Here is a 70,201-nt window from a genome sequence, read left to right on the forward strand (position 1 = left end):
GCTCCCTGGGCCGGCTGAGTGCTGACCCTGGCAGGCGGCAGAGTCCCTGCCCCAGCACACATCCCCTGGGGTGCAGGGACCCTGCTCTGAAGGACGGTCCTGGGCACCCCTGGCTGCACACTCACCTTCACACCCTGCAGTTGTCCCTGGGAGAAGGCAGCCATCATGCCCTGTCCCTCTGATGGTGCAGCAGGGAAGCCCTGCTCTGGAACACATCCTTCTCCTCCATTCCTGCCATGTTGATGTGCCAGTTCTAGGAGATCCCTCCAGGATATGCCCTGCAGCCAAAGACTTACTGTGTCAAGGGCTGTGAAGATTTCTCCTTCTTCGCTCTATGCAATTTCCCACTCCTGGCTCTCTTAAACCTCTCTCTGCCTCGCTCCTCTCCCCTCGGTGCCTGCAGGCAGTGCCCTCAGCCCTGCCACGCTTTGCAGAGGAGCTGCTCCTGGGCAGAGCTGTCTCTCTGCAGGGCTGCCCACTTGCCAGCAGCTCCCTCCATCCCAGGAGCCCAGCCCAGCTCAGCAGCAGAGGCCCAGCCCAAGGCAGCACTTTCTCTGCCCCTCTGGGCTCCCTCCAGGTGTCCCTGGGGCTCCAGGGCTGACAGCTCCTGAAAGGCAGCAGGGTCCTGCATGGGGAACACAATTTGAAGCAGACTGAAGTAATCACCAACTGTCCCTCCCTTAACAGTGGACAGATGGATTCCTGCAGTGGGAATTGCTCTACCGGAGTGCAGGGGTCTATGGGAGGTGTCAATGATCCCCTCTGGACACTTACATCCCTGTCCCATTGTCAGGCAGGAGAGGTTGGCAGTGATGGGCAGGGGATCATTTCCACCTGTGTGGGGCAGGGATTCAGCTCAGTGTGCTGGTTTTGGCTGGGGCTGAGTTAATTTTCTGCATAGTAGCTGGGATGGGGCAATGTTTTGGGTTTGTGCTGGGAACAGTGTTGATAATACAGGGATGTTTTCATTACTGCTGAGCAGTGCTTACACAGAGTCAAGGCCTTTTCTGCTTCTCACACCACGCCACCAGTCAGTAGGCTGGGGTTGCACAAGAATCTGGGAGGGGACACAGCCAGGACAGCTGACCCCAGCTGGCCAAAGGGCTATTCCATACCGTATGATGTCATGCTCAGCCTATAAAGCTGAGGGAAGAAGAAGAAATGGGGGGATGTATGGAGTGATGGCGGTTGTCTTCCCAAGTAACCGTTATGTGTGATGGAGCCCTGCTTTCCTGGAGATGGCTGAACACCTGCCTGCCAATGGGAAGTAGTGAATGAATTCCTTGCTTTGCTTTGCTTGCATGCACAGCTCTTGCTTTATTAAACTGTCTTTATCTCAACCCACGAGTTTTCTCATTTTTGCTCTTCCAATTCTCTCCCCCATCCTGCTGGGGGGGAATGAGCGAGCGGCTGTGTGGTGCTTAGTTGCTGACTGGGGTTAAACCACAACACTGAGTCAGTGCAGGCATCTCGGCTCTCAGCAGTAGCCCTGAAGCTGGAGGGGCATTCAGCTTGTCCCATGCACGCCACAGACCCACATGAGCTGGGATTCCCCTTGGCTTAGCTCAGAATGGACAAAATAGGTGTGAGCTCTTTGTTTAAGCTGCCATGCTAGTTAATGGAGATGGAGGCCAGGAGTGGGTTGCTCAGGTGGAAACACCTGGTGCCATTTGAGGTGCCACAGATGGTCCAAGGCATGTGCAGGTGACTGCAAGCTGTAATGGAACAATTGTGAGGGACAGAGTGGTGTCTGGGGGCATCATCTTGGAGGCCTTTGGGGGATTCCTTTGGCCAACTGAAATGACAGCAGATGCTGACATTTAGTACAAAGAATCCCGTCCATGATCAGTATGTTCAGGGCAGCCCACAGAGATATTCATCTGACCAAATTGAGGCATCTGCCATAGCGAAGGCTAAGTCTCTCTCCTTCTCTTCTCCCTCAGCTGTATTTCCTAGATCTACGCTGACTGTAATGTCTTGTGGTCTCCTTTCAGAGCTGCACAGCCCTGCTCTGCTTATCTCTGGCGCTGGTGAGAGCAGGCTTTGCTCACTCTGCAGGCACCTCATGTCAGCTACCTCAGCATCTACATCTGCATCTCCTATCATTATTTCCCATATGATCCGTCTACCATATACTCCAAGCACATCTCTGCTCTGAAGAAAAGCCATCGCGTATATGGGCTCTTGAGACCTCAGAGGGGCAGTCTGTGGCCTGTCCTGGGGACCTTCAGGAGGGATCTCATGAGCAGGAGGACGGACAGGCAGCAGAGCTCAGCACAGCTGGTCTTTAAGGACAACCTCCTGCAAGCACAGCAGTGGTCCATGCGGATATTCAGTGGACTCTCATAAGGGACTTCAGTGGCACCAAGATGAGCTGTTACTGCTGAAGTTACAGTTAAAGAGGGAAAACCCGACTCTGTGAGGCCACTGCAGAATTTAGCAAGAGCAGGTGTAGACAGGTCTGAGGTACAATATGTGGCCTTTGGCTCAGTCTTCGTCAGCAAGGTCTCCCAGGCCTTTTTGCCTTGAGGCAGAACCCATGGAGAACAAGCAGCAGTGGGAGGGGATCAAGTCAGGGGTCACCTGAGCAAACTCAACTCTTTACCAGTCCATGGGAGTGGAGGGACTCCATCCAAGGGTGCTGAGAGAGTCACAGTGACACTGCTCTGTGTCACTTTGGGCAGGTCATCAGGGCAACTCCCCGAGGACTTGCAAAAAACAAACATTGCATGCATCTTTCAAAAAGGCCCCAAGGATAAGCTGGGGAACTACAGGCTGTTCACCCTCCTTTTGGTTGAGGAGTGTGTCACAGAGTGTGTCCTCTTGGATCCCATTTCTGGGTTTCTGAAAGAGAAGGTGACTGGATTTACTCAGGTAGATCATGCCTGACCATCTGCGCTGCTCTCTGAGATGAAAGGGTTGTATTTCTGGGTGAGGGGAGAGCAGCGGATGCCATTTACCTGGACTTAAGCAAGGTTTTTAACACTATGCCCCACGATATGCTTTCATCTGTGTTATGATATTATGGTCTGTCTGGGTGGGTAAGTAGATGGATCAAAAACTGATTGCATATTTGGGCTCAGAGGGACGCGGTAAATGGGTGCTACTCTGCCTGAAGGCCTCTCACTGCAGAGTCCTGCAGGGGTCTGTCCTGCAACCTGCCCTCTTTCACATGGTTTTCCTGATCTGGAGGAGATGAAAGAATGCTTTCTCATAGAGTTTGCAGATGGCACCAAAGCAAGGGGAGTAGCTGAGACACTGGAGGGCAGGGCTGCCATCCCAAAGGATACAGACAGGTGGGAGGGATGGACCAACAGGAACCTCATGATGGGCTGCTTGTGTTTACTGCCACTTTTGGATTTGGGTGTTTTGTTTTCCTTGTGGTTTCCTATGTGGAGATCTTCAGGGCCGTGCTGAGGATTCCCTCTGAGCAGGGACAGCACAAAGCCTTTTCCACGTGCTTCCCTCACCTGGCCGTGGTCTCCCTGTTTGTCAGCACTGCCGTGTTTGCCCACGTGAAGTTCCCCTCCATCTCCTCCCCATTTGTAGACCTACTGATGGCAGTGCTCTACTCCGTGGTGCCTCCAGCAGTGAACCCCCTCATCTACAGCATGAGGAACAAGGAGCTGAAGGATGCCCTGTGGAAACTGGCCCAATGGACGCTGTTTCACCAACAATAATGAGCCTTCCCTTTTCTGCACATTTCCCAGAGTTTATCTTAGGCCACATGTCTGCTTTTTTATCTTATTATAATCCTGTTTATAGGTAATTTTCTGGGCTTATACTACTTGTCTTGAGGCTTGATCTTATTGTGTCTGGCCCTTGTACCACACTGTACCACATGTGGCCTGTCAGATAGCAGCTCTTCAATACAAAGGAATCTCCCAGGTCCAGTGCCTGAAGGCTGGACTCTTCCTCCAAAGTTGCTGCCAAGAAATTGTCTGAGGAATTGGACTTTTCAAGAGTCTGTTCTCCTTTTGTTCTCAGTGTTTTCGGAGTTAAGCTCATGGTCGCATTGGGTTCCATGGGACCAAATGTTCTGGATTTAAAAGCTCTGTTCTTGGTATCCAGTGGCAGGGGAGATGGTCCATGAGCTCCCCATTCTCTCCTCAGGTTTCTTCATGTATGACAGGAGTGATGGCATATACCAGACTCCCTGGAAATGAATTTGGAGGGGTGAGGAGAGGAGAGGATGGGGACTCACCACATGCCCTGGGGTTGGAATGAATGGGGGCTCATAAGGTGAAACACCCTTAATGGTGAAGTCTTCCAAAATTAAAGCACTAAATCAATGTATCCAAGAACAAGGACTCTGCAGTGCCATGGGAGTCAGTGTGGACCCAGCAGGAACAGGGAGGGGAGCCTGGAGAGATTCGGGAGCTGCCTGAGGAGGCCCAGGGCCAGGACTGTCACGTTGTCCTGGGCAGTGGGGCTGGGGGGAGCAGAGGAGGGGGCAAATTCAGTCAGCATTGGGCATCACCTACAATATGAATTCAGGAGAGCCAGAGAGTGCCTAGCCTCTGTTTCCTCATGCCCTTGGGGCCAGCACCAGCCCTGGGGCTGATGCAGAGCCTTAACCCCCTCTGCTCTGCCCCCCAGGAGCTGCTGTGCCCTTCAGAGGGGCTGGGGCTGTGGGGTGAGTGCCCAGAGCTCTGCAGCACCCTGCAGTGGGCACTGCCATGGGGCCAGCCCAGGCTGGGCTGCTCTGCTGGGCTGGGCTGGGGAGAGGTCAGGGGAGGTGAGGAGAGCTGGGGAGGGGCTGGGCTGGGCTGGGAAGTGCCCGGGAGAGGAAAGCACCAGTGTAGAGCTAAGCTGTGTGAGTGTGCAGGGTGGGGGCCCCCAGCAGGGTGCTGACAGTGCAGTGTCAGGCATCATGGTGAAGGAAGCAAGGCCCCAAAGGTGCAGAAGAGAGGGGCCAGGTCTGTGCCATGTTCCTCAGACATCCTGGGGAAGCTGCCCTGGGAGAACTGTCCCAGATCAGTCCCACACACCAGCCATTTCTATGTCTGGCCATACACCCCAGCCCTGAGCAGGGACCTTTGCTGCATGGTCACCCCCATCCTCTTCTGGGCTTCTGAGATAAGACCCTCTGTCAGGGTCATTCTTGTGCTGGGAAGCCCCATACCAGATGCAGCAGTCCTGATGTGGTCCTGTGGTGGGTTAACCTTGGCCAGAAGCCAGACACCACCCAGCTGCTCACTCCCTCACTCCCCTGACTCAACAGGAGAAAGGGAGAAAATCAACCAGCAATCTCATGGGTCAAGATAAAGAAAAGGAGATCAGTTACCAAGTACTGTCCCAGACAAAGACCCGTTCACTTCCTGAGGATCATTTTGATTTATTGCCAGTTAAAAAAGATTTGGATTATGAGGAACAATGACAAAAATATTAAAGATCATTCCCCTCACACTTTCTCCCAGGCTCAAATTACTCTGTTGTTCCCAGTTCTTCTACACAGCCCAGCCCCAAGAGGAGCAGAGGGGATGGTGAAAAGGGGGTTAACAGTCAGTGAAGAACATCTCTGCTGCTCCTTCCTCCTCACACTTCCCCCCTGCCCCACCATGGGTCCTCTCCATGGGATCCCACCATATTTGCAGTCAAGGCTAGGTATTGTTCCTTTCTGTTTTAGTTTTCTCCTTCATACTCACACGGTCATGGAAATGTTTAGATTGGAAGGGACCTCTGGAAATCATCTAGCTCAACCCTCCAAGTGAGGCAGGGTCAGCTAGAGCAGGTTGCTTAGGACCTTATCTAGGTGGGTTTGGAATATCTCCCTCAATGGAGATTCCACAACCTCTCTGGGAAACCTATTACAGTGTTTGACCACCCTCACAGTCAAAAAGTGCTTTCTTGGGTTCAGATGGAATTTTATATACATTAGTAAGATCTCTCCATTCATTATCCTGCAGACTGAACAGTCCCACATCTCTCAGCCTTTCCCCCTATGAAACATGCTGCAGTCCTTTAAACCACCTTTCTGGTCCTTTGCTGAAATTCTTGTAGTAAGTCAACAGGTTTCCTTTACTGCAAAGCCCAGCACTGGACACAGCACTCCAGATGGGGCCTCGCCAGTGCTGAGTGGAGTGGAAGGGTCACCTCCCTCCATCTGCCAGCAATGCTTTTCCTAATGCAGCCCAGGAAGCTGGTGGCCTTTACTGCAAGGGTGCATTGCTGGCTCATCCTCTGGGATGCCAAGATCCTTCTCTGCAGAGCTGCTTTCTGTCCAGTCGGCCCTCAGCATGATGTCCACAGTGTGGTTTGATCACAGGCTGCCCTCCCGCAGCGACTTTCTCAGCAGCACCTTGTCCTTCTTGCAGATCAGCTCCATCTCTGGCACAGGCCCCACGGTGCTGCAGAGTCACCTGGGACAGCAAAGCCCTCTCCTGCCAGGCCTGCACAGCCCAGGCCTCTTTCTCTCTGCCCTTGGGGACTGCAGCTTTTGCTCTCCGTGGGGGAACCTCATCCATCATTATGGTACCACCTGCCACCCACTCCAGCATGCCTCTGCTGGGAAGCAAAGCCTTGCCACATACGGGGTCCCATCTCTGGGGACCAGGTTTCCATGTGACAAGTCTGCCCTGGGCCCTGGTGCCACATCTGAGGTGCTGCAGCCCAAATGGGCACCAAAGCCCACAGCCTGGGGCACAGAGAGCAGGAGCCCCGTGTGCTATCACAGAGCTGTGACATCAGTGGAATAAGAGCTGAGGTGGGGAAGGACAGCTTCCACAGCTTTTGTGGTGGTGGAGATACAACATCTTTAGGAGAGACGGACAGGGAAGATGAGAAGTGGGGGATGCCTTGTGTGATGTGAGGGCAGCTCAGATATATGGAGGGTCTCTATGGGACATGTTACAGGTTAGATGATGCCTTGTGTGTTGGTCAGCTTCTAAATGGGCCACCCAGTCTTCTACTCTCCTGAGTCTGGTACTCCCAAAAGAGGAAGAGCTGGTCAGGCATGTGAAGATCTGAAGGCTGTAGAGGCCATGAAATTGTGGTCTCCAGATCCCCAGGGACATGGGGAAGGAGAGTAGAAGAGAGCAGACCCTGTACATCAGGGAACGAGAATTTGGCCTGCTGTGGGCACTGGCAGGTGGGATCCCAAGGGGGCATTGTTAGGGCCCTGAGAGCACCCATAGACCTTCGCAGCCCTGACCAGCATTACCTGCACCTTCCCACCCAACCCCTGTCCATTGGCCCTGGAGACCATTTATGCCCAGTTTCACCCAGCTTGATCTGTACTGCAGGTGTACGGGTCTCCAGACACAGCCATAGACACAGCCTTGCCTGTCTATGCACCTTGTTGAGTCAGACTTGCAGACTCACTTCCCAGCTTGATTCTTTATGGAGCGAACAAGGGAATGACACCATGACCCTCCAAGTGCCAGACCCCAGCTGATTCACAGAGGCCTACACTCTTTTTGCTGCCTTTCCTCCCATCGCTTGGTCAGGCTTTGGGAGGAGAGGTGGGGAAAGCAGGTGAGGTTTTTGGGTGCCAATGATTGAAATGGGGGAGCAGATTTCTCACATGTGGAATGATCTAAAGGCTATGCTAGTTGAAAACTGCTATCTTCAGCTCCTTTCCTGGAGGTCTTAAATCCTCTACAGGAACCTGGAAGCTCTGAGATCCCTCCATCTCCCTCTCCTTTAGCAATGAAGTTGATAGTAGCCAAGTCTCCTGTTTTCAGCTGCAACAGAGTTAATTTTCTTCCTAGTAGCTGGCACAGTGCCGTGTTTTGGATTTAGGATGAGAATAATGTTGAGAACACACTGACGTTTTAGCTGTGGCTAAGTAGTCCTTACATTAGTCAAGGACATTCAGTCACCTCTGCCAGGTGCACAAGAAGCTGGGAGGGAGCACAGCCAGGACAGCTGACCCAACCTGGCCAAAAGCCTGTTCCATACCATATGACATCATGCTCAGTAAATAAACTGGAGGGAGTCTGCTGGGGGGCAGAGATCGCTGCTCAGGGACAGGCTGGGCATCAGTCAGCAGGTGGTGAGCAATTGCATTGTGCATAATTTGTTTTGTATATTATTGTATTATTATTATTATTATTATTATTATTATCATATCTTCCTCTGCTGTCTTATTAAACTGTCTTTGTCTCAACCCATGGTTTTTATTTTTTTTCCCCAATTCTCTCCCCTATCCCGCTGTGGGGTTGGGGAGTGAGCAAACGGCTGCATGGTTTTTAGCTGCCTGCCCAGTTAAACCACAACAGCCCTTCTTCTGAACCGCTTTAGGTATGTACTTTTGGATTGGGTATCATGCCGTGTATTGCAAATACTGATTCAACTGGCATTGCCCAAAGTGGCTACCACAGATGCAGACTGCTCCACTGCAGGTATTTATATTCAGGCAGATCAGTGCTTTTGTTGTTGTTACTGTTATTGTTGTTGCAGATACTGGTATTGTTGGGGAAATCACACAAACACTTGAAGGGTAATGGAAGGATTGCCATCTTAGTGGCCCTCCAGTGAAGTGGCTCCTCTTTGCCCATGTCTCACTGTCATTGCACAGGCTCTAACCTTCACCTTGCTGGTGAAGACAAAGGCCAAGAGTGCCTCGCACCTATCTACACCTACCTAACTAAATTCAGCAGTGGCCACACGTTATCTTCATTTCTTCTTTAACTGTGCCTGAAGTACTAACATTGTGCCCTTGAACTCCCTTGCAAGTGTCAACTCTACAGGAGCTCTGGCTTTCCTAAAACCAACCATATTTCTGATTTCCTCCTTTGTTTCAATCCTTGCATCCACCTCGTGTATGCTGCCTTTTTCCTACGGAGCTTCCCCCATGAGTCTGCTGGTTCCCCACGCTTCTCTCCTGAGATCTCTGCTTGTTTTCCTGACTCTTGGTCTGCACACTCTTGGACTTGAAAGACACTGTCCTTGCAGACCAGCTGTACTGAGCTCTGCTGCTCTTCTGTGCCGCTCTTAGGGGACCCCCCGCTTAAAGTCGCAAGACTAGGCCAAAGTCTGCTGATCTGAGGGCTAGCATCTGCACTCTTCTGTTCTCCTTCCCCTTGGGAGGTGACACCCCACTGTTTCATGGTCACGACAGCCAAGGCTGACACTGGTTTTCACATCCATGGCCAGCTCTGCCTTCTGTGAGACTAACAGATGCAGGTGAGTGTCACCATTTTTGGCCAACCTAGCAGCTGCGCTATGAAGACCTGTGTCCCAAGCTGTGTCCCAAACCCCTCCAGAAACCTCCAGGACTGTTTGCATGCTGTTGTGGTCTTCTTCCAGTGAATGTCAGGGTAATGAAAGTCCACAGGAAGACCTCAATGAGTTCTTTGTCTCCCACCACAATGTCACCCTTACCAGTCTCCTCTGACCCTCACCCACAAGGGCTCACCCAGTTTGTTCATCCCATAGAGGAGCTTCACACATCTACGCAGCTCCTTCACACTGGGGACACCTCCTTCCTCATCCTTCTGGCCTGTCTCTCCTGATGATCCTCTACCCACCCATCACAGCACCCCAATCATATCAGCTGTCCCAACACACCTCAGCTGTTATTCCCTCCAAGTGGGATGAAGAGGTTGCATGCAGAGCTCCAGCTCCTCCTGCCTGTGCCCCAGGCTGAGGGCATGGGTGCATGGCTGGGCTGCAGCACCTCAGCTGTGGCACCTTTGGGCTGAGAGCAGACTTGCAAGAGGGAAACCTGCTACCAAGTGCCCAAGACCTCAAGTGTGCAAAGGCTTTGCTTCAGAGCAGAGACATGCCGGAGTGGAGAGCAGATGGCAATGTAAAGAAGAAATGAGATGCCCACAAAGGTGGCAAACCCTGCTCTCTCCAAGGCCAAAGAGAAACAGAGCTGGGCTGTGCAGTCTGAGCAGGAGAGAGGTTTGCTGTCTGTGGTGTCTCTGCAGCCTCTGAGAGCTTGTGGTTAAGGTGAATCACAGGAAGGAAGAGATGATGTTGAGAGTGCCCTTGGGTGTGGACATGCTGTGATGATGGAGAGAAGAACCAGCAGAGATTGAGAGGGAATGCACACGAGTGGGGACCCTGGTGTGATGTGCTTGGTATTCATGCACTGCCCAGCATCTGCTGGAGAGAGAAGGGACAGACCTCACGTCAGTGCAGTGGTGGGATTCAGTCATGGGCCCAAAGGCACGGAATCTGTCTGAGATGCCCTGGGTGGTGCCTGTCACACAATGAGTATGAATGGGGAGGGGGTTCCTGTACAGGCCCTGTGCTGTCCATGTCAGCTGCATGCAGTTGGGCTGGAGCATCCTGGCATCTCACATAGCACTACAGGCCTGTATTTGGCTATTAAATTAAGATTCAGCTGCCCTCAATTAGGTCAGACAATTAGAGTGCAAGGGATGCACTTGACAAAACTGCCATTCTACTTGAAGGACATGTAGAAAATACAGCTGATGGAGAACAGGGAGACTTAGGTCTCCCTATGGCACATGGCTCCATTTGGTCAGCTGAAGACTTCTGTACGCTGCCCAGGACATAAGGAATATCTACAGGTTCAGTTGTCCTACATGTGGGGATCTGCTGTCATTCCACCTGGCACATTTAATTTCCCACCAGCCTCTAAGAAGTGTCCCCCAGATGCTGCCCTGTCTCTCTGCATTGCTCCATTAGAGCTTGCAGTTACCTGCACATATCCTGGACCACCTCCTGAACCTCAAATGTCACCAGGTGTTTGTGTCTGAACAGCTCACTCCTGGTCTCCATCTCCAGTAATTAGCATGGGAGCTGAGACAAGAAGCTCACATGCAGGTGCCTGTTTTGCGCACACCTGAACTATGCAAGAGGAATCCCAGCTCCTGGGGGTTGTGGTCTGCAAGGGAGGGAGCTGAGACCCCTTCCAGCCCCAGGACCACAGACCCAGGATGAGATGCCTCAGTTGACTCTGCTGAATCCCTTCCCTCAGCAGGGGTAAAAGAGATCCCTCCCTGTCACTGTCTGGGTGTCCTGCCTAATGATGGGACAAGAAAAAGTGATTATAGGACCTAACTCTGTCTCTGGTAAGAGAAATTACACTGCTGGGAGTAAGCCTCTCTCCCCAGCTGAGGGAGGGAACATCAGTGATTCCTTCAATTGGTTTCACAGCAGGTTCCCCTGGAGCCCCAGGGACACCTGGAGGGAGCCCAGAGGGGCAGAGAAAGTGCTGCCTTGGGCTGGGCCTCTGCTGCTGAGCTGGGCTGGGCTCCTGGGATGGAGGGAGCTGCTGGCAAGTGGGCAGCCCTGCAGAGAGACAGCTCTGCCCAGGAGCAGCTCCTCTGCAAAGCGCAGCAGTTCTGGGGGCACTGCCTGCAGGCACCGAGGGGAGAGGAGCGAGACAGAGAGAGAAGGCAATCTGGAGTGGGAGGAGAGCTGAGTGTTCACTGTGGGAGAAATGTTCACAGCCCTTGACACAGTAAGTCTCTGGATGCAGGGCAACGCAGCTGTGGTTCCTGGAAAGATCTCCTAAAGCTGGCACATAACCGCAGCTTATGCAATCTGTCAAGAGGGCTCTCAGTGGTTCTCTAGCATAGAGGAGGAGGATGTGTTCCAGAGCGGGGCTTCCCTGCTGCACCATCAGAGGGACAGGGCATGGCGTTTCCCTTCTCCTGGCAACGGCTTCAGAAGTGTGAAGGTGGGTGTGCAGCCAGGGGTGCCCAGGACCATCCTTCAGAGCAGGTCCCTGCACCCCAGGGGCTGTGTGCTGGGGCAGGGACTCTGCCGCCTGCCAGGGTCAGCACTCAGCCTGCCCAGGGAGCTGCCCATGGCGCTGTGGGGAGAAGCTGTGGGTGGAAGGAGTGACCCCTGGCAGGGCAGGGTCCTTCTGCAGTGGAGAGGGTGCTGCGTGGCTCATGGCTGCTCACAGCTCCAGATCATTTCTAAAGGCATTTCTGAGGTGATTGAGGGCTGGGTGGGCAGTGAGAGATGGGAATTTATTCCTCCACTCTGGAGAAGGCACTGAGACCCCGGTTCTGGTTAGGACTTCTCTGAGCTGCTCCTGAGCCCCTGCACACACAGAGATGCCCCTGGGCAGTGCTTTGCTGCCAAGAAGGGTCTGCAGGGCAGAGCTGAGCTCACAGCGGGTTGGATGGAGTCTGAGAGCACTGACAGGGAGGAGACGTGGGCACAGAGAAACAGCTCCTAGCACTGACAGCTCCAGGCAGCAGATACGGGCAGGGAGTGAGAGGGGAGCTGCTACCAGAAATGCTGGGGGAAGGAGGATTCAGGCACCTCCCTGACATCCCCTGCCATGCCAGACACGTTCCCCAGAGCAAGCCCCTGGTCTCCTCTCTGACACAGCAGAGCACTAGGAAAAATGGCATACATTTTGTTCAGAGTAGTCTAATCTCAACATTTGACTGTCTTTTCCTTCATGGACAGTGCTGATGCCCAGCAGGACCAGATGTGCAATGGCAGCTCCATCACCCAGTTCCTCCTCCTGGCATTTGCAGACACACGGGAGCTGCAGCTCCTGATCTTCTGGCTCATCCTGGGCATCTACCTGGCTGCCCTCCTGGGAAACAGCCTCATCATCACCACTGTAGCCTGTGACCGCCGTCTCCACACCCCCATGTACTTCTTCCTCCTCAACCTCTCCCTCATCGACCTGGGCTCCATCTCCACCACACTCCCCAAGTCCATGGCCAATTCCCTGTGGGACACCAGGGACATCTCCTACTTGGGATGTGCTGCCCAGCTCTTTCTGTTAACCTTTTTTATCATAGCAGAATTGTATCTTCTCACTGTGATGGCCTATGACCGCTGCATTGCCGTCTGCAAACCTCTGCACTATGGGACCCTCCTGGGCAGCAGAGCTTGTGTCCACATGGCAGCAGCTGCCTGGGGCACTGCATTTCTCAATGCTGTCCTGCACACTGCCAATACATTTTCACTACCCCTCTGCCAAGGCAATGCTGTGGACCAGTTCTTCTGTGAAATCCCCCAGATCCTCAAGCTCTCCTGCTCAGATGCCTACCTCAGGGAAGTGGGGCTTCTTGTGGTTAGTGCCTGTTTAGCATTTGGGTGTTTTGTTTTCCTTGTGGTGTCCTATGTGCAGATCTTCAGGGCCGTGCTGAGGATCCCCTCTGAGCAGGGACGGCACAAAGCCTTTTCCACGTGCCTCCCTCACCTGGCTGTGGTCTCCCTTTATGTCAGCACTGGCATATTTGCCTCCCTCAAGCCCTCCTCCATCTCCTCCCCAATTCTAAATCTGGTGGTGGCAGTGCTGTACTCGGTGGTGCCTCCAGCAGTGAACCCCATCATCTACAGCATGAGGAACCAGGAGCTCAAAGGTTCCCTGAAGAAACTTATGACTGGATGGTTTTAAGCAGCAATGAACTGCCCATCTTCTTCTGCAAATCTCATTGCACTCATAATGGAACTCCTTACAGGCTGAGACTTTCTTTGGTACTTTGTTTTTAGCCTTTCTTAGTTGTAATAATGCTGTCCACAAAAAAGTGCCTTTCTTCCTCGTGCTTCTGTTTCAATATCCACCTGTTTTTTGTGATCCACGGACTGTGTACATGAGGAGCCATGCTCTCTGTGTCTTTAAACAAAATAAACGACCCTGCAGCGACTTGTTTTCTAAGATCCTTCTCCTCAGACCTTTGTAAAGCTGCAGGTGGAGTACCTTGGTGCAGAGGTGGAGAGGAAAAACAGCCCTGGCACAGCAGCACTGCCAGGGAGCACCAGTTCTTGGTCTTTCCCAAGCTGCTCTCTTTCCACTTCCACTTTCTCTTTCTCCTTCTTAGCCCTTGTGTTGGTGCACGGTTGGAGTGCTCTGGCAGCTTGGTCACAGTCCTGTGGTGCGGCAGTCCTGTGCCCGCAGGCAGGGACGGGCAATGGGCACCTCTGTGACAGAGCTGGCCTCCATAATAGCATTTTAGATTAGCTATTAGGGAAAATTTCTTCACGGAGAGAGTGGTTAGGCATTGGAACAGACTGCCCAGGGAAATGGTACAATCACAATCCCTCGAAATATTCAGAAAATGTGTGGATATGGATATGGTGCCTAGGGACATGGTTTAGAGGCGGACCAGGCAGTTAGGTTAAGAGGTTGGACTCAAGGATCTCAGCGTTCCTTTCCAACCTTAACGATTCTATGATTCTATGATTATTCTATGAGAAAGGATCTTCTCAGGGCAGTGCCTGAAGGCTTAGGTGTTCTTTCAAAGTGGCTCTAGAGAACATGCCCAGAGAAATGCCCAGGAGAGGAAAACCCTTGTGAGCAGCTCAAGTGTGTGAGTGTGCAGGTCTGGGGCACACAGCAGTGTCATGGACGCTCATGGGAGAATTCAGTCCTTGGCACCCAAGAACGTCTCCTCCCACAGCCAGGCCTCCTGGGAGAGACGTGAAGGACCAGCAGAGCAGGGTCTGGTTTGTTTCCCTTAGACGTAAACCATTGTGCAAGTCTGAGACTAAGATTGCACCTAGCCGCACCTGGGCTCCATCGGGAGTTTAGAAAGGAAGGGGGTCTACTCTCAACCTTGTGACTCATTGGGAGGGTCTTCCTGACTCTTTACATCTCTGGTCTCTCTGTGAATCAGTTTAACTCGCGTGTAACTCAATTTCCCTTTGTATGGTTCTTCCATGCAGTAATTAATGGAGCAAACCTTGCCATCACACTTTTTTAAGTCGCACTTTTCTATATTTTATCCTGAGTCTAATTCAAGCATTTCAGAAATGTGATGATGGTGAAATGAAAGAGCGTCCTCTGAGTACTCCGGCGCCATTGCACGCTCCAAGACAGAGCGATAACCCTTTCCTCCCCCTTAGGGATGAACTGCAAAACATGAGGTCAAAAACCAGGTAATGCCAGGACAGCAACTGGGCCTCCTGTCTGCCAAGTGGAATCCTTTCAATGGATAAATAATAATAATGGGCCATATATTTTGATTCCAGTTGGTCCTCGATGACGACTGGTGAAATTTCTAATAGATACAGGAGCACAAATTTCAATGTTAACACAACCGGATGCCGAGATGCTGGGTGTAAAACCTGGATGGCAAAGAGATAAAATTACTGGAGGTAACGGAGCAAGTCCTATTTGCCAAACCGTGAAAGTGAATTTAAGGCTCCCAGGCGAGAAGCGCATGCTACCTACTCACTTTGCAATCAAAGATCACAATGAAAATATTTTGGGTTTTGATGTTTTGAATGGCCGAACCTGGCGCCTGCAGGATGGCAGCGTGTGGTCCTTCAGTTCAAATATTAACCCTAACCCTGATAAAAATGGGGAGACTACAGTGTGTGTACTCCACGCTGCCCCTGCACTCCCTGATTCGTAGGTTACTAATGTACTGCTACACCCGATTGCTGCTGTGGCACAAAACCGGATTTCTTAAGTAATAGCAGACTTAGAAAAATGGCACATTATTTCCAGAACCCATACAATTCACCAGTCTGGCCAGTCCGAATGGGAGATGGCGCCTGACAATTGATTATCGGTGCCTAAATGCTAACACAGCTCTGCTAACGGCTGCAGTACCTAATACTGCAACTTTAACAGCCACGCTACAAGCAGCTGCACACCCATGGATGGCAGTGCTAGATGTGAAAGATATGTTCTTTATGGTCCCCTTGCAGGAGGGAGATAAAGAAAAATTTGCTTTTACTGGGGAAGGTATGCAATAAACCTTTAACAGACTCCCACAGGGGTATAGACATTCACCCACAATTGCTCATGCTGCACTTGCTGAACTGTTACAAACAGTCTCACTCCCTCAAGATGTGAAACTGTACCACTATATAGATGATATTCTGACTGAAGGAACTTTCCCTGAAAAAGTGGGGGAAGTGGCAGCAGCAGTGTGGCAAGCACTAGATAAAGCAGAAGTTGACATTCCCCTTGAAAAATGTCAGGGTCCAAGGAGAGAAGTAAAATTTTTAGGTACTTGGTGGATTGCAGAAAAATTGCAGATGCCCCAGTCTAGTAAAGAATTGCAACAACTTATGGGTACGTTAGCATACTGGAGGAAACATGTACTTGGATTTTTCTGTCATTGCTCACCCCCTGTACTCACTTTTATGAAAGGGAAACTCAATATCCCTTTGTATGATTCTTCCACACGGTGATTTATAGAGTGAACCTTGCCATCAAACTTTCTTAAGTCGCACTTTTACAACATCATATTAAAACCACTTTTGCTGACACCATGGATGGTGATTCCTTATGTGTTCTAAGTTATCCATTTGCGACACATTCTGAGGGACATCAGCAGGCTGGAGGAATGGGTAGAGAGGAACCTCATGAAACTTCAGCAAAGGGAAATGCCCAGGCAGGGAAAACACTGTCCACCAGGACATGCTGAGGGCCAACTGGCTAGAAATCAGCTTTTCAGAGAAGGACCCTGGTTTTCCGGTGGACAACAAGCTGAACAGGAGCCCTCCATGTGCCCCTGCAGCAAAGGCGGCCACCAGTATCCTGGGCTGAGATAGACTGATACATAGGTGGAGAGATAGATAGATTTTTTTTTCTTCTTTTCTTTCTTTGTCTTAATCTGAAATTTCCCCTCCTGCTTCTTGTCCTTCTTGTCCCTTGTCCCTTCTTTCCCTTCATGGTGCCCACCCAGATCATCACAACTACCCAGACCAAGGACAGTCACAACCTCCTGTCTAAGCTCAGCCTCACTGGGACCCTTTGGGACCATGCAGGCAGGCTGTGGTGTCCAGCTCCAAGCAGAGAGATGGAACTGCAGAAGGACCGTGGTCGTGATTGTGAGCTATTGCTGGGACAGAGCCATGGGACATGGGGGTCAGCAGAGAAGACCTCCAGCAGGTCCCCTTCACACCCAGGCAGGCAGTAATGCAGCTGGTGGTGCTCTTGAGAGAGGACAGTGGCACAGGAGGGGAGGCACGGCGAGCTGCAGCGCAGGGAACCAACACTCACCGTGTGCCTTGGGGCTCCTGACAGGTGGTGCCAGTGGCTGCAGCCTCCAAGACACCCCTGAGCCCATGAGCAGCAGCGAGTCCTGTCGCGGCTGTGGGGAGCTGCTCTGTCTTCAGAGGGGCTGCTGGCAGAGCTGGCGCTGGAAGTGTCCACCCCAGACCTCCCACCCTTGTTGTCTCCTGGGTTCCCAGAGTCATCGCAGTGACCGAGGCAACAGCCCTGCCTGGCTGTGGGTTGGCAGTCATTTTTATGTCCTAGCAGTGCAGGAGCTTCAGGGAGCATCATGTCTCCTGTTCGCATTCCCATCCTTGCACCAGCCCCACTGCCCCACGTGCAGCCGCACAGCCCAACTGTGCAGGCACCACACAGGGCAAGGTGCATTCAGGGTGGGGAAGCATTTCCCTGGTGTGGTCTGCACAACAGACCTCAATGCCCCATCTCCCTGCCCCCCTCCTGCTTTGGCAGCCCTCCCCAGCACCCAGCCCCTACCCAGGCTCGACTGTGTCCCACACAGAGGTTCACAGACAGCTCTGCTCTGGGGTCTGCCAGGCCCTGGGCATGTGTGAGCCTGGGAAGGGCTTGGTGGTTCCCCCATGTAGTTGGATTTCAAATATGAGCCCAAACCTGTCCAGGTCCAGACTGCCCTCTGTAAAGACATCATCGACCAGTTCACGTGCAGGACAGCCTTGGGTATGTACCATTCGCCAGCTTTGGAAGAAGAGCCCAGCTTTCAGGCAGTGGACCAGAGAAATCGGATTTTATTACAGAGATGATATGAGAGAGTCAGCTCTGACGAGATCATGCTAATCATGCTCACGATAATTAAAAGAAAAACAACAACACAAAGTACAGGCCTGGAACAAGACAGCCTGGGATTCATGCGTGGGGAGTGTTGGGAAGTTTCTCGCTATTGAAAAACAGCCATGAAATCACTTTCCTAACGGACTCCTTGAGCTCCTGGTTCCTCAGGCTGTAGATGAGGGGGTTCACTGCTGGAGGCACCACAGAGTACAGGACTGCCACCACTAGATTCAGGGATGGAGAGGAGATGGAGAGGGGCTTCAGGTAGGCAAACATGGCAGTGATGATAAACAGGGAGGCACGTGGAAAAGGCTTTGTGGCATCCCTGCTCAGAGGGGAGCATTAGCACAGCCCTGAAGATCTGCACATAGGAGAAAAGAATGAAAACAAAACACCCAAATGCAAAACAGACACAAAACACAAGAGGCCCCACTTCCCTGAGGTAGGCATCTGAGAAGCTCAGACTTCTAAACTTCTCCCTCTTTTCCTGAGGGTGGCCTCCACACTTCCCTTCTAGGCAAGGACACACTGGGCATCTTTCACCTGCCCACATAGAGCTGCTCGACACCATTTCCATAGCCTTAGCACCTCTCAGCCCCTGTGCTCTGCAGAGGGAAATGGGTGCGTGGCTGGAGAGAGGCACCTCTCCTCTGCTGGAGCTCTGGCTGCAGAGGGGGTGGCCGATGCCTTGTGCCCCACAGCCACGAGGGCAGAGACTTTGCTGGGTCAGAGAGGATGCAAGGGGGCTTGCTCAGAGGAAGGTGTCTGCGCTGGAAGGGGTGACAGGGAGTTTTCCCAATTCTCCTTCCCCTGAAATTGCCATTTTTAGTTTGTTCTTCTTCCCTGCCCACCCCTCTGCTTCCCGGACCTTTTCCACCTGCTTCCCTGCCCCACATTGTTTTCCTCACAGCAAATTCTGAGAGACCCCATCCCACCATTCGTGTGCTCGGTTCTGCCTCACACAAAACTCCTCGTGGGAGGGCACTGTCTAGGCACATCTCCCTGCTTGCAGGTGATAAAGAGCAGGTCAGACAAACCGTGATGTTGCCAGCAAAGGTGATGGTGGTGCTGCCTGTAGGCTGAGGGGTAGGTGAAGGCAGTTTATGAGGTTCCTAGCAGACCTTCTGATCGTGCCATGTAACGGGTCAAGAATCCCAGCTGCTTCTCAAAAGTGGCAGCTCCTTTTCCCTGTACACCCCCACAGCATGAAATTGAAGACTAAGGGAAGCACCTTCCTTTCCAGGTAGCCCCTGCCTGCACCTTCCTCTTGAAACATCCCCTTGGAAATGCCCTGGGGGTGTTCTGGACCTGTGAGGAGCCTCTGAGCCACACAGCACCCTCTTGAGAGCAGAAGGACCCTGCTCTGCCCTGCCAGGGGTCACTCCTTCCACCCGCAGCTTCTCCCCACAGCACCATGGGGAGATCCCCAGGCAGGCTGAGTGCTGACCCTGGCAGGCAGCAGAGTCCTTGTCATGGCACACAACCCCCTGGCGTGCAGGGACCCTGCTCGGAGCCCAGGACAACCCTGCATGCACACCCAGCTTGGCACCCCTGCAGCCATCCCTGGGAGGAGGGAGCCATCATGCCCTGTCCCTCTGATGGTGCAGCAGGCAGTCCCTGCTCTGGAGCACGTCCTCCTCCTCCACACCAGAAAAGCCAGGAGAGCCACCCCGACAGGTCCTGTCAGCTGTGGCATGTGCCAGATCTAGGAGACACTTCCAGGAACTCATCTGCATTGCCCTGCAGCCTAACACTTACCATGTCAAGGGCTGTGAAGATTTCTCCCTTAGCGAGCTCTCACTTGTCCTCTCACCCCAGACTGCCTTTAACCTCTCTCACTCCTCTTGTCTGTCCTCAGTGCCTGCAGGCAGTGCCCTCAGCCCTGCTGCGCTTTGCAGAGGAGCTGCTCCTGGGCAGAGCTGTCTCTCTGCAGTGCTGCCCACTTGCCAGGAGCTCCCTCCATCCCAGGAGCCCGGCCCAGCTCAGCAGCAGAGGCCCAGCCCAAGGCAGCACTTTCTCTGCCCCTCTGGGCTCCCTCCAGGTGTCCCTGGGGCTCCAGGGGAACCTGCTGTGAAACAGGCTGAAGCAACCACTGATGTTCCATCCCTCGGCTGGGGAGAAACACTTCTTTCCAGAAGTGTAATTTCTCCTCTCAGAGTCAGTGTTACATCTAAATGTCACCTTTTTTGGTGTTATTATTAGACAGGATACCCAGGCAGGGACAGGCAGGGATCTCCTTTACCCCTGCTGAGGGAAGGGATTCAGCTGAGTCAACTGAGGCATCTCATCCTGCATTTCTGCATCAAAGGTAATAGCAAAAGTGGTTTTCATATGATGTTGTAAAACTTTGACTTAACAAAGTTCGATGGCGAGGTTCACTCTATTAATTACTGCATGGAAGAATCCTACAAAGGAAAACTGAGTTACACTCGAGTTAGACTGATTCACAGAGAGACCGGGGACACAAAAGGGTAAGGAGGACCCTCCCGTAGAGTCACGAGGTTCAGAGTGGACCCCCTTGCTTTCTAAACTCCTTCCTCAGAGAGGAGACTAGGTGCAGATGGGTCCAAACCTAGTCTCAGACTTGGTCAACAGTTTGTGTCTAAAGGATTGTACATGCCAAGTTTATGTAATGTTTGATTAGCATCAATTCAGCCTGCAATTAAAGTTACCAAGACAAAATCAAAGTTACCGTACTACAAGGTTATGCACGATATCAGTCACTTACCAAAGATCTGTCGTTGGTAAAAGTGGTTGAGTCTCCATCCCTGGAGGTATTTAAAAGACGGGTAGACGTGGTGCTCGAGGGCATGGTTTAGTGGTGGACTTGGCAGTGACAGGTTAATGGTTGGACTCGATGATCAGATTGAAACGAGAGGAGTTCACAGCCTGGCCATGGCTCAGGCCCTTCCCTCTTCCAGAGCCTGCCCCAAACCACGGGCAGTCTGGTCAAGGGGCTGAGCACACCCATCACGGACGGGCAGGATTTGCCTGGGCTGCAGGCCGCATCGATCCCCTTGCCAGGATCGGAGCAGCCCAGGCTTCACAGCCTGGTCCAGCCCCATTGCTCTCCTTGAGGTCTGCAGACTCTTGGTGACACCTCGGGGTCAGGGGTGGGTTGGAGCTGGACACCCAGCTCGAAGCTGGACCCCTAACTTGAAGGCACCCTTGAGTGGTTCATTCGGTTAATTCAGTCTTGGCTGGTTTAGCTCTCCGTTTCTGGCTGCATTTCAGAAAACTTGGCTGGGGTTTTCCTCTTGGAAGGAAAGTGTTTTGCATACAAATATGTAAATACCTTCCCATTCTTTTCCCCTTTGCTGGCTTACCTCTCGGCAGCGCCTCCCCACATGGCATCCGTTCAGAAGACTGGAAGTCCTACCTCTCTTTGCAAAATTAAACCCGTGGACGTTATTTTTCATACATGTCAGCTACCAGCAAGCTTTTACTGGTGGCTTTTTTCTGTCACTAGGCTTTGCTCTGCTGATGTTCAGCTATCACTGAAAAGCTCATCACACCGGGTAGTTTACTGAAAACATTTTATTGTAATCAAGAAGTGACATAACAAGGCTGCAATGTATTCTGCAAATCATTCTGCTGCTATTTTATAACTGATACCAGCTGCTTCTGCCAGGCAATTAAAAGAAAATTCAACTGTGAAAATTTTCAGGACAGAAGACTCCAGCCAGACTAATTAACGGTGGTTAAAAATAAGAGGCCCCAGCAACGCCTTTCATGTTGCGTGGTCACAACTCACAATTCTGTACAAAATGTTCGCTTTTTAAAGCTCCGATGTAAAAATCAAACAATCCAGCGGCAATTTTTTAAGTGCAATGCAGGGTCTTTCATGTCATCATTTGCAATGCTTGAACTCGTTCACATTTCAACAAAGTTTAATACAGATGACTTGGGATTTAAGTCTTTTTTCATTATCTGTCATTCTATGTAGGGACAGATTTCACTTTTTGGTCATCTTGCTCCTTGTCTTTGCTCTTCTTCCATTTGTTCTTCTTGTGCTTGTGTTTGTGGCTCTTTTCCAATTCCGTTTCATTTCCAATGTGTTTCTTCTGCTTCTTCTGTTTCTTCTGCTTCTTGTCCTTCTTCTTCTTTTTTTTCTTGTTCTTTTTCTTGCTGTCTTGCCTCTCTCCTGAGCTGGCACTGCTCCTGTGGCCTCCAGTCTGACTCTCAGAAGGGCTTTGGCTACGGCTGCGCCTAACACTGGGACTGCTTTGCCTTTGACTTCGCCTTGCTTCAGGCCGGTCACCTGCAGCAGGTGCTGCTGTATCCTCTTTCACCTTATCAACAGCCTTTTCCTTTGGGTCGTCATGAGTTTTCCCTGCCGCTTCCTCACCTTTTGCAGATACCTTACTCTCACTTTCATTGCAGTCTGGTACAAATGCAGCCTCATCAGTGTCTCGCGTTCGATCAGAAGAGAGCGGCGAGGAGCTGCTTACCTGAGGCTTAGGCTGGGCAACACTTTTATTGTTTTGTCCAGTCACGTTCTCTTTCTCATGTTTTACATCTGGCGATTCCTCTCTCCAAGGTGCCTTATTACCACCTGGCTCTTTCTCTTCATTGCTCTTTACTTCTGGTACGTGCTTCTCTTTCTCTTCTCCTGCGTTTATATCTAGAGGTTTGGGTTCCTCCAATGTGCGCTTGGAATCGTGAGCAGCTTTGTGATCAGACTGCTGCTGCTCAGGCGGAGGGCTGCAGCTGCTCCTGTTGGCGTCTCCAGTGCACTTTTCGGACAGCTCTGCTCGTTCGTCTCTCGGCTTACTCTCCTGGACTGACGTAGATTCTCTGTTTTGAGAAGGGGACTCTCTTCCCCTTGCTAATTCACTCTTTTCATCTCTACGCTTGGAACTAGAATAATCTCTGTTGCCATCACGGTCAGAATTTTTGTCTTGCTTAGGAGTAAAGTCTTTAGCAGCGGATCCATGGCCAGTATCAGGCTTCTCTGAAAATCTGCGGTCTTTGGAAGATTGGGAAATACTTTGTCCATCTCCTTGCTCGGTTGCACGTTCTGAGGGGTCGTCTTCTTGCTGAACACTGCTCTTTCTCTTCTCAGAGGTGTCTTTGTCTGACAAAGAATGATCCCGGTCTTTGGTTTTTCCTTTTTCATTTGACATTGAACTTTTTGAACTTTTTGCGTCATGCTGGGAGCTTTCATAACTCACCTCTTTTGTAGTTTTCTGTCTTTCCTTCAAAGGCTCCGTCTCTTTCTCACTCTGTTTTACAGGGTTTGGTGGCTTAGCACTTGCATTTTGTATAACATTAGCAGGTTTTCCTACGGTTGCGGGCACCTGGGTAGATTGAATGTCTTCCTCTTCAGACTCAAAGTCATCCTTCTCCCACTTTGACTGAGGGACCTGGATCATAATAAGGATGTCTTTCTCAGGGGCTGTGATATCATTATTATACTCCTCCATGGTCTTAATGACAGTTTGTTTTGTGTCTGGCTTTTCTTCAGTCTTTCTAATGGGGCTTCCTCCAGTAGAACTAGTGCTAAGAGGAAAAAAGCTGACATTAATCGTGGGTGAGATATACGCACCGCCATCTTTTGTAACAGTTTAGAAAACGGCTTGTGTTTCCATTCTAAATCTTGCGTATTTTTTCAAAAGATGTTCAATTAAGGGAACAGACGAGAGAAAGGATAAGTCCACTAGCTAAGACTACGAGCAATCAATTAATTTAGTACCTTCCTACTCTACATTTAATTAACAAAGACACGAGATTATCAGATTGGGGACTGCCTGACCTGGTAATTCCTTCATGTCCTGCTTCTACCAATGGTAGATAAATTAGCTATACATTCTTGTTTCGACATCTAAGCAAGCAATGAGGGAGAGGTATACACAACCACAGTTTTATTCCCATGTCCCAGTGTTCTTCTTCAGAAAAAATGTACCTTTTAAAAACTGTTTAGAATATCAAGACACTATCTTAAGTCTCCAGTGACGTCTTAAATGGTTTGAGTTTGCGCTGTCCGGCTTCTTTAGATGCTGAAATGTACGTAATAACAGCTTCACACTAGATTCACTCTTTCAAAGAAGTTGGCACTGAGCTGGAAGCAGTGTAGCTGTGTCAACACGGCACTGTGCTCAAAGCTCAAATCAGTACAAGATATTGGCAACCAAGCTGCTATTTCTGCAAGGTATCGTTTCATCTCACCCTGACAAAAGTAGATCATTACAGCACCTTGCAATTTTTCAAAGGCAACATATTGCATGGTAGAGACATGTCTGTTATCCTTGCCTTTAGCAGTAAGCTGGATCTGAAGGAAGACCTCGAGGGGACTCCTCAGAGAGTCAACATATAATGAATAAGAAGGGGGGAAAAAAGTCCCAGAAGTAAGGGTGAAAGACGTCATCAATGAATTAACCTTATGAGCTGTCTGGGCAGTACAGACTGCTTGTTTTCTTTCACAAAATTTGATTCTGACCCAAGTACAGCTTAGCAGGAAAGATCACAGATTATTCACTCATTTAGCACAGATTTAGCTGTTCCTTTCATTAGTCACCATACAGACTTTTACATTTGTTTGCAGGGGGGAGGGAGGAAAGAAAGAATAGGAAAAGAAAAGATGAGGTACCTGGTGCAATGTACCAGAGTTGCACTAGATCCATCAGCTGCCGTTCCTTTGCTTCTTACTTTTCCCTTTGCTTTTTCTTGCTTAACTTTGCTGCTGTTCGGCTCAGCTTTCTCACCAGGTTCTTCTGCAGGTAGCACATTTTCTCCACTCACAACCTTTTTGCCAGTTTCTTGGTTCAGTTTAATCTTTTTGGCGGGGTTGTTAAGAAAAGCAGGTTTATCCTCTTCTGGAGTTTGCTCTCCTTTTTCACCATCAGGCTCAGTCTTCCCCTTTGGTGGTCTTTTCGAGTCAGCAGCTTCTGGCTTAGAGGCCTTTAGGGAAGTCGCTTCATGTTCTTCAGCAACCTTTTCATCTACTTTTCGTTTTCTTTGTTCAGGTTTTACATCAGAGGAGTTGCTTTTTTCAGCAGGTGTTTTTGACTTGCCCTCTTTGTTGGAGGACTTCTCCGACTTGGTTTCTTTTCGATGGTCTTTCTTTGCCGTTTCCTCGTTGGCTGCTCTGGTTTCTGGGTGATCTTTTGTAACTTTGGGGTGAGCTTTCCGTGGGGAACCAAGAGCCTTCTCAGCCTTTTGAGAGGAAGAGGTTTTAACACTGTCTGTCTTTGGCAACTCCTCCTTCACTTTTTTCACAGCAGGTTCCATTCGAGGAGATTCTTCACAATTGGTGTCCACCTCCTCTTGGGAAGCTTTAGCTGGTTTTATTATGCTGTCGTTCTTAGGCAGAACAGCCGCTTCTGCTTTCCGCTTTGTCTTGTCAATTTTTGCTTTTGGCTTCTCCTCTTTTTTCGCCTTTGCAGATACTGGTTTGAAAGCAAGAGAATCTGCTTCCATAGGCTCATCTCTCACAGGGGTGGCATCGTCTCTTCTTGGGAGCATGAACAGAAAGTCCTTTTTAACATCTGCTGCTGGAACTGGCTCTTTGGCTTTCCTCGCACCTTCTAACAACTCAGCTTTGGGAAAGCCTTCATTCTCATCCCCTTTTCTTCTCTTCTGGGGGTTTTTATCTTTATTTCCTTTGCCATCCCCCAGTGGATGTTCCCCCTCCTTCTCTTTGCATTTTGTAGCATCTCGGATGTCATGGCGCTCTCTTCCAGAAGGTTTTTCAGGGTAATTTCCAGCTGCATTACGATTTCTGTGGCTCTGCCCACCAGGATAATCCTCCCTACGTCCCCAAGCCTGTGGCAAATTCTCTCGTCTGGTCCCAGGCGGACCAAACCTATCTGGAGAAAAGTTGCCCCTGTTTACTGGAGGTGGAGGTTGAGGGCCAACAGCAAAGCTCTTGTGAAACTTTTCATACCATTCTCTAGAGTTCCTTTCCCATTCTCTGTATCTTTCCTTTTCAAATGGATCTCTCAAGTCAACAGATCTGCCATAGCAAGCTTTCATATCATGTGGAGGAACTTCTCTGTATCTGTTAAAATACTCCCTTCCTCCTTCCCCTCGAGGTACGGTCCGTGTAGTGGGAGAGTGGCCTCTAAACACTGGAGACCTTGATCGTGAACGGTATCTTCTTAGCCTTGAATGGTGATAACCCCGTGACCTTGACCTAGAACGATATTTATGACTCTTCCTTTTGCCTCTTCTTGAATACCGTGGGGATCGTGAGCAGGAACGAGAATGGGAACGACTAAAGGATCGAGAGTAGGAGCGAGAGCGGGAAGAACCTGATCTTGACTTGGAGTAGGTGCATGAACTTCTCGAGTAAGATGAAGCACTATAGGGAGACTTGGACCTTAAAAAAAACACAAAACACAAAAAAAGTGAAGTTAACTCAAAACAGTCGCTCTCCCCAGTTTTTTTTCCTCCCAAATTTGGTTTGGGTTTCTTTTCCTCTCCACAGGCTAATGCCAAAGCTTCTTTCAGCTGCTGACATACTGCTACTGCAAACTGAAGAACTTGATCGTATGTAAAAGTTTCTGCTTACGAGACAGAACAGCTGCTGCATTGTTAGTGTACCAACATACAGGAAGGGGAAGCCTATTTCCACCCACTTCTGGCCTCTACTGGTACATGAACGCACACATTTTTCACTACTCAACAACTACCTGCAGTGCAAATCATTTTTGTTGCAGTAAGATGCAAAAAGTGCAAGTCTTAATGGCTAGAGTGCAGTATCAAACACCAAGAAAACACGATTTAGCCTGAAGACGGCAAAGCTCCATTTTAAAATGCCAGCTTAGTCTCTTCATCTTCACTACTGGTTTGGCAATTTGTACAGGATGCAAAAGACTTGTACTGCAATCTTACACCCAGGACTATTTACTCCTGTCGCTGCTGATCCCTTGACTCATCCAATCCATCTGACGATGGAGAGGTGGAGGCGAACTCCTCCTGATTCTTCTAGACAACCCGCTTCTCCATTACGGACGTGTAAAGCAGTTACCTGGAAAACAAACGCCTACGCTCCTTTTGAATCTTTTTATATTCCATCAGTTCTTTACCAAAATCCTTTGTAAGCTCATCACATTTGGACTTTTTCTTCTCCCTGTTAAAAGAAGTTTGACCTTTCTTACAAGGATAGTTTGACCTTTCTTACAAAAAGACATCAAGAAAGAAACCCTGGCCGATAGGAGAAAATGTCTACTGCATGCAAATGCAAAAGGTGAACATCCTAGTTAAGCAAAGCCAGTTTAGAATGCCTAGAAGTTTCAGGGAAAGCTTTAGAATGACATTTGTCTGGGTTTACTTTTGCATGGAGCCAAATACTTACTCCTCTTTAGGTCTCTGTTGTTCTCTGTAAAACTCCTCCCTAGGTAAAGGAGGTGCTTGTGTCGTTGGGATGGTATTTGAAGGAGCCGTTGGTCCTGCTGCTGGTACCCAAGCTGGCGACCTGTTGGCAGGAGCGGGGGGATATCCTGGAGGGGGGGCAGTGCACCCAGCAGCTGGAGGCTGACCAGGGGGAAACTGAGGAGGCAACTGGGGCGGTGGTACCCGCGGTGGGAGAGGAAGGGCATGGGGTGGTGGAGGATGCAAGGGAGGTGGAGGCACAGGCACAAAGATGGCGATTGATGGTGGCAGTGCTGGGGCCTGAGTCCTTTGGGTACGTTCGCTAGGCGGGCGTCCTCGATTTGAACTTCTAAAGAAACCCAAAAACATGTGTCACTGTTTGTTACACTCTGCCCCCATTTTAAAGAGGAAGGCGAAGGAAGCGGGAGCACGGTGGCGAGCACTTCTTGTTCTCAACTTAAGCATTTCTCTCCCTGCTGTCTGTTCATTTGAGACTGCCCTCATTTCTTGATCCTCAGACTCGCCTTCCACATCCCCAGCCCCAGCGGTTCCCTCAGTCTTCTCTCCTTATACTCAGCTTTGCGCCTGTGGATGGAGGCTGCCCGTGCTTAAAAGAGACTCCCATCTCCCCTGGGCCAAGTGCCCACCGCTCCTCTGCCACTCCTTGATATGGTCAATACTTCACACTTCTGATCTTCAAAGCACTGCACAAATATTAACTCATCTTCTCTCAAACTTCTTTTAACTTCTTCCACATAAGCCTCCTATGTTGTTGCCTCATGAGGATGTGTTTGGCCTGCTTTTGTCCCCAAATTGTTATTTTCTCGCTTACTGAATTTGAGATTTTAGACAATCTGTGGGATGGATCCTGGGGTTTGTTTTTATTTATCTTTAGCATAGTATGAACACAATGCCCCCTTACAATCTATCTATAACAAATATGTACCAAAAGGAAGGACTAACTTGACACTGCAATAATAGAGAAAACAGACTCCTCTCTCTCTCTCCAACTGAGAGAAAGCAGCTTGGCTATTTGAGAGGACTGAATTGAAGACATTCAAAATTTTTATAAAATAACACAACACAGCGTTGACTATCCAATGCTTTGCTCACTCAGTATCAACTAAGTTGGTAAAAAAGAACGTTGGAGGCTGATTTCTATGGGGAAATCAATTTCTCCAGCCCTATTCAGCCAGTGATCAGAAGGGTGGCTTTCCACCTCACCCTTTAATGATATTTCAATTTTATATGTAATTATGGTTTCCAGCCAATTCAAATGAAGCCATTTAAAAACGAATTACCACTTGTATTCTCCACAACTATCTGTGCACACTTATTTCATTCTAAATCAGCTTTAAGCTACTAAATTATTATTTGCTGTATAAGCTACGTGTTATGGTCTCGTTTAACGGGTTACAAGTAGGAATATATTGAATTTCTGTAGCATACTTACAGCTCCCAGCCTGGTCTGCCAGCTGCTGAGCGAACTGCGCTGGCTCTCCTGGGATGACCTTTTGGCGTGGAGAGAGGAAAAAGAAAAAAATCCCATTCAGTTGATCTGAAGATAAGTTTTGAAAAGAACTTCTCAAGTTATAGTTGCTTACCAGTTGTGTGTATTGAGTGTCCTTGGGGGCCCAGAAGACTTGGTAACGCTGGTTGTCTTACTACAGGAACCCGACAGCCCTTGTGAATAAATGCAAACAGTTGGAAAAGAAGCTCTGCTAAAATACAAGCAGCACTGCATATGTTGAAATAAAATTTACCTTCTCTTCCACCAAACTGCCGATTGACTGAAAGGAAGATTCAGAAAGCCCAGCAGCACTCACCAGCGCAGCAGGAGGTAGAACAGTACCGGCATCACTACAAAAGAACCCAAATTTTTATTATTCAAACAGTGTTTTGAAGTGCTACTTGAAATACAAAGTCCCAAGTGAGAAAAGGCTGACTATAGTAAATGGGGAAAAAAATGAAAAAATAATCTTCTCCAGATGTACAAATGGGAAGTTGGCCGATTCCAAATGAAGCACTGACGAGAAGTCTGTTTGGACTAGTGGCATTTAAGGAGAAATAGAACAGAATAGACTAGACTATTTCAGTTGGAAGGGACCCACAACGATCATCTGCTCTGACTGCCTGACCAATTCAGGGCTGACCAAGTTAAAGCATGGGATTAAGGGCATTGTCCAAATCCCTCTCCAACACTGACAGGCTTGGGGCATCGACCACCTCTCCAGGAAGCCCGTTCCAGGGTTTGAACAACCTCTCGGTAAAGAAATGCTTCCTCATGTCCAGTCTAAGCCTCCCCTGGCGCAGCTTGGAACCATTCCCACACGTCCTATCACTGCATCCCACCGAGAAGAGATCAGCACCTCCCTCTCCACGTCCCCTCCGCAGGAAGCTGCAGAGAGCAATGAGGTGGCCCCTCCGCCTCCTCTTCTCCAAACTGGACAAAGGCAGAGTCCTCAGCCGCTCCTCAGAGGACATTCCTCCCAGCCCTTTCACCAGCTCTGTTGCCCTCCTCTCGACGCACTCAAGGACCTTCACCTCCTTCTTCAGTTGTGGGGCCCAGAACTGCACACCGTGTTCAAGGGGAGGCCGCAGCAACGCTGAATACAGCAGGATAATGACCTCTTTTCACTGGCTGCTTCCCCTGCCTTTGATGCATCCCAGGATGCAGTTTGCCCTCTTGGCTGCCAGGGCTCACCGGAAAAATATTTTAGTAAGCTGGCTGCACATAAAAGGATTGGAGTACGTATAGCCCAGACACTGACTCTCAGTTGTGGAAGATGCAAGAACTGAAATTCTCTTGGGAAACGTTTATGTGCTGGCTCAGTGGCTGCCTTAGAGGTTCTTTTGACTTGTGACCTTTGTAGTCAATGGTGCAGCTGCGCCTGACAGTCTTCTGGACAGAGTGGCTCTTTGCATTCCAGGCATAAAAGTGAAAGGACAGAAGCCCTCAACAACAGTACAGATTTTCCATGTATTTTCCTACCGCTTCACTGGGTTGCCTACTAGGACTTTGTTGGTAAATGTTTGTAAAGACTTCAAATTTACAGTGTTTCAATGTTTATTATCCAAATCTGCGTGCGGTGCTGACTACACGGCATTACTGAGAATGACTCTGACTTATAATACTGATGATAGAAATACTGTAGAAAAAAGTGATGTGAAACACCTGGTCAGTTTTACCTCTCATTGGGCTTTTTTGCTTTTCAGGAAACGATTATTTCCTCAGTACTAAAGAGAAATGAATGCACTCCAGAAGCTCTGACATAACCAAATGCTTACTTTAGGAATTGCTAGCCGCTTAAACTCAAAGGGCTCCTGGGGGAAAAAAGTTCCTCTTTCAGGGTCAACGCGTACTGAATGACTTGTAAGAGAAGCAAACCAAAATACTTTGGAGAAAATTCTTGCATGAGGCACGCTTCCAAATTATTCAAGTGTCCTCATTCAAAGTAAAACCCAAACCCAGAACGGCCACAGTTCTCTGGAACTGTCACTAATGCTATAGAAATCGCTAGCTGAGAAGCTCAGGAGAAACAATCTAACTTCAGCACCTTGGTGCCTTTTATATTCGTGTTGATCTACAGATTTCCTTACCGAAAAGGTCCACCTGGCTTTTCAGCAGGGGCCAACGATGACAGAGCAGCAACAGAAGGAGAAGCCAGAGAAGCCAGTGGACTCATGAGCGGATCCCGCTGGCTGGAAATTGTTGGCCAGAGCAGAGGCTGCAGGTTGCGGGCTGTTGTTTGCCTCAGGAGTGGTGGTGGAGGTGGTGGCGGTGGCGGCTGCTGCTGCTGTTGCTGCTGAACCTGCTTATGGAGCCCTTTTGCGTAGCCAGTCCCATTTCTGAAGTTGTTCACAGCCTAGAGGCAGGAAAGCATTTACAAAAAGTTAATACGAAACTTCAGTAGACAGACGAAGAAAAGCCTGCACGGAGTAAAACTCCTTGTGTATTCCTGTAAATGCTATCAGTCCTAAAATGAATCAACATACAGATGTATGGATACATCACACTGAACACTGATATTCATGACTTGCAACTCAGAGCAGCCGTATTTAAAGTACTCCAGCGTTGGCACTGAATTTGAAAGTGAGACAAGCCTGTTAAACAAAAGGGTGACCTGAATTTGCCAGATTGTCTCTAAAGAGTTGTAAGCTTCTGTAACAACAGATAACGTATTTGAAAAGTAAATTGAGCCTTACTCCATTTAGCCTTGCTTAAGGAGAGGTAAATGAATATCTTCTTCCCTTTCAGCTTTTGAAAAATAGACTTTTCCTTGCCAACAGTTTACGTGAAAGTCATCGTGTTACCTGGCGTAGGGACTTGTTGGCGACTAAAGCGTCAGGAGAAACGTCTGTTTGATGGCATGTTGGGCATCTGTGTTCCTCAGAGTCCAGTAACGCTGTTCTAATACCTGTGAATCATCAGAATCATCAAAACAGCTTTTAGCCAAACTAAGGAGTATTTTTGGGCTCTAATCAATTCTAAACACAAGTGTGTGGTTAATGGGTGAATATGGTCTTGAATTGAGAGCACGGAGCGATCAATGTTCAACAGTGTAAAAAATTTCCAGTCTGCAGCAAATAACTATACGGTTTGATACTGCACTCATGCAACACCTGAAGATGTACAGGAGGTTGTGCCTTGATGTTCCGACTGATCTTCTTTCCGCTGGCTAGTACAGTGAGAAGTCACTAACCTCAAGGTTAATGAAGAAAACACATTTCAACACATTAGGAGGTTTGAGTTCTGAAGGTTTTAACCAACCCTCCGGTGGAGAAGGCGGCGGATTAAATGCCTGACTATCCGTTTGTTGCAGACCACACCAAATCACCAGAGCTGGCTATATAATTTTGTATGAGAGAAAGGGCTGTGGACAAATAAATGCAGTCACTATCTAATTCTGGAATCTCCTGCACAATTACGCACTCTTCTCATACTCGTCCTTCCATATTGTGCTGGTCTGGGCGGGGACAGAGTTAATTTTCTTCATAGTAGCTAGTGGGGGGCTATGGTTTGGATTTGTGCTGGAAACAGGGTTGGTAACACGGGGATGGTTTCCTTATGGCTGAGCGGTGCTTCCACAGAGTCAAGGCCTTTTCTGCTTCTCACACCGCCCCACCAGCAAGGAGGCCGGGGGGGCAGAAGAAGTGTGAAGGAGACACAGCCGGGACAGCTGACCCCAGCTGAGCCAAGGGCTATCCCACACCGTATGGCGTCATGCGCAGCATATAGAGCTGGGGGAAGAAGAAGGAAGGGGGGGATGCTGGGAGTGATGGCGTTTGTCTTCCCAGGTAACGGTTACGCGTGATGGAGCCCTGCTGTCCTGGGGATGGCTGAACTCCTCCCTGCCCATGGGAAGGAGGGAATGAATTCCTTGTGTTGCTTTGCTTGTGCGCGCGGCTTTTGCTTCACCTGTTAAACTGTCTTTATCTCAACCCACCAGCTTTCTCGCTTTTACCCTTCCGATTCTCTCCCCATCCCACTGCGAGGGAGCGAGCGAGCGGCTGGGTGGTGCTTAGTTGCCGGCTGGAGTTAAACCACGACACGCGTGTAAAGAGATTTAATGAGATACATAAAAAGGGGAAAAAGCTTTCTGCCTTTTTTTTTCCTTTCTACAAGGAGAGTCCTTTCCTAGTCAGGCCATACTTCAGTCTTACATCGAACTGGTGACAAAGTAATGCCGTTATCTCCTATGTCTGCTTTCAGAAGATCAGTTTGATGTTGGGGATTAACAAACCTGGGAGTAACACTTACATTCGTCACAGTAACTGTTTCTACAGCAGGGAATAACCACGGCATCAGTCATTGTATCTTTACAAAGGAGACACAGCAGCTCCTCTGGAACGGGATCATGGGAGGAGGAGGGGGAGGACGGCTCCTCGGGTAAAAAGGGTGGCTTTTCCTTCTTGCCTCTGGCATAAGCTTCCCTGGAGGCGGGGGGGGGAAGGAAAAAGAAAAAAGTGAAAGACGAGGAAAGGAAAACTTTTCCAAGCGTAGGATTTTATCAAAGGAAGACAAGAGATGGAATTCTCCTCGCTCCACACTAGCCTTTGAAGACGTAGGCATCTCGTTTAAACTGCTTTTCTATAGCCACAAGACCAGAAGAGGGAGGGGGGAACAATTTTCCTTCTGCAGAACTCTCCCATTCATTGGATCAACTAAGAAATTGGCTCCGACTACAACAATAATGTTTTGACAGCTAGAAATCGGGTGCAAGGAATCCCACCTCTCCTTTGCCAGGGGGTAAAGGTAAATTGCAGGCTCAGGATGAAGTGAGTCTCCGAGTAATTCCATTTTATAAATAAGGGCAGTCTATGTTCCAGCTTCTACAAAAGGAGATCCACGACAGAAAAGCAGAAGTGCTACCAAGTGCATTTCGTAACAGCCCCTCTTGTCAGCCCACGGCTGGATTTTCTGAGTTCAGAGCAACAGGGAAACTTCAGCCTGTTTCACACGTGAGCTTGGATAAAAGTCAGAGGGGGAGGAAATCTCAGTCCAACGGCGATGGGTTACATTTTGCAAGAAGCCTTTGAAACATAAACCAGCAGCAAAACGAGCTTTCAGAGAGAACAACTCCCACTGTCAACACTACTGAAATGTTTTGCAGAAATAGAGATTCTTAGCACAGCACTAGTTTAACCAGCTTCCAGGGCCATGAGCAGTAGGGCCACCCTATTTTAATCTTAGAAAGTATCACAGATTTTAAGGTTCAGATACAACGACAATGCTTCCTCCCCCGCAATTACAGAGGCTGGCCGATTTGGTCGCGTGGCCACTCAGACATTTACGCACAGTTTCTCTCATTCGCTTTTGGGTCGGTCCAATGAATTCCCTACTTACGCATTAATAGCTGGTATGGCATACTTCCCAGTGCTGGTTAGCATAGCACCCTTTGTATTGGGATCTTTCACCTCTATCAGGAAACTCCGTGGAATTCCCGTGCTCCTTTTAATTCTGGGAACAGACTCAACATTTTTGCCCTGTTAAGAGAAGAAAGGCAAACATAGCTCATCTTAAGACCCACACTTAAAATGACATGTCCATGATTATTCTAAGCAGCAAAAGCCTTTAATCCTCTCCTTTTCCTTAACAGAAGGTTGCTTGACTAAAATACTTATTTTCCTAAATGAATATAGCCAGGGTGTTCCAAGGCTTGAGCAGTGTTTTGAACGCCGTCGACACTCTTGGGCTTAACTTCAGGTTCCTTAAGGGTGAAATATCCCTTAGCCTGCCCTCCGCTCAGAAGAGATACCAACCCGCTCCTCCTCCAAAGCGCAATTCCCAGGGCGAGCTCAGTTCAGTGCTCTGAACCAGGCACTGAGGAACTGTATATGAAGGTTCAGTTCATACCTCACGCATATACAATGTTAAATGGCATGCATACTCACCCAGAGGCTTGTGTCATTAAAACAGGCAAATATTCAGCGGGTGGGGTCAACAGAAAGGAGCTTAGGTTTATATGAAATACTAAAAACTGTGAACTGTTGTTAAAAAGAGTTAAAACCAGAAACATTTCCAATGATATTGGAATATCTAAAAATATGCATGGAAGTTCACAGAGAACAATCTATGGACATATTGAATGTCTATGACCTGGAAAAAATAAAAGTTTACATTTACAACTCCAGGTTTCCCTTGAATTTTGAAGGGCTTTGCAACATTGCCATACAACCTCTATATTTCACCCCCAGAGAAACAATTCCAAAGATGAGCAGTCATGTAGTTGTTAGGTAACTGCCAAGGTAAAAAAATGAACCCCCAAGTAACACCAGAAGTCCCCCTCAACCTTACCCCATTTGTTGGGCAGTTCTTTATATAGTGGCCAGGTTGTCCGCAACGGAAGCAGGTATATGATGGTGGAAGCAGACCCAAGGGTTTCTTCGTGTAACTAAAAGGTTTTTGGGAAAAAGAAAAAGCTATGCGTGCGTCTCTCTTGTTAAAACAAACATCTCTATGATTTTTCCATCATCTTCAAAGAACAGATTGGACGTTATCAACACTTACTTGATTGGATGATACTCATGGCAGGACTGTGTCATCATAGCCTTGATTTTATCTTCTTCAGAGGCATTGGCCTCAGCCAGATTGGCAGTCTGTTCAACAGGCAATACACACATTAGAAACACATTTCAGCCCACACGGCCAAAGACACCACCACTCCCCCGATCCTGCAAAGAGCAGCACAGCGCGGGCTGAGGCTGCATGAAAACAGCCGCTGACAGAAAACAGAGCCGTGCTGAAGATGCTCTGGGGAGTCCTTAGGCCACGGCAGGGGGTTTATGGGCCTGGGAACCTACTTGAAAAGAGCCTTCTTGGGCACTCCAAACCTTGGGCTCTCTTTGTACCTCACACAAAGACTCCTGTAACCAATCCAATGTGCTTCCAAGTGGACTGAAGCTCTGTGTAGGAAAAATCATACTATCCAGCACTTTTAAACGGATTTTTAAGCCCCAGACTATTTGAAGCAGAAGATAGCCACTGGACGTTTAATTGAGAAAGATGCAGGCAAGTACCATTATTTACATTTCGCAGCAGTAAAAGGACACACAAGAGTCGGGGAAGTGGGTCTTGCTGGCTGAAATTCAGCTTCAGACACAGAAGCATTAAAAGGAATCAAGCTTTTGATAATCCCTCAGCAAGACAAAAGATTCTTGTCAGTGGAAATTTGACCACGATGTGCTGTAGGCAGTCCCAGCTGCACGTTCCCCCCCGCTACCCTCTTCATATTCAGCGATTTAACTGCAGCAAGCAAAACCTGCCGGTTTTTCCAGTTGACTGTGTCCTTTTAACATACAAATCGTAATAGAAACCTTATCCAGAATTACTGAAGGTAGCTGATTTTTTTTTAAGTCGTGTTTGTTCCAATGTTTTTATTACACACCAGCCCAGATACAAGCAGGGCCTGAGGGAGTGACTGTAAATGATCTGGACCTTCAGGCACTGATCATGCAGGTCAACCACTCCTGCTTTTGTTTTTAGATGCATTCACTCCCAAAAGCAACCAGCCAGGTTCAACATTCTCTTAAATGGTTGTTTCATATACACAGCTTTTTCTCCACAGTCACATAATGCAGATCGACATCTATGAAATCATTAACGTTTACAGAAAACTTTACAGATACTTGACTCGTTTGTTTGAACCCAAACGGTTCACAAAACACACCCAAAACCCACAAAACCTTACTAGGAACAGACCAAAATTCAAACATAGCATTTCATACATGGGAATAATAAAACAGAAACCTGCTAACACATTGCCTCCATGCTAAGCCAGTCTGCACTGAAGAGGTCAGAGCAAGTAACAGTTTTGAGCTGCTTTATGCTATGTTCCTGTATTTTTCTGAAATACTTAAATTTTCTCAAAAGCTTCAATGTGTGCCCTACTTGCACAGGTTTTCACATTTCAGAGTAAAACTTCACAGGAGTTTACAGAACCAAGGACACGTTCAGAGACAGCACCAATGGAGACCAATTTCTTTTGGTGGCTGCCTTCCAAAGAAATTTATGTTTCCTTCCCCCCAGTGTACACAATTTAATTTCTGCAGGAAGAGAGGGAAGAAGTTACCCGTGGGGAGAGATTTCTCTTTCTCGGCAATGAACTCCAGCCTTTATTTTCAGAAGAAAGAACCAGCTCCTCTGCATTAAGCCCTGCCTTCTCTAATCTTTGTAACTTTGCAGACTAGGAATTCAATTGGCTAGCACTACGCCTGTCACAAAGGGCCATCACTAGTGCTTTCCCCGACAAAGTGACACCTGGCTGAGCAAAACCAGCAAGCAGCTCCATAGCAAAACAGGGCGTTACAACCGTTTCAGAAGGGCACATCTGCTAATATGCCACACATGCGCATCGGCATGTTCCTCTCGACAGTTAGGTACACTGACACAATTTACACAGTCTGCATTCAAACAAATTAGACCGTGGTGTCCACTTGAGATACGCTACAACTGATGAAATTGTGCAGCATCCACAGAATGCATCTAGAACTATAAGGACTAGAAATTCAAAAATAGCCATGCAATTGTCCGTGTTCCAGAAGCGCTTCTATTTTGGCTGTTGCAAACCCCCTTGAAATGGCCATAACTTACAGCCAATTAAATTCTTCTGTAAAAAGTGTGTTAGTTTCCAACGCAAAATTAACAAAACATAGGAAAAACGGTAAACAGCTTCCGAAGTGCTGCTGCTTTGTGTCTTGCAGATGAGTAATACTGCAACATTATGTTGAGGCTGAGAAGGTACTCCCCTTCGATCTTCCCAAATGGGCAGCTCCTCTTTACAGGATAGTACCAAAATATACACACGTTTTAAAGTTAAAATAAAAACTTTAAATTGCTAAGAATTAAATTAAAGTTGTGTTCACATTACAACAGTCATCCAGCTACAGATCACGGTATAGGACTGAAAAATATGAAGCTAACACTTTTTTTTTTAAGTATTTGACAAGAATATGTACATACCTTAGCAAGCTGGCCCAGAGAAATAGATGCGGAAGAGTCATCAATCTGTTCACAAAAAATGAAACACAGATTCAAGTTCTACAATCAAAACACAGCAATAGTTAACCTCTGCTGTAGCCTGAGAGCCTGCGCTATGTCCTCTGAGTGTCACTCAAAGAGGCATTTCTAACCTAGTGCAATCTGTATCTGCTCAAAACAAAGTCCAAGCCTATGACAGCTTAAGAGTGCCTATGTGGTTCATGAGAAGAAACTAAAAGAACCAAACCCGCTTGCGATCAACTCGCTGCTCCAGAATATCTCAGAGAAGGACCCCTGTCCAATGTTCACAACTGCTTAAAATCTGAAAGGGTAAGGAAGCTGTCAATTGTCAGCTCAAAAGGACTTAAAAAAATACTTGAGTTTGTTTGAGAAGGAAGCATCACGACAGGAGACTTCTTTTCAGTGTAGTTTGTAAATTAAGCAGTTAACGTCTCGTCGTTTAGAAATGCACACGGTTTGGGTTTATGGACACAGTACAGTTGCCCGTCAAAATAAAGCACGGGCGTATATGCCCTGAAACATGAACTCTGCCCCTCCTGTCCACCAGTTTAAGAATATTCACCGTCCCCCACCAAACCCAAATAAGAACACCAATCCAAAACATCAGCCATACAAGTAACCACCACTTTGTCTAGACAAAAATCAACTGCTCAAATTATTGAAATAAAGGTGACCGAGAGCTTGGCCAAACTAAAAATTCAGCCAGGAAGGATCACAGTTGTGCCTGACGGTGCTAAAACAACGGCCATGACTCTCTGCATTTCTGCAGCCTCGAAGGACAAACACCAACTAGAGATCCTTGCTGTTACTGAAACAGTAATCGAAGTCAAAAAGGATCCACTTTCCTGCTTTGGGCGTAGTAACATTAGGGCAAGAGCGCCAATGTGGAAGTGGAGAATGATAGCTAACATAAGACAAGACAATGAAGAAATATTCAAAGTGTAAGCTTTTGTGCATGCTTTTTAAAAAAACTCTTAACTCATTTCAATTTTGCTGCTTTACTCTTCAACAACAATTGGCAAGCTTTCCAGTGCTTTATTCCCGAAAGAAACAAAAAGCACACGACAAGCTGTACAAACATACATCTTGCCAGCTCTAGGCAGCCAGATGGAGAACACGGCACCACGTTCAGCTGTGCAAACCCTGAACCTACATGATCGAAAACCGATCACGCGTCCTCTGTACAACACAAAGTCATTCAGGAAATGTTCTAGCAGACTCAGTACGAAATACAACGCATTACTGGGCACAAATACCAACGTTCACATCAGAGCTGTGCAAATAATGGCATTACTCAGTTTTTACTATGCCCAATCAAAGACATTGTATTTACAACATATGCTATGTTGTACTGGAAAAGATATTAAGTTCATGTTTGGAAAACTACTACAAAACTGCATTGTTTAGAATTAAGGGCAGTGTGTAGAAAAAAGCGTGAGATTGTGTTTTACATACCGCTCTTGATGTGCCACTCGCTGGCTCAGTTCGACTTCTTCTAGAAGAAGAAATAAAGGTGATCAGAACTTCAAATAAAGCACTTGTACCCAACGTAAAGTAGTGAAAACCGGTTATAAAACCTGAATATCAAAACATTATGTCCCGATAGTCTCGTACATGTGGAAATTTATTCATATACACAAACTGTTCTCCCTTGGTACATGCAGTGCAACTAAAAAAAAATCCCCAAATCACGTTTCTACTTTGTCACAAATTACTCTAAGGCTTACAGGTATAGAACACAGCAGTGCAAGAGCAAGCCCTCAGGTATTTTGTCTCTGCTATGGAAGTATCAAAAATACAAAGTCTGTACTACAGGTCTGTGTTCTTCCATAATCAGCCATCAAAACACGAAGGTCACTTTAGCCAATCTGGGTGCCCCCAGCGTTACAAATAGGCACCAGATACAGCACTTCAGTTTCTAAGAAAGAACAGGGACAGTCTAGACACTTTGAAGTGCAAGTGCACGTACGTTAAAAAAATCAGCCGTCGGACAAAGAAATACCAAAACCGTCAGCAGCAGAGTCTTTAGAACAGGGTTTCTTTGTGGAAGCCCAAGCCCTGTGCTCAGATATCTGCCATATTTAGCTATGAAAGTGCCAAAATATTAAATGTGTTACGTATGCTATATTGACTCAAAATAGTAATAGAAAGGTCACCTGAAAGCAGTTCCTGGGGCTTTGTGCGACTTAGGAGTCCTGCGACAAAAGAAAAAGGTCTTGATTGCCAGAATTTGCATTAAGATAATCTTGAAAATGTTACAATAGTTTAGGAAATATTTATTACATTTGAAAACTCGCTGAGATTCCACACACTCATTGATCTGTCCCTGCATGCTACTCATCATGGATCAGACATGCAACCGCTGATAGCGTTAGCAAACAATTCATACGTCCTCCAAAGTGTGCCATGAGCAGAGGCAATTCAAAGGCTGCAGTGGAATTTAGGTACAAATAGAGAGGGCCATTCTTTCCTCATCCCCACATGCAGGCATTTATTTGGTCTTTGATGCTAGCAGCATCTCTCCTCTCCTTTCAGGGCAGCATTACAATACCAGGAGAGGGTGCCATCCAACCCGAAACGGAGGATGCATTGACAAGACGGCGCTAAGCATACGCGTTGAAATTAACCCCCAACACAAGGCCCTGTTTATAAGCACAACGCTGTGGCGTCCAGAATTACCAGGCAGCGCCTGAAAGCACTGTAACAACCACGGCAGTAATACGCCCAAAGTTTACATGCAGAGCCACATAAATTCAGGGGTTTTTGCTTGCAAAGGCTTCCTGGGTCCCAGGATGCTCCTGTACTGTTGGTTCAAGACACGCTGTAACTCATCAGTTTATTTACTGAGAACCAACATTAGAAAGACGTGGCAGAACCCCAAGCTAATAATAGCAACTAATTGTGGTGGAGAGGCGTATCTTTAAGTAGGCTGGCAAAGAGGACCCTCCAAACAATGCCAGTGGAGCTAATATAGAACTGGACTGCATGAATACATAAATGACAGCAATAATCCTGTAGTCGGGATTGCATTCGAAGGGCTGTCATTTTAATCAATATGCCCGGTTCTCTGTCCTCCGTAAATCTTAGGAATACAGAACTAAAACCTGGGGCACCGGTATCACCTTAGGGTAAAAACAGACTTAGAAGGATAACTAGTAACATTTGGTACCGTGCTAAACGGCTTACTGAGTTTCAAGTTTGGAAAGGATTATCCATTCCTTCATCGTACTCGCACAAAAGGCAATATACTTTAGGATATTGTTGTTTTTCTCTTGCCTGAAACGGACATTGTCTTTAGGAAACTACTAAGAATCACTTCTGAATGGAACTTCTTGTTTGCATGGTTCGCCAGCTGGCAACCCTTGGTCTGTCCTCTAGAGCTAGCGTGCAAAAGCCCCAGATTTGGGGGGTAAGAAGAGCTGCCATATCCCTCCCCCCCCCTCCCCCAAATGCAAGGAAGAGTCAAACCCTGAGAAGCAGAATCTTCGGAGATGGGAACAAATTACAAGTTTACACTACAATGCCTATCTGTCTGTACTATAAAAGCCATCAAAGCAAACACATAGAGTAAGGAATCTCTCCGTGTAGAGGAAACAGGATCCACAACTTGGCTCTCAGAAGAATCAACCCCAAGAACAAACCCAATGAAACCATCTTAAAAGTTACCACCGTTGGAGGTTAAACCCCATGGCCCAGCAGGTCTGAAAAGGTAAGTCTGCTTTGGGACAGATAGATTAAAATTTACCCCATTACAACAAAAACTAACAGCAGCTTTCACAAGAAAGATCCAATCGGAATGCCTCTGTAAACTACGAGCAATAAAAAAGTTAACACACTGAAACCCCCAACAAAGAATGCAATGCTTTACGGATACTTACATCACGTATGGTTTGCTGGCAGCTTTAACTCCTGCAACAGGGATTCTTCGAACGATGACCGAGGAGTTCTTAGGAATGAGGGCGTTATCATCGGTGTATTCTGCAAACAACATAAATACAGACAAAAACATTAGTCACTTCCCAAGAATGTATATTAATAGCTAATTACACAGCACTTCAGAGAACCCCCTCACAGATGTCAAAGCAAAATTTGATGTGTAACATCGCGCTTTTATCATCTCAACACACTAACAGTACAGTTCAAGAAATCTTCAGGTCTGATAATCAAACACAAGCAGCACCATCTTGTTCATTTTTTTAAAATAGTTGGAATGCCAACAGCAAAATGGTCCCAAGGGTCACTAAAGGAGGCTCTGCTAATGCATGAGGTTCTTTCCTGACCTAGCTGAAGTGGCTTTTGCTTCTGTTGGGCTCCAAACCCAGGAGGTCTTTGAAGAAAAACAAACAGCAGCAAAGTCTCACCTGCATAAACCAGATTCTGAAGCCTGACCAGCTTGCCCTGCAGCAAAACAGGCACTGCGCTAAAGCCTGGAAACTCTGCGCCATTGCTTCAGTAGCCGTTCACTAAAAACGCTTCAGCTACGCTGCTGGTGCTCAGGACGGACAGAACACAGAAGAGAGCCTGCCCTCGCTGCCTATTTCTTGGAGCTTCATCCATCAACAGCCACACTTCTCAGCTGCTCGTTACACTGAAATGGAAACGGGGCTGGCAGTTCTAGAATTTGGATCACAGAAATGTTGGGTGGGTTTTGAGCTTGCTTTCACAAGCAGGGCAGAATGGGCTCCAACGCGGTATCTCCCCTCTTCAGCTACTCATCTCGTTTGAATGAACCAAAGGAATGTGAATACTTTCCATTCACTTTTTGCAGAGCAGAGAGACTCAAAGGAAATTCCTTAGGAAGGCAGCCTCGGAAAGCCTCTCGAAAACAGCGTGTGCCTGAAGCTACCCATGCTCTGCCTTGGCTCACACCATGTCAGTCTGCTGAAGAGGAGGAAAGCCGCCTGACCTTTACACAAGGCCCCAACAAAAAACCACCTGCCTGAGACACTTGGACTGAGACAGCTTAAAATGCAAAGATCTCTCCATGAGAATGGTTTTGATATTGCACTTCCACAAGCTGGAGATGACTAAATATGTTAAAGCACTCTCAGCAGCCATTCCCTGTAATCTGCCTACAGTTTTCAATATCAAAAGCCCTTACCTTCACAGACTAAATCAGGACGATGGTCTGAAAACCAAAGATGCTGCATACCCAGCCAAGCTCTGTCAGGGTGGTTTTGCTCAGTGATCACATACAAAATAGGAATATTTCACAATTTACGCTCCATTTTTCAGTGTCTTAGTCCTAGAAAGGACTACCATTGACAAAACCAGAAGCTTTTCCAGAAGGCCCATATCCTGAAACCAACCCCTAGAGCTCTTCGCAAAAGGAAAATCTAACCATTGCACAGCCCCCTGTCAAGAAAGGCCTGCCCTGGGATGTTTCGATGGAGCAGGACCTCCGACAGTACTGAGGCCCAGACAAAGAACGGGGAGCTCATGCCAGCTGCACTTCTCGAAGCCCCAAGCTTCAAGGTTTTGAGCTGCTGAACGAAGCCGTGCAGAATATTCTTCCTGCTCCAGATCACAAACCACCGGATTTCGATTTCAGAGATACGTGATAAGCAACAGTGGCTCCACAAAAAGGCAGGGGTTTGCTACGCCTGTGCCCAACTGAGGACTGTGGGGGTTCTGCAGAAGATTGCAAGCGGCAGCACCTCTCCTAGAAAGAGACTGTATATATGAGGACAGCAACCAATGCTTTGATTCACAAATCATGCAAGCCTGCAGCGGTCAATTTGAACACGCACAACGGGTGTATGACGCAGAAAGAGGAATAAGACCTCTTTTAGTATCTTGTGACAATTCATTGACCGTTAGAGGAGAAGCATTGACATCTGCCTTCTGAAGCGACTATCCTTGCATGTATCTGGAGAGAGACAGGTACGTGCTTGTTTTCAATCCACTTGTGAAGTGCACACTGAAGAGAGCTCCAGCCATCTAATGACAGACTGCTATAAAAATGAATTCACCTTCCAAGTCAATCAGTCCACATTTAAATGGATCACCTGAGGAGTGACAATAGCTTGGTGAAGTAAAGGCTTTATTTGTGTAGGACACTTATCATGGCCCATATTGGTATTTGGTGCTTGAAGGCTCCTACTGGCTCAGCCACCAGTCAGAGAATTTGTGGAAGAGTGTTTGCATACAGCAGAGGACATTGCTGAGCTCGTTGTGGGAAGGGACCTGGGGCCAGTTGGCTTTCATACATTTATTTTTCCTTTGCCTCAATTAATTGAATGCATTTTGGTGAGGAAATTTTGTTAAAGGTGAAGTCAAACCACGTAGACTAAAAAGTTAATTTTTTTTTTTTTTTTTTTAATCGGAAAGGACTAAAGCTAAAAAACGTGTCTAAAACACAGCCCTGAAGGTAGCTGTCAGGACAGCGACGACAAAACAACAGCTCTGTCGGGCCCCCAGCACAAGTCACAGCTACCGACTGTGGCCGAATCCCGTTATCGCGTCCCACCCCGTGCCCACCACCCCCACCCACCTTCTTGGGTCTGGGCGTTGGAGATCTGCAGGTCACAGTTGGCCGCCTTCAGCTTCTCGCGGCCCATGATCTGGCGCTTCAGGTCGCACAGGGAGATGTGGAGCCCATTGAAGGTGACTGTATCGTAGTTCAGCTTGGAAAAGAACTTATAGTGGATGCACGACATGGTCGGTGCCTGCTCCGCGACGACGTCTACCGCAGCAGACGGCGTCGCAGCCTCCGCGCCAGGACAGGGCCTGCGGCAGCTCGGGGAAGGGCCCACGGAGGGGGCCAGGCAAGCAGCACGGGCTGGGCTCAAGGCCGCTCAGAGGCCACAGCGCTCCACCACGGCCAGGCCCCCTGGCCTCAGGCAGACTCGGCTGATGGAGGCCGAGTGGTGGACTCCATCCCGGCGGTGCTGCAAGGCCCCGGCCCTCGCCCCTGCAACGCCCCTGCCCACAGCCCTCAGCGATGGAGCTGGGCTGCGGCGGCGGCTCCCGCCCGCTCCTCCTCGCAGTCCAAGTGGGCGAGTGGACGACGGGGAGAGGCCCCCACGGCCCCGGCTCAGCCTCCGCTCCCTCTCCGCACGCAGCGCACCTCGGCCCAACCGCTCACTATGGCAACTCGGGTGCCCCTGCCCCAGCGTTCCGCCGAGGGGTTTCCCGGCCAACAACCGCAGGGGCTGCCGTCAGCGTGTCACCGCGCACACATAATGGCGCACGCACAACGGCACACCGCACCCACCGCCCCGCGCCTCACGTGGCCGCTGGTGCCCCTGCTGTCCCCCCAGCCTGTCACCGCCCGCTGTCCTGCCCCGCTTTGGGCCTGCGGTGTCCCCCTGTCACCCCCTGGGCCTTCACCACCCAGCGTCACCTCCCGCCAGCCCCTGGCCTGTGGTGCCTCTCCCAACAGCCCTGGGCCTGCGGTGTCCTGTCGCCCCCTGGGCCTGCGGTGTCCCTCCTGTCACCCCCAGGCTGTCACCACCTGCTGTCCCCTCCTGTCAGCAGCCAGCCAGGGCAAGACAGCCGGGGGGAGATGCAGCGGCCTTTGCCGGCTGGCGCTCGGCTGCCCGCGCCGCAGGGCCAGTGAAGGGAGGGGACATCTCAGGGTGTCGGAGTGTATTTGGGTGCATTTATGGGAAGTTCAGTCAAAGAAGCCCACGACCATTTCTATTTCTTGCCATCAACCAAGGTACTTCCCCACTGTGGCACGTCCACGGTTGCCTGAACTCTGGGGAGGAGGACTAAAAAGCAAAGAAGGAACCATGAGCGATAGGAGCTGCCCCAGGACAATATTTCTTGCTTTCTCAGTCCTCGCCGCTGCTGCTGCAACAGCCCTAGCGCATGACATCATGCCTTGCCTTACCAGGTCTCGTTCTGCTGACTAATATACTACAGCTTGCAGACGGTTCTGGCCCAACTGGCTATTCCTTTCTCTTCACGTAAATATAATATAAAAGACCTGTTATAGTCTGGTGGGGCTAACGAGGGAGCTTCCACGACGGCTTGGTTTAGATCTCTAAATGCCTTTTGGGTTTCTGGAGTCAGGAAACCCTTTTGATTTCAGTGCTGTCCTCTATAGCCAAGGGATGCTTAGTTTTGCTACTTGTGTCTCTTTGTTTTTCCTGTCACCAGTGATTTGGAAGCCTAGGCTTTAATATGGTAGCCTTGCTTATAAGCCTGGGGTGGAATATGGATTATACGCATTCATTCCATAATTGGGCCATCGCCACACTCCAAACGACAGCAGCAGAGGCAAATAAGCCCGACTGTTGGATAGGCACTAAAAGCCTATCCTCTACCCCAAATCTACTCTCCTGGGTACCCGTCCCATTGAATTCTCAGTGGTACAAGGACAGGCCTCTACGTTACGAATTTTCACTGAAGAAAGGAAGCACAGCACCCTTCCGCCAAGAAGGGTTTGTCACCGGTCTGAAAGGAGACCCCTGGGTATGCTTGGAGAGCAAACCTATGGACAAGCTGACTCACTCTGTAGGGGCTGGGAACTGGGAATGCCAATAAGCCGTAAAATTCATAGAATGGAGGGACATGGACAATTCAGATCTTATGACCATACGGACAAAAAGGGGAGGCTTATGCCTGGAATGTTCCATAGATCTGTTCCTAGGCCTAAAGGGAATTGGTATCACTCCACAAATCCTTCCAAAACCTTGTTGTATACCACATCCACCGAGCATGGGAGGCAGATTCTCCAGAAGCCCTTACATAAAACCTATTGCAATAAGCCATCACGCTGCAGATTTCTTCCTGCATGGAGCTTATCAGGCCCTGCAGACTCCAAGACAATGTGGATATTCGCAGATGGATTAACTCGCTATTCTGCAGGAAGCCATAACCAGATTGAAGATAATCAATCACCATCGAGCTCCTGGGGGATATCAAGAACACTTGTCAGGCAGCAGCTGCATCCTCTTGCGCAGGCTTTGAACTAGCCCTGGCGAAAAAGCTGACCAGCAGACTGGGGTGCGTAAGAAAAAGCTCCTATGTAAAGATGGCTTCGAAGGATGCGCAAGAGAGCTTGACTGGCAGTGACCTCGCCTATACAAGTGGGTCTATTGTTAGAAGAAACCAGACAGAAACCAGCTGAAAGCAGCAAAGTTGCAACAAAATAGTGCAAACTCAGCTAATAAATGTGCATTAAGCGAGCTTGCACGAGGTTTGTGCGTACAAATCCTCAAAAGTGAATGGTAACAGGCGATCTCACGGCCAAAGCCAACAGGTTTTTTAGACTGTAAAAAAGCACATGTGAGTAGCCTTAAGATTGCGTATAAGGAATCAAGAATTGTACCACGGGGTCCTTCTCAGGCCCCCAGCCAAGAGGCACCTTTATGGCCGGCAATAAAAAGGGGTTTCAGCTAGAGTGCACCTCTGCTGCCTTCTTTCCTGTACCCACGCGAGAACTAGAAGAGAAGTGCAAGCAAATCCATTTCAGTAAAAGTTCAGGCCAACATTTAAACAGCCCAAACTCTCAGTACTTACACTGACCCTTACTTAGAGATTTATTTTATCTTCCTTTGGTATGTAACTAAGCACGCTCCCTCCTACCCACAGTCTTTCCTCCCAGCCTCACAGCTCTCCTACATAAGAAACGTAAAGCTACATAAGCGACAAAAGACAAAAAACCTGCTTTGGTGAACACCAAAACACCCATGACTTGCTCAAACTCTTCATCGCCCCACCTGAGAGTCAAGGGACAGGATCTCCTAAAGGCTCTTTCGCAGGCACTGCCCTGAAACCCCCTCGCTGCTTCTCTGCTAGTGCACAGCGATCAGGAAGAGTTTCATTTTTAACTCTCTGTAGACAATTTCTGAAATTAGACAAGTAATTGTTAACGAGGATAAGCCCTTTGCCTTGCATCTGGCAACCAACGCGGATGCGGACCCAGCAGCACAGACCACTGCCACGCACAAGCCACCACCCCACGCCCAGGGAAAGCACGACCCGTCAGAGGTGGTACCCGATCCCGCTCCTCACATCAGGTCTCTGTATGAGCAGGTTAGTTCTTTTAGTCAGACACAGAAATCACAAGTGATTTCTTCTGCTGCTGCTGCTGAAGCAGACTTTTAAGTAGATATTGCCAAAGAATGCACAAACAGCCACAAAAAGTTAAAGCAGGTACTTTCATCCCAGGTCTGACAAGAAATTGCCCCCGCCCCCCCAATCCAAAATGGTCAAGAAATCTATCTGAAATACAGATTCACGTCCACTATCATGGATGATGAACCTTGTCCTAAGCACACGTTGTGCCTTCAGACAGGAGCTAAGGACTGCATGAAGTCACCGCCACGAGCAGATGTTCAAACCCGATGCCTCCAGAACACGCAGGCAAACACCCACCATTTTTTTCAGCAATGTTTCAAGTCACGCGATACTCAGTCCATGACTTCACAAAATGTCACTAAACTTAACGATAGCAGCCTCTCTGCAGGTTTCTTACTCAAAGGCAAAAACCAAAAACCCACATACCCTCGGGGAAACCCTTGTCCTTCCGTGTGGCTGGTGCCTTCCCATGGGTCATTTTTTCTTGTAGGTTGAATTTAGAGCTTCAGTAGTATTTTTTTAAAAGCAAAATCAACAAGCAAACAAACAAAAAAACCGCTGGGCGATATTTTCCCTTCCAGCTGGGCTCTTCTCCGCCAGCCCTGGCCACCCTGCAAGGTGATGATTGTCACCAATATGAGGGCGCAGGACTGGGCCCAGGTCAGGGCTGTTGCAGGCAGCACGTGTCTTGCGGCTCCCGGGAATGCAGGTCCTGGGGAGTGCGCAAGAAATGGGGCAGCTGCCCATCACTCCTATTTTTGCTCTCTCCCCATGGCTCTCTCTCTGGCTCCCGCTCCCCCTTTTTTAATTTCTCCCTGTCTGTCTTTAGCCCGTCACCATTTTTTCCTCTCTCTTACTCCCTGTCTGTCTCGTCTAATTCCTCCCTCTCTCTCCTATAGCCTGCTGCTATTTTTTCCTTTCTCTACATCTCTCTCTCCCACTCCCTCTCCCTCTCTTCTTTCTGTCACCGGCTCCTGCTTCCCGCCCTTAATTGTTCCTCCCTGTCCTGCAGCCTGTGCCCTCTTTCCTGACTGCATCCCCTGCTCCACTGCCTCTGCTTCTCTCTGGCCTCCGTCCCGCTCCCCATCCCCTTTTGTTCTTCCTCCCTCTCCACCCTGGAGGCCATCGCTGTTCTCTCCTCCTCCGCCTCCTTCTCCCCATCCACCTCCCTCTGTGTCTCGTCCCTCTGGATTGTTTCCCGCCCTCCCCTCGCTCTGTGTCCCGCTCTCCGTCCCTGCCTCTCCCTTTCCCCCTCCCCTTCCTTTCCCCTCTCACCCTTTCCCCTCGCTCCCTCTCTCCCACTCCCTCTCCCATTTCTCTCTCACTCCGCTCTCCTGCTGCCTTTCCTGTCTCTCTGCCCCCCTCACCCTGCCTCTGTCTCTCTGTCCCTCTGTCCTCCTCACCCTGCCCTGCTGCTTCTCTCCCTGGCCCTCTGTCCTGCTGCTTAGCGCTACTTTTCTTCCTGCACCCCACTCTCCCCTTCCCCTCCACCTCTTTCCCGCTCTATCCCTGGGCCAGCTCCTCACCAGGATTCTTCCTTCCTCCACTCCCTGCCCAGCTCCCCCCGTTCTCGTCCCTCTGTCCGTCTCCCGTCCCTCTCCTGCCGCCCCACCGCCCTGTCCCACCCCTCTCTCCTGCTCTGTCCCTCTCTCCTCCTCCTCCTCCCTCCTCCACCGGGGCTCCGGGGCCTGGGCCTGGGCCAGCGCAGCCCCGGGGAGGCGGCCATGGGGCTGCGGGGGGGTGAGGCCCAGCCGGGGCGGGGGACGGTGGCCGCGCAGGGTCAGGCAGCAGGAGGGGGCGCCCCGCGGCATGCCGGGAGCTGTAGTGCTGGGCACGGGGCTGCCGGGCGGCCATGTTGGTTCCCGGGGCATGCCGGGAGCTGTAGTGCTGGGCATGGGGCTGCCGGGCGGCCATGTTGGTTCCCGGGGCATGCCGGGAGCTGTAGTGCTGGGCACGGGGCTGCCGGGCGGCCATGTTGGTTCCCGGGGCATGCCGGGAGCTGTAGTGCTGGGCACGGGGCTGCCGGGCGGCCATGTCGCTCTTGCGAGGCGCCGACTCTGCTCCGGCTGCGGCCCAGCTGAGGTGAGGGCCGGGCCCTCTCGCACTGGCTCTGCCTCTGGCTCTCTGGCCTTGCTCTCCTGGCGACGTGGGCGACAAGGGGCAGGTGGACGCTTACTGGCCTTGGAGAGGAGCCGGTGCAGCTGGAGCTGAAGAGACCAGAAGAAGGTGAAGCAGCTGGAGGATGAAAGGAAGGGGATGCAGCCAGCTGCTGCCTCCAGCTGCAGCCAAGAGACAGCCAGCCTCTCCGGGTGACGAGGGACCCCTCTGAGCAGGCCTCAGCAGACCAGATTGCCCACGGGCACCGCAGGGCCTGTGGAAGTAAGGAAAATTGCAGCATGGCCCTGTAGTGTGTGCGTGTGCGTGTGCGTGTGCGTGTGCGTGTGCATGGCTGTGTACCTGGGAAGCCTCATGTTGTAAGAGCTGTAAGACACCCTGGTGTTCTCTTCCCTGGAGGACAGTCAAGTACCTGGAGCTAGAGAAGAGGAAGGGAGGCAAGGACAGACAGACAGAGAGAGAAGTGCCTGAACTCTCAAATTTGCCTGGCAGTGCAGAGAGGAGGAACTGCAGGGAGTCCTGGGCCCCTGGGGTCATGTCACCCCTCTTCTGCGTCCCAGGCCCTCCCTGCCCCCTCCCCTTCCCCTCGGTGTCATTTCTTTCGCTTCCCCCTGCCTCCCTTCATCTCTATTATTGTGCTCTGCTCCCTGTCCCCCCATCTCTTCAAGTCTCTCTTTCTCTGCCATCCTCCTTCTCCCTTTACTTTCCTTGTCGCCCCTCTTTCCTTCTCCCCGAGCCTCTTTCTTTCGGTCTCTCTCTGTCCTGCAGGCCATCGCGGTTTTTCCCTTCTCCATCTCTTTGTCTCGATCTGCATCCCTCTCTTTTGCCCCATCATCTCTCTGGCCTGTTCCCTGTCTTTCGTCTCTTTCTGCCTGTAGCTTCTGCTCCCTGTCCTTGTCTTCCCCTCTCCCTCATTCCTTCTGCTTCTCTTTCTTTCTCTCTCTCTCTTGCTCTCTCCTGTTCACTGTCACTGTGTTTTTGCAGTCTGGATCCCACTGTCCCTCTCCTTCTTCCTGTTCATCTCCTCTCTCTGTCCCTCTCTGCTGCTCCCTGACCATCTCTCCCCACCACCCCCACCTCTCTGCAGGGCTCCTGATAACCTCCCTCTCTTTCTCCACCCCTCTGTGCTGCTCACCAGCCCTGGTTTTCTCTTTCTCTTTGCCGTTATTCTTGTCTGTCGCTCTGTCCTGCTCCCTGTCCCGTCATTTCTCACTACATCCCTCTGGCCTGCTCCCTGCCCCTGTCCCTGCCCCTGTTCTTTTCTACTTCCTCTCCGTCTTGCTGCCCACCCTAGGCTTTTTTTGCAATCTCTCTCCTGCCCCCAGCCCTTCTTTTTCTTTCTCTCTCCTGCTCCCTCTCCCTCTTTCTGCCTCCCTTCCTCTCTCCCTGCTGCTTCTTTCTCCATCTCTGTCAAGATCCCCGTCCCTTTTTTCCTCTTGCTGTCCTTCTCTCCTTTTCCTCTTGCTGCCTTTCTCTCTCTGTCCCGTTCCCTGTCCCCTCCTTTCTCACTGTATCCCCCTGTCCAGCTGGCTGCCCCTTCTGTCCACTTTCTCTCGCTCTGTTTTTTTCTCTCTCCATCTCTCTGTCCTGCTGCCCTTCGCAGGTGGTTTTTGCCTCCAGTGCTGCCCTGCCCCCTCTTCCTTTTCTCTTTCTCCGTCACTCTCTCCTGCTCCCTGTGTCTTTTTTTAAATTCTTCTCAGTCCTGCAGCCCGTCACTATTTTGTTCTTCTTCCATCCCTTTGTCCTGATCCCTGCCCCCATCCTTGTCTCTCCTTCCCTTTGTTCTGCTGCCCATCTCTTTTTCCCTCCTTGCTCCCTCTCTCTGTCCTGCTCCCTGCCCCTCTCATTCCCTCTCTGTTTCTCTGCCCTGCTCCCTGTCTCTCCCCCACCCTCTTTTTCTTTCCTGCTCCCTCTTCACTTTCTCCGCTCTGTCACTCTGTCCTGCTCCCTGTCGCTGTTATTTCTCACTCATCTTTCTCCTGCAGTCCAATGCTGGTTTTTTGGTCTTCATCTCTCTGTCCTGCTGCCCAACCCAGGCTTTTTTACCTCCATCTGTGCCCTGCTCTCTCTGTCTTATTTTTGCCTGTCTTTCCCTTTGTCCTGCCTCCCTCACCCTTTTTTCTCTCTCTGTATCGCCCTGTCCTTCTCCCTCTCCTTGTGTTTCTCTGACAATCCGTGTCCTGCTCCCTTTCCTTGTCTTTCTCTCTCTGTCCCACGTCCTTCTTCCCGTCTTTCTGTTCTCTCTATCCCTTTGTTCCTGCTGCTTCTTTCTCCACTTCTGTCACACTCCCTGACCTTTTTCTCCTCTTGCTGTCCCTCTGTCCTGCTTCCTATCCCCGTTTCTTCTGTCTTTAGTTCTCTGTCCCGCTGCCTGTCCCACTCTTTCTTGCTATCCACCCCTGTCCAGCTGGCTCTCCCTTTTATTTGTCCTCTCTTCCTCTTTCCTGCTTCTCAGCTCTCTTTTCCTCTTCTTCTAGCTCACTGCTGGTTTTTTTCCCGTTCTCGGTCTCTTCATCCAGATCTTACCCTCTCTTTATTTCTCAGTCTCTTTCTTCTGTTCCCTGTCCTCCTCCTTCTCCCTCCATCTCTGCATCCTGCTCCCTGTCTTTCTTCATCCCCCCTTCTTTCTTCTCCTCCCTCCCGCCCGTCCCTCTGCCCTGCTCCTCAAGGCTACTTTTTCTTCCTCCATGTCTCACCAGGGCTCCCCATCCCGATCTGTCTTCATTTCTCCACCTCTTTAGCGTTTTCCCTGGGAGTTTCTTCCTCTCTTGGCTCCTCTGTCTTCTCTCTTGTTTGGTTGGTCTCTTTCTAGTCCTCTGTCCTTCTCCCCATCAGCTTAAACTGAATGCGCAGGGGCGCCTGTGCTCTGCTGTTTCCTTTAGCATTGCCCTAGGGAAGATCGGTGGGTTTAGGGCTAGGGGTCATTTAGGAGCTGGTCTCCTTACGGAGACGGCAGAGCTGGGTTCTTCTCAGCGGCTGCTCTCTGCATCTTGTGGAAAGAGCAGGCTGTGGGCCTCATTTTGAAGGAAGGTTTCTTGTTCTGTGCTTATTGCTCCTCGGGAGGCTGCCCAAGAGCGGTGTTGGGGACTGGAGGGACAGATGGGACCTGCTGTGGTTCCTCGGAAATGTGAACTGAACCTGTCCTCATGTACTCGGATGAGAGCAGACTGACTTCATAGGGTTTTCTTCCCAGCTCCAGTTCCAGCCCACGTGCTCAGCACTAGTGACCAAGAGACCATGTGCTCTCTTCCAGACGGCCGTGGCTGCGGATTAGCTGAGAACATCACTTACTTGGGTAACGGGGCGGTGGCCTGTGATAAGGGATATGCACTCGCATGATGGTGCTTTCATGAATGTCTTCTGATCTTGCCACTCCAAAGCCCTTCCTTTTCGTGGAGATTTTAGGAAGGCATTTCTTATTCTGGGGTTCAGACTGGAGTTGGACTTTATGTTGAACAGCCGATACAATGGACTGCATAAAAGGCGAATAAGAACCCCGCGCTTTTGTTGTTGTTTTCAAACACTGCCTGAACTTTGGTAAGCCAGAGTGGCTGAAAGTCTGTTTGTTGAGAGTAATGTATTCCCATAGCGTGCCCATCTCTGTGTGGTGAAGGTTTCCTACCTGCAGTGGGATTTTGCTGGGCTATGAGGCTGTATTGGAGCAGCAGAGGTAAGAAGTGGTGTCTTTAGAGGTAATGAAGCTGTAGCAAAACTCGTGGGAAAAGCTAGTTTCTTGCTAGAACGCTGCCTGACAAAAATAGGAGCAAGTTAAGGCACTTGAAATTGGCTTTTTTATGCAGTCTTCGTACGGAGCTTTTGATCTTGATTGGTTTCTGGGAAGCAAGTGCTGAGTGCCTGTGCACTCCCATAAGCCATGTTGCCTCCCAAAATGGGTCCACCCTTCTCCACTCCTGCTCCTTCCACACTTGTGTAGAAGAGGGAAATGCAGCAGTGTGCAGGTTCAGTAATTCCCTGGCAACGGGTGCGCGCTGGGGAGGCCTGGCGGAGGGCATGGCCCGACGGGGCTGTGAGGTTATAGAGCAGCAGCGTGGTGCGAGCGTGGGGGGCCGTGGTTCTCCCCTGCCTCCTCCTCCTCCTGGTGGCCCTGCAAGCCCAGAACACCCAGGCTGCTCACAGACGAGCGCAGGGAGCAGGGAGGTGGGCGGGGGCAGCACCCAGCCCCGAGCAGCGTGTCATGGCATCCACCGCACCTCAGCAGGGCGGCAGCGGGGCCAGGGCTGGGGCTGGCTGCAGGAGAGCAGCTGGGCTGGGCTGGGCTGGGCCGGGCGAGCCAGGCAGGCACCATGGTGCGGGCAGGGGGCAGACGCCCTGCGGGGAGGCGTAGAGGGGCTGCAGCTGCTTCGGGGGCATTTTCTGGGTGAGCAGGGGAGCTCAGAGCGGCGACATGGGGTAGGAAGCCCGGCGCTGAGTCCCCGTGGGGCTCTCCCTGCTGCCTGGCCCCGTGCCACACTGCCCTGCCCCGGAGCAGCCTGCCCCCAGTGTGCACGTCGGGCCGGGGGTGGTGAGCGAGCAGCGCCGCAGGAGCCAGGCAGCAGCCCACGGCAGCATTTCTCCCCAGGCTGGTTGCAGCCGTGCCCAGGGCCATGACTCTGCTGCTGCCCAGCTGGATCCTGGCTTCCAGCCTCAGGGAGGTCCCGGAGCGGCACGCTCAGGAGGTGTCCGCTCGGGAAAACAGGAGCGTTCCTGCTCTCGCCCTGCTTCCCTTGAATGAACTGCAGGTCCCCAGCCCGCAGGAACACGCAGGGGTAGCGCTGGTGCAGCCTTTCCCGGGCTCTTGTCCACAAGCAGCACAGACAATCGCTTTTTCCTCCAGTTTCCTCCTTCCTCTGTGTGCGTGGAAACTCCTCTGCTCTGTGCTTGATTCCAGGGGATGGCATTGGCAGTGCTCATCGAGCTTCTCAGCTGGGTCCTGGTTATGAGCCTTGGGGGCGTGGCAGAGGTAAGTTGCCCATGTCTGTCTGCTTGAGGGAACACTTCTGTTTGGATAGGTTATTCATGGGCAGCTTTACCTAAGATCCTCTTGAGGCCTTCCAGGAGCTGTTTGTGCCTCGGGGGCGTTGCACAGATGAGTCCTGAATATTTATTTCCCTGAAGAGCTGCTAGGTCTCGGCAAACAAGTCACCCGTGTTCCTTTTCAGCTGTGGAACCTACACCTCTGTCTGTGTCCCGTGTCATTACCTCACCCCCTTCCAGTCCCTGCAGGTGACTAAGGAAGCAGTAGATCACAACATGCAATGGAAACTCTCCTCACCTGTGTTCGATTACCTGTTTGGTTCCTGCAGTCCATGTTGATCACGACCCTCGGTGGAATCCTGTTCCTGGGCCTGGGGGGAATCCCAGAGGTAAGGATTCAGTCTTCCTTTGTTATTGGCGTTTTGTGTTTGTTAATCGTTGGTTTGTTATTTGTTAATATCTTGTCGTGATAGTTCAGCCTCCCAGTGGCCAGCAGGCTCTTCTCTACAAGAATTGTGAATGATCGTTTTTTCCTGTGGTGCTACCTGCTCCCACTTTTGCCTGGGCTTCCTTTTGTGTGTGTGAGAGGTCTCCTGGTAAGAGGGCCCTGAGAGGCCCTATGTTTGTCCGTCTGGTCCTTGCGGGGTGTCGCACGTGGCCTGGAGACAGTAGTTTGAAAGCCGCCGGGCCCCAGCCAAGAGGTCACCAGGCCCCTCTGCAGCTTTGGGAATCGCAGCCTGCGCCTGCGTCCCATGTTGTTGCCTGGCTCCCTTCCGGCCACTGCACGTCACCAAGGAAGAGGCAGATCACAACGTGCAACGGAAACATTTTTCATCTCAGCTTGATTACAGCTGTCCCTGTAGGCAGCGGCTACTTGAATTCCCGACTTGAGCCTGTCCGTGAGCCTCAGGGCGATCCCACAGGTGAGGCCCTTGAACGAATGAGCGTTTACATTTTAATTTTCTGTTCATGTGAAAATTAGCTTACTGCTTTCTTGGCTGCTGCTTGGGCATGCAGAAGAGCAGAGAGGGAATGGGTGCGGCTCAGTGATGTACCCCGGGGCGCTCTGCCTTGCAAAGCTGTCTTTGCCAGCTGCTCCGCCCCTGCACTGGTTCCAGTGCCCGCTGCAAAGCCAGCAGGCGCCTTGGGGTTGAGTTGAGAGCTGGCGTGAGCTCCAGGGAGTCCTTTCTCCCGACAGCTCCATGCCTGGTTAGTGGCCACTGCAGGCACCCAGGAAATGTTTGCAAGATGCTCCCGAGTGGAAGGGAGAGAGGATTGCTCTCGAGTAGCCCTGTGTTTGAATTGCATTCACTGTCATTCCGATCTGAAGAAGTATATTGAAATATTTCAGGGGCGCTGCTCTGTCCTGTGCTCGTTTCCAGACGTGGCTGCAGGCAGTGGTTATCCAGCTTCCCGGCTGGGTGCCAGGGCTGACCCGCAGGCAGGTCGCGTGGGTACGTCGTGGCTTTTTACTGCCTTTGAGAGCTGCCAGCTGGAAGTCCAAAGTCAGCCAGGCGCCTCTGCAGGTGTGAGAATACAGAGCTGCGCGCGTGTGCCGTGTCATTCCGTGATCCCCTTGTATGTTCTGCTATTCAGTTATGACGGTACAGATCAGGGCATGTGATGGTAACTTCTCGTGGGTGTTTGGTTGTAGACATGGCCACAGGATGGGCTTTTCCAGCTCCTCGGATGGATCCAGGGCTGGATCCCAGCTGGCATCCCAAGGGTGAGTAGTCCGTCTTTATTGATTTTACCGAGTAAGCACTCCTTTTCAATAGTTTATTAATGTGAAATTGGCCTTCATACTTTCTGTTAACGTCCTCAAAGAGGAAAGCCTAAAGCTCAAATAGGGAAGTATTCCCAAAAGATACCGGAAGGTGCAAAGGAAATCCTGAAAGACTTGGAGCAAGCAGCACCTGGTTGGTGTATTTCCCTCTGACCTTATGACTTGGGCAGCTGAGGTTTTAGATTCGTGTATGGACGTGCTGTAGCCTGCACAGCAGGAAGGGATCAATCAGAGCCTCACCGCAGTGACGCTCGATTTCACGCCTTGCGTGGGGTGGTGAGCCACAGAGATGGTCCAGCACAGCATCTGCTACCAGCTGTGGTTCAAGCTGAGTCCCAGGGGCAGCTGCTGCCCCCGTTGTACCATTACTGGTCAGAGCTGCTTTGTGCAGACGCTGGTATGCAGGTGTCAGGAACCGGCGTGTGCTGAATTTGTGTTCAAGGCAGGCATGATGTCCCAAGAGATCTTGGCTGCCCTTTCCTCATGTTGGAAGTCAGGTGCAGATGCTGATTCTGCTTGTGATTGACTTTCAGCCTGCAGACTGATAGTGGTGGTAGGACGAGCGTGAGTGGTGGTGGTGCTCCTGGAGCGCGTGCGGGACTTGCGGAGGAGCGCATTGCTCATGAGCCGTGAGGGGGCCAGCACCCTGGCAGTCGCTGGAGGGGAGAGGGCCCTTGGGCAGCGGGGAGGATGGGTAGGCAGATTTGGGTGGCTGGGACCGTGTCGCGAATCCTGATTTAGGATCCTGCCAACTACGCCAGTTTGTCGCAAAAGAGTGATTTAGATCGCTTAAGGAATCACCATCAAAGGTAATAGCAAAAGTGGTTTTCATATGATGTTGTAAAACTTTGACTTAACAAAGTTCGATGGCGAGGTTCACTCTATTAATTACTGCATGGAAGAATCCTACAAAGGAAAACTGAGTTACACTCGAGTTAGACTGATTCACAGAGAGACCGGGGACACAAAAGGGTAAGGAGGACCCTCCCGTAGAGTCACGAGGTTCAGAGTGGACCCCCTTGCTTTCTAAACTCCTTCCTCAGAGAGGAGACTAGGTGCAGATGGGTCCAAACCTAGTCTCAGACTTGGTCAACAGTTTGTGTCTAAAGGATTGTACATGCCAAGTTTATGTAATGTTTGATTAGCATCAATTCAGCCTGCAATTAAAGTTACCAAGACAAAATCAAAGTTACCGTACTACAAGGTTATGCACGATATCAGTCACTTACCAAAGATCTGTCGTTGGTAAAAGTGGTTGAGTCTCCATCCCTGGAGGTATTTAAAAGACGGGTAGACGTGGTGCTCGAGGGCATGGTTTAGTGGTGGACTTGGCAGTGACAGGTTAATGGTTGGACTCGATGATCAGATGGAAATGAGAGGAGTTCACAGCCTGGCCATGGCTCAGGCCTTTCCCTCTTCCAGAGCCTGCCCCAAACCACGGGCAGTCTGGTCAAGGGGCTGAGCACACCCATCACGGACGGGCAGGATTTGCCTGGGCTGCAGGCCGCATCGATCCCCTTGCCAGGATCGGAGCAGCCCAGGCTTCACAGCCTGGTCCAGCCCCATTGCTCTCCTTGAGGTCTGCAGACTCTTGGTGACACCTCGGGGTCAGGGGTGGGTTGGAGCTGGACACCCAGCTCGAAGCTGGACCCCTAACTTGAAGGCACCCTTGAGTGGTTCATTCGGTTAATTCAGTCTTGGCTGGTTTAGCTCTCCGTTTCTGGCTGCATTTCAGAAAACTTGGCTGGGGTTTTCCTCTTGGAAGGAAGGTGTTTTGCATACAAATATGTAAATACCTTCCAATTCTTTTCCCCTTTGCTGGCTTACCTCTCGGCAGCGCCTCCCCACATGGCATCCGTTCAGAAGACTGAAAGTCCTACCGCTCTTTGCAAAATTAAACCCGTGGACGTTATTTTTCATACATGTCAGCTACCAGCAAGCTTTTACTGGTGGCTTTTTTCTGTCACTAGGCTTTGCTCTGCTGATGTTCAGCTATCACTGAAAAGCTCATCACACCGGGTAGTTTACTGAAAACATTTTATTGTAATCAAGAAGTGACATAACAAGGCTGCAATGTATTCTGCAAATCATTCTGCTGCTATTTTATAACTGATACCAGCTGCTTCTGCCAGGCAATTAAAAGAAAATTCAACTGTGAAAATTTTCAGGACAGAAAACTCCAGCCAGACTAATTAACGGTGGTTAAAAATAAGAGGCCCCAGCAACGCCTTTCATGTTGCGTGGTCACAACTCACAATTCTGTACAAAATGTTCGCTTTTTAAAGCTCCGATGTAAAAATCAAACAATCCAGCGGCAATTTTTTAAGTGCAACGCAGGGTCTTTCATGGCATCATTTGCAATGCTTGAACTCGTTCACATTTTAACAAAGTTTAATACAGATGACTTGGGATTTAAGTCTTTTTTCATTATCTGTCATTCTATGTAGGGACAGATTTCACTTTTTGGTCATCTTGCTCCTTGTCTTTGCTCTTCTTCCATTTGTTCTTCTTGTGCTTGTGTTTGTGGCTCTTTTCCAATTCCGTTTCATTTCCAATGTGTTTCTTCTGCTTCTTCTGTTTCTTCTGCTTCTTGTCCTTCTTCTTCTTTTTTTTCTTGTTCTTTTTCTTGCTGTCTTGCCTCTCTCCTGAGCTGGCACTGCTCCTGTGGCCTCCAGTCTGACTCTCAGAAGGGCTTTGGCTACGGCTGCGCCTAACACTGGGACTGCTTTGCCTTTGACTTCGCCTTGCTTCAGGCCGGTCACCTGCAGCAGGTGCTGCTGTATCCTCTTTCACCTTATCAACAGCCTTTTCCTTTGGGTCGTCATGAGTTTTCCCTGCCGCTTCCTCACCTTTTGCAGATACCTTACTCTCACTTTCATTGCAGTCTGGTACAAATGCAGCCTCATCAGTGTCTCGCGTTCGATCAGAAGAGAGCGGCGAGGAGCTGCTTACCTGAGGCTTAGGCTGGGCAACACTTTTATTGTTTTGTCCAGTCACGTTCTCTTTCTCATGTTTTACATCTGGCGATTCCTCTCTCCAAGGTGCCTTATTACCACCTGGCTCTTTCTCTTCATTGCTCTTTACTTCTGGTACGTGCTTCTCTTTCTCTTCTCCTGCGTTTATATCTAGAGGTTTGGGTTCCTCCAATGTGCGCTTGGAATCGTGAGCAGCTTTGTGATCAGACTGCTGCTGCTCAGGCGGAGGGCTGCAGCTGCTCCTGTTGGCGTCTCCAGTGCACTTTTCGGACAGCTCTGCTCGTTCGTCTCTCGGCTTACTCTCCTGGACTGACGTAGATTCTCTGTTTTGAGAAGGGGACTCTCTTCCCCTTGCTAATTCACTCTTTTCATCTCTACGCTTGGAACTAGAATAATCTCTGTTGCCATCACGGTCAGAATTTTTGTCTTGCTTAGGAGTAAAGTCTTTAGCAGCCGATCCATGGCCAGTATCAGGCTTCTCTGAAAATCTGCGGTCTTTGGAAGATTGGGAAATACTTTGTCCATCTCCTTGCTCGGTTGCACGTTCTGAGGGGTCGTCTTCTTGCTGAACACTGCTCTTTCTCTTCTCAGAGGTGTCTTTGTCTGACAAAGAATGATCCCGGTCTTTGGTTTTTCCTTTTTCATTTGACATTGAACTTTTTGAACTTTTTGCGTCATGCTGGGAGCTTTCATAACTCACCTCTTTTGTAGTTTTCTGTCTTTCCTTCAAAGGCTCCGTCTCTTTCTCACTCTGTTTTACAGGGTTTGGTGGCTTAGCACTTGCATTTTGTATAACATTAGCAGGTTTTCCTACGGTTGCGGGCACCTGGGTAGATTGAATGTCTTCCTCTTCAGACTCAAAGTCATCCTTCTCCCACTTTGACTGAGGGACCTGGATCATAATAAGGATGTCTTTCTCAGGGGCTGTGATATCATTATTATACTCCTCCATGGTCTTAATGACAGTTTGTTTTGTGTCTGGCTTTTCTTCAGTCTTTCTAATGGGGCTTCCTCCAGTAGAACTAGTGCTAAGAGGAAAAAAGCTGACATTAATCGTGGGTGAGATATACGCACCGCCATCTTTTGTAACAGTTTAGAAAACGGCTTGTGTTTCCATTCTAAATCTTGCGTATTTTTTCAAAAGATGTTCAATTAAGGGAACAGACGAGAGAAAGGATGAGTCCACTAGCTAAGACTACGAGCAATCAATTAATTTAGTACCTTCCTACTCTACATTTAATTAACAAAGACACGAGATTATCAGATTGGGGACTGCCTGACCTGGTAATTCCTTCATGTCCTGCTTCTACCAATGGTAGATAAATTAGCTATACATTCTTGTTTCGACATCTAAGCAAGCAATGAGGGAGAGGTATACACAACCACAGTTTTATTCCCATGTCCCAGTGTTCTTCTTCAGAAAAAATGTACCTTTTAAAAACTGTTTAGAATATCAAGACACTATCTTAAGTCTCCAGTGACGTCTTAAATGGTTTGAGTTTGCGCTGTCCGGCTTCTTTAGATGCTGAAATGTACGTAATAACAGCTTCACACTAGATTCACTCTTTCAAAGAAGTTGGCACTGAGCTGGAAGCAGTGTAGCTGTGTCAACACGGCACTGTGCTCAAAGCTCAAATCAGTACAAGATATTGGCAACCAAGCTGCTATTTCTGCAAGGTATCGTTTCATCTCACCCTGACAAAAGTAGATCATTACAGCACCTTGCAATTTTTCAAAGGCAACATATTGCATGGTAGAGACATGTCTGTTATCCTTGCCTTTAGCAGTAAGCTGGATCTGAAGGAAGACCTCGAGGGGACTCCTCAGAGAGTCAACATATAATGAATAAGAAGGGGGGAAAAAAGTCCCAGAAGTAAGGGTGAAAGACGTCATCAATGAATTAACCTTATGAGCTGTCTGGGCAGTACAGACTGCTTGTTTTCTTTCACAAAATTTGATTCTGACCCAAGTACAGCTTAACAGGAAAGATCACAGATTATTCACTCATTTAGCACAGATTTAGCTGTTCCTTTCATTAGTCACCATACAGACTTTTACATTTGTTTGCAGGGGGGAGGGAGGAAAGAAAGAATAGGAAAAGAAAAGATGAGGTACCTGGTGCAATGTACCAGAGTTGCACTAGATCCATCAGCTGCCGTTCCTTTGCTTCTTACTTTTCCCTTTGCTTTTTCTTGCTTAACTTTGCTGCTGTTCGGCTCAGCTTTCTCACCAGGTTCTTCTGCAGGTAGCACATTTTCTCCACTCACAACCTTTTTGCCAGTTTCTTGGTTCAGTTTAATCTTTTTGGCGGGGTTGTTAAGAAAAGCAGGTTTATCCTCTTCTGGAGTTTGCTCTCCTTTTTCACCATCAGGCTCAGTCTTCCCCTTTGGTGGTCTTTTCGAGTCAGCAGCTTCTGCTTTAGAGGCCTTTAGGGAAGTCGCTTCATGTTCTTCAGCAACCTTTTCATCTACTTTTCGTTTTCTTTGTTCAGGTTTTGCATCAGAGGGGTTGCTTTTTTCAGCAGGTGTTTTTGACTTGCCCTCTTTGTTGGAGGACTTCTCCGACTTGGTTTCTTTTCGATGGTCTTTCTTTGCCGTTTCCTCATTGGCTGCTCTGGTTTCTGGGTGATCTTTTGTAACTTTGGGGTGAGCTTTCTGTGGGGAACCAAGAGCCTTCTCAGCCTTTTGAGAGGAAGAGGTTTTAACACTGTCTGTCTTTGGCAACTCCTCCTTCACTTTTTTCACAGCAGGTTCCATTCGAGGAGATTCTTCACGATCGGTGTCCACCTCCTCTTGGGAAGCTTTAGCTGGTTTTATTATGCTGTCGTTCTTAGGCAGAACAGCCGCTTCTGCTTTCCGCTTTGTCTTGTCAATTTTTGCTTTTGGCTTCTCCTCTTTTTTCGCCTTTGCAGATACTGGTTTGAAAGCAAGAGAATCTGCTTCCATAGGCTCATCTCTCACAGGGGTGGCATCGTCTCTTCTTGGGAGCATGAACAGAAAGTCCTTTTTAACATCTGCTGCTGGAACTGGCTCTTTGGCTTTCCTCGCACCTTCTAACAACTCAGCTTTGGGAAAGCCTTCATTCTCATCCCCTTTTCTTCTCTTCTGGGGGTTTTTATCTTTATTTCCTTTGCCATCCCCCAGTGGATGTTCCCCCTCCTTCTCTTTGCATTTTGTAGCATCTCGGATGTCATGGCGCTCTCTTCCAGAAGGTTTTTCAGGGTAATTTCCAGCTGCATTACGATTTCTGTGGCTCTGCCCACCAGGATAATCCTCCCTACGTCCCCAAGCCTGTGGCAAATTCTCTCGTCTGGTCCCAGGCGGACCAAACCTATCTGGAGAAAAGTTGCCCCTGTTTACTGGAGGTGGAGGTTGAGGGCCAACAGCAAAGCTCTTGTGAAACTTTTCATACCATTCTCTAGAGTTCCTTTCCCATTCTCTGTATCTTTCCTTTTCAAATGGATCTCTCAAGTCAACAGATCTGCCATAGCAAGCTTTCATATCATGTGGAGGAACTTCTCTGTATCTGTTAAAATACTCCCTTCCTCCTTCCCCTCGAGGTACGGTCCGTGTAGTGGGAGAGTGGCCTCTAAACACTGGAGACCTTGATCGTGAACGGTATCTTCTTAGCCTTGAATGGTGATAACCCCGTGACCTTGACCTAGAACGATATTTATGACTCTTCCTTTTGCCTCTTCTTGAATACCGTGGGGATCGTGAGCAGGAACGAGAATGGGAACGACTAAAGGATCGAGAGTAGGAGCGAGAGCGGGAAGAACCTGATCTTGACTTGGAGTAGGTGCATGAACTTCTCGAGTAAGATGAAGCACTATAGGGAGACTTGGACCTTAAAAAAAACACAAAACACAAAAAAAGTGAAGTTAACTCAAAACAGTCGCTCTCCCCAGTTTTTTTCCTCCCAAATTTGGTTTGGGTTTCTTTTCCTCTCCACAGGCTAATGCCAAAGCTTCTTTCAGCTGCTGACATACTGCTACTGCAAACTGAAGGACTTGATCGTATGTAAAAGTTTCTGCTTACGAGACAGAACAGCTGCTGCATTGTTAGTGTACCAACATACAGGAAGGGGAAGCCTATTTCCACCCACTTCTATGACATTAACTACCACAGCTATTGATTGATCTAAGGCGGGGTATACTGGCCTCTACTGGTACATGAACGCACACATTTTTCACTACTCAACAATTACCTGCAGTGCAAATCATTTTTGTTGCAGTAAGATGCAAAAAGTGCAAGTCTTAATGGCTAGAGTGCAGTATCAAACACCAAGAAAACACGATTTAGCCTGAAGACGGCAAAGCTCCATTTTAAAATGCCAGCTTAGTCTCTTCATCTTCACTACTGGTTTGGCAATTTGTACAGGATGCAAAAGACTTGTACTGCAATCTTACACCCAGGACTATTTACTCCTGTCGCTGCTGATCCCTTGACTCATCCAATCCATCTGACGATGGAGAGGTGGAGGCGAACTCCTCCTGATTCTTCTAGACAACCCGCTTCTCCATTACGGACGTGTAAAGCAGTTACCTGGAAAACAAACGCCTACGCTCCTTTTGAATCTTTTTATATTCCATCAGTTCTTTACCAAAATCCTTTGTAAGCTCATCACATTTGGACTTTTTCTTCTCCCTGTTAAAAGAAGTTTGACCTTTCTTACAAGGATAGTTTGACCTTTCTTACAAAAAGACATCAAGAAAGAAACCCTGGCCGATAGGAGAAAATGTCTACTGCATGCAAATGCAAAAGGTGAACATCCTAGTTAAGCAAAGCCAGTTTAGAATGCCTAGAAGTTTCAGGGAAAGCTTTAGAATGACATTTGTCTGGGTTTACTTTTGCATGGAGCCAAATACTTACTCCTCTTTAGGTCTCTGTTGTTCTCTGTAAAACTCCTCCCTAGGTAAAGGAGGTGCTTGTGTCGTTGGGATGGTATTTGAAGGAGCCGTTGGTCCTGCTGCTGGTACCCAAGCTGGCGACCTGTTGGCAGGAGCGGGGGGATATCCTGGAGGGGGGGCAGTGCACCCAGCAGCTGGAGGCTGACCAGGGGGAAACTGAGGAGGCAACTGGGGCGGTGGTACCCGCAGTGGGAGAGGAAGGGCATGGGGTGGTGGAGGATGCAAGGGAGGTGGAGGCACAGGCACAAAGATGGCGATTGATGGTGGCAGTGCTGGGGCCTGAGTCCTTTGGGTACGTTCGCTAGGCGGGCGTCCTCGATTTGAACTTCTAAAGAAACCCAAAAACATGTGTCACTGTTTGTTACACTCTGCCCCCATTTTAAAGAGGAAGGCGAAGGAAGCGGGAGCACGGTGGCGAGCACTTCTTGTTCTCAACTTAAGCATTTCTCTCCCTGCTGTCTGTTCATTTGAGACTGCCCTCATTTCTTGATCCTCAGACTCGCCTTCCACATCCCCAGCCCCAGCGGTTCCCTCAGTCTTCTCTCCTTATACTCAGCTTTGCGCCTGTGGATGGAGGCTGCCCGTGCTTAAAAGAGACTCCCATCTCCCCTGGGCCAAGTGCCCACCGCTCCTCTGCCACTCCTTGATATGGTCAATACTTCACACTTCTGATCTTCAAAGCACTGCACAAATATTAACTCATCTTCTCTCAAACTTCTTTTAACTTCTTCCACATAAGCCTCCTATGTTGTTGCCTCATGAGGATGTGTTTGGCCTGCTTTTGTCCCCAAATTGTTATTTTCTCACTTACTGAATTTGAGATTTTAGACAATCTGTGGGATGGATCCTGGGGTTTGTTTTTATTTATCTTTAGCATAGTATGAACACAATGCCCCCTTACAATCTATCTATAACAAATATGTACCAAAAGGAAGGACTAACTTGACACTGCAATAATAGAGAAAACAGACTCCTCTCTCTCTCTCTCCAACTGAGAGAAAGCAGCTTGGCTATTTGAGAGGACTGAATTGAAGACATTCAAAATTTTTATAAAATAACACAACACAGCGTTGACTATCCAATGCTTTGCTCACTCAGTATCAACTAAGTTGGTAAAAAAGAACGTTGGAGGCTGATTTCTATGGGGAAATCAATTTCTCCAGCCCTATTCAGCCAGTGATCAGAAGGGTGGCTTTCCACCTCACCCTTTAATGATATTTCAATTTTATATGTAATTATGGTTTCCAGCCAATTCAAATGAAGCCATTTAAAAACGAATTACCACTTGTATTCTCCACAACTATCTGTGCACACTTATTTCATTCTAAATCAGCTTTAAGCTACTAAATTATTATTTGCTGTATAAGCTACGTGTTATGGTCTCGTTTAACGGGTTACAAGTAGGAATATATTGAATTTCTGTAGCATACTTACAGCTCCCAGCCTGGTCTGCCAGCTGCTGAGCGAACTGCGCTGGCTCTCCTGGGATGACCTTTTGGCGTGGAGAGAGGAAAAAGAAAAAAATCCCATTCAGTTGATCTGAAGATAAGTTTTGAAAAGAACTTCTCAAGTTATAGTTGCTTACCAGTTGTGTGTATTGAGTGTCCTTGGGGGCCCAGAAGACTTGGTAACGCTGGTTGTCTTACTACAGGAACCCGACAGCCCTTGTGAATAAATGCAAACAGTCGGAAAAGAAGCTCTGCTAAAATACAAGCAGCACTGCATATGTTGAAATAAAATTTACCTTCTCTTCCACCAAACTGCCGATTGACTGAAAGGAAGATTTAGAAAGCCCAGCAGCACTCACCAGCGCAGCAGGAGGTAGAACAGTACCGGCATCACTACAAAAGAACCCAAATTTTTATTATTCAAACAGTGTTTTGAAGTGCTACTTGAAATACAAAGTCCCAAGTGAGAAAAGGCTGACTATAGTAAATGGGGAAAAAAATGAAAAAATAATCTTCTCCAGATGTACAAATGGGAAGTTGGCCGATTCCAAATGAAGCACTGACGAGAAGTCTGTTTGGACTAGTGGCATTTAAGGAGAAATAGAACAGAATAGACTAGACTATTTCAGTTGGAAGGGACCCACAACGATCATCTGCTCTGACTGCCTGACCAATTCAGGGCTGACCAAGTTAAAGCATGGGATTAAGGGCATTGTCCAAATCCCTCTCCAACACTGACAGGCTTGGGGCATCGACCACCTCTCCAGGAAGCCCGTTCCAGGGTTTGAACAACCTCTCGGTAAAGAAATGCTTCCTCATGTCCAGTCTAAGCCTCCCCTGGCGCAGCTTGGAACCATTCCCACACGTCCTATCACTGCATCCCACCGAGAAGAGATCAGCACCTCCCTCTCCACGTCCCCTCCGCAGGAAGCTGCAGAGAGCAATGAGGTGGCCCCTCCGCCTCCTCTTCTCCAAACTGGACAAAGGCAGAGTCCTCAGCCGCTCCTCAGAGGACATTCCTCCCAGCCCTTTCACCAGCTCTGTTGCCCTCCTCTCGACGCACTCAAGGACCTTCACCTCCTTCTTCAGTTGTGGGGCCCAGAACTGCACACCGTGTTCAAGGGGAGGCCGCAGCAACGCTGAATACAGCAGGATAATGACCTCTTTTCACTGGCTGCTTCCCCTGCCTTTGATGCATCCCAGGATGCAGTTTGCCCTCTTGGCTGCCAGGGCTCACCGGAAAAATATTTTAGTAAGCTGGCTGCACATAAAAGGATTGGAGTACGTATAGCCCAGACACTGACTCTCAGTTGTGGAAGATGCAAGAACTGAAATTCTCTTGGGAAACGTTTATGTGCTGGCTCAGTGGCTGCCTTAGAGGTTCTTTTGACTTGTGACCTTTGTAGTCAATGGTGCAGCTGCGCCTGACAGTCTTCTGGACAGAGTGGCTCTTTGCATTCCAGGCATAAAAGTGAAAGGACAGAAGCCCTCAACAACAGTACAGATTTTCCATGTATTTTCCTACCGCTTCACTGGGTTGCCTACTAGGACTTTGTTGGTAAATGTTTGTAAAGACTTCAAATTTACAGTGTTTCAATGTTTATTATCCAAATCTGCGTGCGGTGCTGACTACACGGCATTACTGAGAATGACTCTGACTTATAATACTGATGATAGAAATACTGTAGAAAAAAGTGATGTGAAACACCTGGTCAGTTTTACCTCTCATTGGGCTTTTTTGCTTTTCAGGAAACGATTATTTCCTCAGTACTAAAGAGAAATGAATGCACTCCAGAAGCTCTGACATAACCAAATGCTTACTTTAGGAATTGCTAGCCGCTTAAACTCAAAGGGCTCCTGGGGGAAAAAAGTTCCTCTTTCAGGGTCAACGCGTACTGAATGACTTGTAAGAGAAGCAAACCAAAATACTTTGGAGAAAATTCTTGCATGAGGCACGCTTCCAAATTATTCAAGTGTCCTCATTCAAAGTAAAACCCAAACCCAGAACGGCCACAGTTCTCTGGAACTGTCACTAATGCTATAGAAATCGCTAGCTGAGAAGCTCAGGAGAAACAATCTAACTTCAGCACCTTGGTGCCTTTTATATTCGTGTTGATCTACAGATTTCCTTACCGAAAAGGTCCACCTGGCTTTTCAGCAGGGGCCAACGATGACAGAGCAGCAACAGAAGGAGAAGCCAGAGAAGCCAGTGGACTCATGAGCGGATCCCGCTGGCTGGAAATTGTTGGCCAGAGCAGAGGCTGCAGGTTGCGGGCTGTTGTTTGCCTCAGGAGTGGTGGTGGAGGTGGTGGCGGTGGCGGCTGCTGCTGCTGTTGCTGCTGAACCTGCTTATGGAGCCCTTTTGCGTAGCCAGTCCCATTTCTGAAGTTGTTCACAGCCTAGAGGCAGGAAAGCATTTACAAAAAGTTAATACGAAACTTCAGTAGACAGACGAAGAAAAGCCTGCACGGAGTAAAACTCCTTGTGTATTCCTGTAAATGCTATCAGTCCTAAAATGAATCAACATACAGATGTATGGATACATCACACTGAACACTGATATTCATGACTTGCAACTCAGAGCAGCCGTATTTAAAGTACTCCAGCGTTGGCACTGAATTTGAAAGTGAGACAAGCCTGTTAAACAAAAGGGTGACCTGAATTTGCCAGATTGTCTCTAAAGAGTTGTAAGCTTCTGTAACAACAGATAACGTATTTGAAAAGTAAATTGAGCCTTACTCCATTTAGCCTTGCTTAAGGAGAGGTAAATGAATATCTTCTTCCCTTTCAGCTTTTGAAAAATAGACTTTTCCTTGCCAACAGTTTACGTGAAAGTCATCGTGTTACCTGGCGTAGGGACTTGTTGGCGACTAAAGCGTCAGGAGAAACGTCTGTTTGATGGCATGTTGGGCATCTGTGTTCCTCAGAGTCCAGTAACGCTGTTCTAATACCTGTGAATCATCAGAATCATCAAAACAGCTTTTAGCCAAACTAAGGAGTATTTTTGGGCTCTAATCAATTCTAAACACAAGTGTGTGGTTAATGGGTGAATATGGTCTTGAATTGAGAGCACGGAGCGATCAATGTTCAACAGTGTAAAAAATTTCCAGTCTGCAGCAAATAACTATACGGTTTGATACTGCACTCATGCAACACCTGAAGATGTACAGGAGGTTGTGCCTTGATGTTCCGACTGATCTTCTTTCCGCTGGCTAGTACAGTGAGAAGTCACTAACCTCAAGGTTAATGAAGAAAACACATTTCAACACATTAGGAGGTTTGAGTTCTGAAGGTTTTAACCAACCCTCCGGTGGAGAAGGCGGCGGATTAAATGCCTGACTATCCGTTTGTTGCAGACCACACCAAATCACCAGAGCTGGCTATATAATTTTGTATGAGAGAAAGGGCTGTGGACAAATAAATGCAGTCACTATCTAATTCTGGAATCTCCTGCACAATTACGCACTCTTCTCATACTCGTCCTTCCGTATTGTGCTGGTCTGGGCGGGGACAGAGTTAATTTTCTTCATAGTAGCTAGTGGGGGGCTATGGTTTGGATTTGTGCTGGAAACAGGGTTGGTAACACGGGGATGGTTTCCTTATGGCTGAGCGGTGCTTCCACAGAGTCAAGGCCTTTTCTGCTTCTCACACCGCCCCACCAGCAAGGAGGCCGGGGGGGCAGAAGAAGTGTGAAGGAGACACAGCCGGGACAGCTGACCCCAGCTGAGCCAAGGGCTATCCCACACCGTATGGCGTCATGCGCAGCATATAGAGCTGGGGGAAGAAGAAGGAAGGGGGGGATGCTGGGAGTGATGGCGTTTGTCTTCCCAGGTAACGGTTACGCGTGATGGAGCCCTGCTGTCCTGGGGATGGCTGAACTCCTCCCTGCCCATGGGAAGGAGGGAATGAATTCCTTGTGTTGCTTTGCTTGTGCGCGCGGCTTTTGCTTCACCTGTTAAACTGTCTTTATCTCAACCCACCAGCTTTCTCGCTTTTACCCTTCCGATTCTCTCCCCATCCCACTGCGGGGGAGCGAGCGAGCGGCTGGGTGGTGCTTAGTTGCCGGCTGGAGTTAAACCACGACACGCGTGTAAAGAGATTTAACGAGATACATAAAAAGGGGAAAAAGCTTTCTGCCTTTTTTTTTCCTTTCTACAAGGAGAGTCCTTTCCTAGTCAGGCCATACTTCAGTCTTACATCGAACTGGTGACAAAGTAATGCCGTTATCTCCTATGTCTGCTTTCAGAAGATCAGTTTGATGTTGGGGATTAACAAACCTGGGAGTAACACTTACATTCGTCACAGTAACTGTTTCTACAGCAGGGAATAACCACGGCATCAGTCATTGTATCTTTACAAAGGAGACACAGCAGCTCCTCTGGAACGGGATCATGGGAGGAGGAGGGGGAGGACGGCTCCTCGGGTAAAAAGGGTGGCTTTTCCTTCTTGCCTCTGGCATAAGCTTCCCTGGAGGCGGGGGGGGGAAGGAA

General features: G+C 49.1%; 3 protein-coding genes across 3 annotated transcripts in view; 1 reads left to right on the plus strand and 2 right to left on the minus strand.

Annotated features, from left to right (window-relative positions):
- Positions 1-12,538: 12,538 nt before the first annotated feature.
- Positions 12,539-13,294, plus strand: LOC309603377 (olfactory receptor 14A16-like; the record flags this gene model as incomplete). Its single annotated transcript, XM_082338241.1, has 1 exon — positions 12,539-13,294. The coding sequence occupies one exon, from the start codon at positions 12,539-12,541 to the stop codon at positions 13,292-13,294; it is 756 nt and encodes a 251-aa protein (XP_082194367.1).
- An 8,300-nt stretch (positions 13,295-21,594) lies between these two features.
- On the minus strand, positions 21,595-44,131 carry LOC309603379 (E3 ubiquitin-protein ligase RBBP6-like; the record flags this gene model as incomplete). The annotated part of the gene is made up of 18 exons (XM_082338243.1): positions 21,595-23,158; positions 24,246-25,976; positions 26,628-26,729; positions 26,955-27,320; positions 28,425-28,482; positions 28,576-28,654; positions 28,735-28,831; positions 30,572-30,837; positions 31,286-31,389; positions 32,733-32,905; positions 33,819-33,958; positions 34,770-34,866; positions 34,983-35,071; positions 37,434-37,478; positions 38,928-38,964; positions 39,629-39,667; positions 41,351-41,450; positions 43,966-44,131. 18 exons carry the CDS (start codon positions 44,129-44,131, stop codon positions 21,595-21,597), a joined length of 5,253 nt encoding a protein of 1,750 aa, XP_082194369.1.
- Positions 44,132-58,818: 14,687 nt separating this feature from the next.
- Positions 58,819-70,201, minus strand: part of LOC309603376 (E3 ubiquitin-protein ligase RBBP6-like) — a gene marked incomplete at both ends in the record, with an annotated part of 22,579 nt that continues 11,196 nt past the window's right edge. Inside the window, 10 exons of the mRNA XM_082338240.1 lie at positions 58,819-60,382; positions 61,470-63,200; positions 63,899-64,000; positions 64,226-64,591; positions 65,698-65,755; positions 65,849-65,927; positions 66,008-66,104; positions 67,845-68,110; positions 68,559-68,662; positions 70,006-70,178. Of these exons, the coding sequence (XP_082194366.1) occupies positions 58,819-60,382; positions 61,470-63,200; positions 63,899-64,000; positions 64,226-64,591; positions 65,698-65,755; positions 65,849-65,927; positions 66,008-66,104; positions 67,845-68,110; positions 68,559-68,662; positions 70,006-70,178 (4,540 nt within the window). The remainder of the gene's footprint in view (positions 60,383-61,469; positions 63,201-63,898; positions 64,001-64,225; positions 64,592-65,697; positions 65,756-65,848; positions 65,928-66,007; positions 66,105-67,844; positions 68,111-68,558; positions 68,663-70,005; positions 70,179-70,201) is intronic.

Source organism: Platalea leucorodia, assembly GCF_965183815.1.
Source record: "Platalea leucorodia genome assembly, contig: HAP1_HAP1_SCAFFOLD_66, whole genome shotgun sequence".
Taxonomy (NCBI): Eukaryota; Metazoa; Chordata; class Aves; order Pelecaniformes; family Threskiornithidae; genus Platalea; species Platalea leucorodia.